The sequence below is a fragment of the Leptinotarsa decemlineata genome, unplaced genomic scaffold (assembly GCF_025532065.1).
Source record: "Leptinotarsa decemlineata unplaced genomic scaffold, Ldec_3_MD MMD2_P_RNA_scaffold_12, whole genome shotgun sequence".
Lineage (NCBI taxonomy): Eukaryota > Metazoa > Arthropoda > Insecta > Coleoptera > Chrysomelidae > Leptinotarsa > Leptinotarsa decemlineata.
In genome coordinates, this window is record NW_027412526.1 from 3,444,610 (window position 1) to 3,516,698 (window position 72,089).

General features: G+C 37.3%; 5 protein-coding genes across 9 annotated transcripts in view; 1 reads left to right on the forward strand and 4 right to left on the reverse strand.

Annotated features, from left to right (window-relative positions):
* Positions 1–7,928: 7,928 nt before the first annotated feature.
* On the forward strand, positions 7,929–28,151 carry LOC111504049 (uncharacterized). The gene is made up of 7 exons (XM_074171890.1): positions 7,929–8,157; positions 9,696–10,006; positions 11,463–12,156; positions 19,634–19,823; positions 24,395–24,558; positions 27,471–27,645; positions 27,932–28,151. The coding sequence occupies exons 2-7, from the start codon at positions 9,703–9,705 to the stop codon at positions 28,010–28,012; spliced, it is 1,608 nt and encodes a 535-aa protein (XP_074027991.1). The 5' UTR covers positions 7,929–8,157; positions 9,696–9,702; the 3' UTR covers positions 28,013–28,151.
* Positions 28,152–29,268: 1,117 nt separating this feature from the next.
* Positions 29,269–44,746, reverse strand: LOC111504051 (luciferin sulfotransferase). Of its 3 annotated transcripts, none has more exons than XM_023158529.2 (5): positions 44,506–44,746; positions 32,546–32,642; positions 32,307–32,493; positions 32,057–32,177; positions 29,269–29,716 (listed from the first exon to the last, which is right to left on the reverse strand). In XM_023158529.2, exons 1-5 carry the CDS (start codon positions 44,702–44,704, stop codon positions 29,328–29,330), a joined length of 993 nt encoding a protein of 330 aa, XP_023014297.2. In that variant the 5' UTR covers positions 44,705–44,746; the 3' UTR covers positions 29,269–29,327. The 3 variants fall into 3 exon arrangements, with proteins under 3 accessions (XP_023014297.2, XP_074028008.1, XP_074028002.1); XM_074171907.1 differs by lacking the exon at positions 44,506–44,746 and adding an exon at positions 40,015–40,165; XM_074171901.1 differs by lacking the exon at positions 44,506–44,746 and adding an exon at positions 39,962–40,140.
* Positions 32,649–39,955, reverse strand: LOC141481006 (uncharacterized). Its single transcript, XM_074171877.1, has 2 exons — positions 35,787–39,955; positions 32,649–33,231 (listed from the first exon to the last, which is right to left on the reverse strand). Exon 1 carries the CDS (start codon positions 38,279–38,281, stop codon positions 36,578–36,580), a length of 1,704 nt encoding a protein of 567 aa, XP_074027978.1. The 5' UTR covers positions 38,282–39,955; the 3' UTR covers positions 32,649–33,231; positions 35,787–36,577.
* Positions 44,747–49,285: 4,539 nt separating the features above from the next.
* On the reverse strand, positions 49,286–60,618 carry LOC111504052 (luciferin sulfotransferase). Its single transcript, XM_074171925.1, has 4 exons — positions 59,359–60,618; positions 57,952–58,051; positions 54,248–54,401; positions 49,286–50,620 (listed from the first exon to the last, which is right to left on the reverse strand). The coding sequence occupies exons 1-4, from the start codon at positions 59,567–59,569 to the stop codon at positions 50,069–50,071; spliced, it is 1,017 nt and encodes a 338-aa protein (XP_074028026.1). The 5' UTR covers positions 59,570–60,618; the 3' UTR covers positions 49,286–50,068.
* A 1,423-nt stretch (positions 60,619–62,041) lies between these two features.
* Positions 62,042–72,089, reverse strand: part of Rabex-5 (Rabaptin-5-associated exchange factor for Rab5) — a 25,426-nt gene continuing 15,378 nt past the window's right edge. For 2 of the 3 annotated variants that reach the window (XM_074171920.1, XM_074171910.1), the window contains exons 8-9: positions 68,368–68,658; positions 62,042–64,458 (exon numbers count right to left, since the gene is read on the reverse strand). In XM_074171920.1, coding sequence (XP_074028021.1) covers positions 63,913–64,458; positions 68,368–68,658 — 837 coding nt within the window. In that variant the 3' untranslated portion in view covers positions 62,042–63,912. The remainder of the gene's footprint in view (positions 64,459–68,367; positions 68,659–72,089) is intronic. The other variant, XM_074171914.1, reaches the window with a different exon arrangement.

Sequence of the window (72,089 nt, forward strand, 5' to 3'; positions counted from 1 at the left end):
TCTCATGTTATGATTCCCACAGATTGTTATTTTGATAGGAATCGATTTTTCCAGCATGAAATTGTTTTGACAGGATTTTTCCTTCTATGAGTTTCGATTTATTTTTGTATTCATAACCCCATTTGACCCCCTTCGACGGGCGGTCTCATGTTATGATTTCCACAGATTGTTATTTGATAGGAATCGATTTTTTCCAGCATGAAATTGTTGTGACAGGATTTTTCCTTCTATGAGTTTCGATTTATTTTTGTATTCATAACCCCATTTGACCCCCTTCGACGGGCGGTCTCATGTTGTGATTTTCACAGATTGTTATTATGATCGAATTGGATTTTTCCAACATGAAATTGTTGTGACAGGATTTTTCCTTTAATGAGTTTCGATTTATTTTTGTATTCATAACCCCATTTGACCCCTTCGACGGGCGGTCTTATGTTGTGATTTTCACAGATTGTTATTATGATCGAATTGGATTTTTCCAGCATGAAATTGTTGTGACAGGATTTTTCCTTCTATGAGTTTCGATTTATTTTTGTATTCATAACCCCATTTGACCCCCTTCGACGGGCGGTCTCATGTTGTGATTTTCACAGATTGTTATTATGATCGAATTGGATTTTTCCAGCATGAAATTGTTGTGACAGGATTTTTCCTTCTATGAGTTTCGATTTATTTTTGTATTCATAACCCCATTTGACCCCCTTCGACGGGCGGTCTTATGTTATGATTTCCACAGATTGTTATTATGATAGGAATCGATTTTTCCAGCATGAAATTGTTGTGACAGGATTTTTCCTTCTATGAGTTTCGATTTATTTTTGTATTCATAACCCCATTTGACCCCCTTCGACGGGCGGTCTCATGTTATGATTTCCACAGATTGTTATTATGATAGGAATCGATTTTTCCAGCATGAAATTGTTGTGACAGGATTTTTCCTTCTATGAGTTTCGATTTATTTTTGTATTCATAACCCCATTTGACCCCCTTCGACGGGCGGTCTCATGTTATGATTTCCACAGATTCTTATTTTCATAGGAATCGATTTTTCCAGCATGAAATTGTTGTGACAGGATTTTTCCTTCTATGAGTTTCGATTTATTTTTGTATTCATAACCCCATTTGACCCCCTTCGACGGGCGGTCTTATGTTATGATTTCCACAGATTGTTATTTTGATAGGAATCGATTTTTCCAGCATGAAATTGTTGTGACAGGATTTTTCCTTCTATGAGTTTCGATTTATTTTTGTATTCATAACCCCATTTGACCCCCTTCGACGGGCGGTCTTATGTTGTGATTTTCACAGATTGTTATTATGATCGAATTGGATTTTTCCAGCATGAAATTGTTGTGACAGGATTTTTCCTTCTATGAGTTTCGATTTATTTTTGTATTCATAACCCATTTGACCCCCTTCGACGGGCGGTCTCATGTTGTGATTTTCACAGATTGTTATTATGATCGAATTGGATTTTTCCAGCATGAAATTGTTGTGACAGGATTTTTCCTTCTATGAGTTTCGATTTATTTTTGTATTCAGAACCCCATTTGACCCCCTTCGACGGGCGGTCTCATGTTGTGATTTTCACAGATTGTTATTATGATCGAATTGGATTTTTCCAGCATGAAATTGTTGTGACAGGATTTTTCCTTCTATGAGTTTCGATTTATTTTTGTATTCATAACCCCATTTGACCCCCTTCGACGGGCGGTCTTATGTTATGATTTCCACAGATTGTTATTTTGATAGGAATCGATTTTGCCAGCATGAAATTGTTGTGACAGGATTTTTCCTTCTATGAGTTTCGATTTATTTTTGTATTCATAACCCCATTTGACCCCCTTCGACGGGCGGTCTCATGTTGTGATTTTCACAGATTGTTATTATGATCGAATTGGATTTTTCCAGCATGAAATTGTTGTGACAGGATTTTTCCTTCTATGAGTTTCGATTTATTTTTGTATTCATAACCCCATTAGACCCCCTTCGACGGGCGGTCTCATGTTGTGATTTTCACAGATTGTTATTTTGATAGGAATCGATTTTTCCAGCATGAAATTGTTGTGACAGGATTTTTCCTTTAATGAGTTTCGATTTATTTTTGTATTCATAACCCCATTTGACCCCCTTCGACGGGCGGTCTCATGTTATGATTCCCACAGATTGTTATTTTGATAGGAATCGATTTTTCCAGCATGAAATTGTTGTGACAGGATTTTTCCTTCTATGAGTTTCGATTTATTTTTGTATTCATAACCCCATTTGACCCCCTTCGACGGGCGGTCTTATGTTGTGATTTTCACAGATTGTTATTATGATCGAATTGGATTTTTCCAGCATGAAATTGTTGTGACAGGATTTTTCCTTCTATGAGTTTCGATTTATTTTTGTATTCATAACCCCATTTGACCCCCTTCGACGGGCGGTCTCATGTTGTGATTTTCACAGATTGTTATTATGATCGAATTGGATTTTTCCAGCATGAAATTGTTGTGACAGGATTTTTCCTTCTATGAGTTTCGATTTATTTTTGTATTCAGAACCCCATTTGACCCCCTTCGACGGGCGGTCTCATGTTGTGATTTTCACAGATTGTTATTATGATCGAATTGGATTTTTCCAGCATGAAATTGTTGTGACAGGATTTTTCCTTCTATGAGTTTCGATTTATTTTTGTATTCATAACCCCATTTGACCCCCTTCGACGGGCGGTCTTATGTTATGATTTCCACAGATTGTTATTATGATAGGAATCGATTTTTCCAGCATGAAATTGTTGTGACAGGATTTTTCCTTCTATGAGTTTCGATTTATTTTTGTATTCATAACCCCATTTGACCCCCTTCGACGGGCGGTCTCATGTTATGATTTCCACAGATTGTTATTATGATAGGAATCGATTTTTCCAGCATGAAATTGTTGTGACAGGATTTTTCCTTCTATGAGTTTCGATTTATTTTTGTATTCATAACCCCATTTGACCCCCTTCGACGGGCGGTCTCATGTTATGATTTCCACAGATTCTTATTTTCATAGGAATCGATTTTTCCAGCATGAAATTGTTGTGACAGGATTTTTCCTTCTATGAGTTTCGATTTATTTTTGTATTCATAACCCCATTTGACCCCCTTCGACGGGCGGTCTTATGTTATGATTTCCACAGATTGTTATTTTGATAGGAATCGATTTTTCCAGCATGAAATTGTTGTGACAGGATTTTTCCTTCTATGAGTTTCGATTTATTTTTGTATTCATAACCCCATTTGACCCCCTTCGACGGGCGGTCTTATGTTGTGATTTTCACAGATTGTTATTATGATCGAATTGGATTTTTCCAGCATGAAATTGTTGTGACAGGATTTTTCCTTCTATGAGTTTCGATTTATTTTTGTATTCATAACCCCATTTGACCCCCTTCGACGGGCGGTCTCATGTTGTGATTTTCACAGATTGTTATTATGATCGAATTGGATTTTTCCAGCATGAAATTGTTGTGACAGGATTTTTCCTTCTATGAGTTTCGATTTATTTTTGTATTCAGAACCCCATTTGACCCCCTTCGACGGGCGGTCTCATGTTGTGATTTTCACAGATTGTTATTATGATCGAATTGGATTTTTCCAGCATGAAATTGTTGTGACAGGATTTTTCCTTCTATGAGTTTCGATTTATTTTTGTATTCATAACCCCATTTGACCCCCTTCGACGGGCGGTCTCATGTTATGATTTCCACAGATTGTTATTTTGATAGGAATCGATTTTTCCAGCATGAAATTGTTGTGACAGGATTTTTCCTTCTATGAGTTTCGATTTATTTTTGTATTCATAACCCCATTTGACCCCCTTCGACGGGCGGTCTCATGTTATGATTCCCACAGATTGTTATTTTGATAGGAATCGATTTTTCCAGCATGAAATTGTTTTGACAGGATTTTTCCTTCTATGAGTTTCGATTTATTTTTGTATTCATAACCCCATTTGACCCCTTCGACGGGCGGTCTCATGTTATGATTTCCACAGATTGTTATTTTGATAGGAATCGATTTTTCCAGCATGAAATTGTTGTGACAGGATTTTTCCTTCTATGAGTTTCGATTTATTTTTGTATTCATAACCCCATTTGACCCCCTTCGACGGGCGGTCTCATGTTGTGATTTTCACAGATTGTTATTATGATCGAATTGGATTTTTCCAACATGAAATTGTTGTGACAGGATTTTTCCTTTAATGAGTTTCGATTTATTTTTGTATTCATAACCCCATTTGACCCCCTTCGACGGGCGGTCTTATGTTGTGATTTTCACAGATTGTTATTATGATCGAATTGGATTTTTCCAGCATGAAATTGTTGTGACAGGATTTTTCCTTCTATGAGTTTCGATTTATTTTTGTATTCATAACCCCATTTGACCCCCTTCGACGGGCGGTCTCATGTTGTGATTTTCACAGATTGTTATTATGATCGAATTGGATTTTTCCAGCATGAAATTGTTGTGACAGGATTTTTCCTTCTATCAGTTTCGATTTATTTTTGTATTCAGAACCCCATTTGACCCCCTTCGACGGGCGGTCTTATGTTATGATTTCCACAGATTGTTATTTTGATAGGAATCGATTTTTCCAGCATGAAATTGTTGTGACAGGATTTTTCCTTCTATGAGTTTCGATTTATTTTTGTATTCATAACCCCATTTGACCCCCTTCGACGGGCGGTCTCATGTTATGATTTCCACAGATTGTTATTTTGATAGGAATCGATTTTTCCAGCATGAAATTGTTGTGACAGGATTTTTCCTTCTATGAGTTTCGATTTATTTTTGTATTCATAACCCCATTTGACCCCCTTCGACGGGCGGTCTCATGTTATGATTTCCACAGATTCTTATTTTCATAGGAATCGATTTTTCCAGCATGAAATTGTTGTGACAGGATTTTTCCTTCTATGAGTTTCGATTTATTTTTGTATTCATAACCCCATTTGACCCCCTTCGACGGGCGGTCTTATGTTGTGATTTTCACAGATTGTTATTATGATCGAATTGGATTTTTCCAGCATGAAATTGTTGTGACAGGATTTTTCCTTCTATGAGTTTCGATTTATTTTTGTATTCATAACCCCATTTGACCCCCTTCGACGGGCGGTCTCATGTTGTGATTTTCACAGATTGTTATTATGATCGAATTGGATTTTTCCAGCATGAAATTGTTGTGACAGGATTTTTCCTTCTATCAGTTTCGATTTATTTTTGTATTCAGAACCCCATTTGACCCCCTTCGACGGGCGGTCTCATGTTGTGATTTCCACAGATTGTTATTATGATCGAATTGGATTTTTTCAGCATGAAATTGTTGTGACAGGATTTTTCCTTCTATGAGTTTCGATTTATTTTTGTATTCATAACCCCATTTGACCCCCTTCGACGGGCGGTCTCATGTTGTGATTTTCACAGATTGTTATTATGATCGAATTGGATTTTTCCAACATGAAATTGTTGTGACAGGATTTTTCCTTCTATGAGTTTCGATTTATTTTTGTATTCATAACCCCATTTGACCCCCTTCGACGGGCGGTCTCATGTTATGATTCCCACAGATTGTTATTTTGATAGGAATCGATTTTTCCAGCATGAAATTGTTTTGACAGGATTTTTCCTTCTATGAGTTTCGATTTATTTTTGTATTCATAACCCCATTTGACCCCCTTCGACGGGCGGTCTCATGTTATGATTTCCACAGATTGTTATTATGATAGGAATCGATTTTTCCAGCATGAAATTGTTGTGACAGGATTTTTCCTTCTATGAGTTTCGATTTATTTTTGTATTCATGACCCCATTTGACCCCCTTCGACGGGCGGTCTCATGTTGTGATTTACACAGATTGTTATTATGATCGAATTGGATTTTTCCAGCATGAAATTGTTGTGACAGGATTTTTCCTTCTATGAGTTTCGATTTATTTTTGTATTCATAACCCCATTTGACCCCCTTCGACGGGCGGTCTCATGTTGTGATTTTCACAGATTGTTATTATGATCGAATTGGATTTTTTCAGCATGAAATTGTTGTGACAGGATTTTTCCTTCTATGAGTTTCGATTTATTTTTGTATTCAGAACCCCATTTGACCCCCTTCGACGGGCGGTCTCATGTTGTGATTTTCACAGATTGTTATTATGATCGAATTGGATTTTTCCAGCATGAAATTGTTGTGACAGGATTTTTCCTTCTATGAGTTTCGATTTATTTTTGTATTCAGAACCCCATTTGACCCCCTTCGACGGGCGGTCTCATGTTGTGATTTTCACAGATTGTTATTATGATCGAATTGGATTTTTCCAGCATGAAATTGTTGTGACAGGATTTTTCCTTCTATGAGTTTCGATTTATTTTTGTATTCATAACCCCATTTGACCCCCTTCGACGGGCGGTCTTATGTTATGATTTCCACAGATTGTTATTTTGATAGGAATCGATTTTGCCAGCATGAAATTGTTGTGACAGGATTTTTCCTTCTATGAGTTTCGATTTATTTTTGTATTCATAACCCCATTTGACCCCTTCGACGGGCGCGTCTCATGTTGTGATTTTCACAGATTGTTATTATGATCGAATTGGATTTTTCCAGCATGAAATTGTTGTGACAGGATTTTTCCTTCTATGAGTTTCGATTTATTTTTGTATTCATAACCCCATTAGACCCCCTTCGACGGGCGGTCTCATGTTGTGATTTTCACAGATTGTTATTTTGATAGGAATCGATTTTTCCAGCATGAAATTGTTGTGACAGGATTTTTCCTTTAATGAGTTTCGATTTATTTTTGTATTCATAACCCCATTTGACCCCTTCGACGGGCGGTCTCATGTTATGATTCCCACAGATTGTTATTTTGATAGGAATCGATTTTTCCAGCATGAAATTGTTGTGACAGGATTTTTCCTTCTATGAGTTTCGATTTATTTTTGTATTCAGAACCCCATTTGACCCCCTTCGATGGGCGGTCTCATGTTGTGATTTCCACAGATTGTTATTATGATCGAATTGGATTTTTTCAGCATGAAATTGTTGTGACAGGATTTTTCCTTCTATGAGTTTCGATTTATTTTTGTATTCATAACCCCATTTGACCCCCTTCGACGGGCGGTCTCATGTTATGATTCCCACAGATTGTTATTTTGATAGGAATCGATTTTTCCAGCATGAAATTGTTGTGACAGGATTTTTCCTTCTATGAGTTTCGATTTATTTTTGTATTCATAACCCCATTTGACCCCCTTCGACGGGCGGTCTCATGTTGTGATTTCCACAGATTGTTATTATGATTGAATCCGATTTTTTCAATATGAAATTATTTTGACAGGATATTTTCTTCCATGAGTTTCAAATTATTTTTGTATTTGTATCCCTGGGCGGTTTTGCTTCTCACAGTATAATATCATTTTCAAAATCGATTTTTCTAACATAAAATTATGGTGAAAGGATTTTTTTTTTATGACTTTCGATTCAGTTTTGAATTTTATCCCCATTTGACAGGCTTTTTTCTTCTAGGAGTTTCGATTACTTTTTATAGGTATGTCTCCATGTGACCCCCTTCAATTATTTCACTATTTGAGCCCTTCTAACTGCTGGTCTCATCTACTACGTCTGATAACAAAACATGTTTTCAGTGATAGATAGTTTCTTACAAATGTACTCATCCCCTATTTATAATTTTTTTTCAATCTGCTTTTTTAGTAGGCACATTCGAAAGAGTTGCCCGAGGTGTTCGTTCAGCGATAATAATAGAGCTTCTAATCATTTTTCATCTTTTTAATGTTTATTTCTCAGTAATAATTTTTCGACGTACGTCTATGTGCGCTCGGGTGTTTTCGGGATTTTGGCTGCTACCTTTTAGCTGCCAAGTTCACACCGGTAATAAGCCCAGTAAGTCAGGTGTCTCGCTCGCGAGGAAGGTAGTGTGGTTCCAGCACCGTTCAGAGGTACCGTTACAGGTGGTTACTCCGCGTCCACGTTCACGTCAGCGACAACGAGTACTTGGAAAGTCTACCAAGTCCAAGCGGTTCGTTGGTGATTATGTGAGTGCGAGTTTTCCGAATTCTGGACTAGTGGGAAATTCGTGGACAGTTTCTTAGTGTAGATTATTTCAGAAGCAAAGGTTTGTAGGCCAATCTTAGATCAACAGTTGCAATCTAAAATACTTCATTCATTTGACGAAATTCTGAATGGAGAAACCTATCACCAGTTTTCAATGTCGATTTTCCAAGACTATTTGGATGATCTACCTTTGGCTAACTATACCAACATCTGGTTTCAACATGATGATGCTCCACCGCACACTACCAGACGGGTATCTAAATACTTGACTGAAAGATTTGGTGATAAATGGATAGAGCATAATGGACCGGTGAGGTGGCCAGCAAGATCTCCAGACTTGAGTGTTATGGATATTTTCTTATGGGGTACAGGGAATATCAAAATATTGAGGAAGTACAGTGAATACTATTCGAAGAAGGGCACAGTTGTTTTATAATGAACACGGTCAGCATTTTGAGCATTTGCTATGATTTACTTCTGTCTTTACATTTTAGTTAATTATTGTTATTTGTTCAAAGTTCTATTTTCATTGAAAAGGACACAATGTCTAATTTACCTCACACACACCTCATTCATCAAATTTTGATTCATTGGCTTTTCAAACGCTCCAAACTCGGTGAGATTTTGATCCAATAACTTGGTATTAGCCAGGGGAGTAGTTGTTTTCTGATAGGTGTCAGTCCATTAACCTACTGTGTGGAGTGTTGAGACTGGCTTGAACGAATTGTTCTCTTAGATGATTTGATTTATAGCCAGTCTTCAAGTATGCCCAATGACTATACGTGAACGATGTAGTTGTCGTATTTCAGGATACAATTTTAAATACATTTCCGATGTCCTTACACTGTTTCTATTGTATTTGTAATAAATTTGTATCAAATCTCTTTTTTTTTCATTCGTGAAAGCAATTTATCGCCAAAAATTCAATGACTTGTACAATAACAAAATATTGAGTGTCGCAAATTGAAAGTCAAATGAAGAAATATTTTTTTAATACCTCCAATCATTCGAAAAAGAATGATAACTTATGATACATCATCGTAAAGGTAGAATCTGGTTCTACTCAAAACAGAAAGAATCAAATGTATCGCCCATGAGAAAAAATAAAGTTGATGAAGAACGTCAGATAGCAAATCTGAAAACACAATTATGTGGCAGGGAAAAAGTGGCAATATGAAAGTGCAATTTATTTTCGAATTCTTCGAAAAATGAAGCCAGAAAAAATAAAAACCATTTTCCGAAATTTCTGTTTTTTTCCGGATATCTCCGGAATTTCATAACTTTCTCGACAGCATATTATTAGTCAGGTAAATGCGCAACTTTGCCCCAATTTAACCATCTTCTTATCTCTCATAGGAGAGGATCGAATTTGAAACACTCTGTATACCTACACGGATTTTTTTCTTTTAGTAGTAAAGAGTAATGCCATTAGTCTTTTAGCAGTTCGGATTGACTCTGTATATGCTATACATTCGCTAGTTTTCTGGTTTATCAATTTTGTTTTCAAAGAGTAATCACTTGCAATTATAAGAATTCCAATCGTTTCAAAAGATGTGCTCTTGTCCTCAGAAAAAAATCTAATTTTTCTTGATTTTTCAGGTACCAAATGGCCAGCAAATTCTTTCTCGTTCTAGTCATCGTGAACTGCATTGGCCAGTCGTTGCAGGACACAAAAAACAACAAAATCAAGGAAGATGAGTCCAATCCGTACGCAGACGCAGTATCGGAAGTGTTGAAAAAACCGAACGTTGAAAATCTCGGAGCGATGTTCCAGAATTTTCTGGAAGGCGAAGGCGCTAATTTGATCGGTGATGTGCTTTCTAATGTTGGAAAAGCGAATGCTGGTCAGCTTCTGCAAGGATTGGGGTCTTTAGTGGGTGACAATCAGAAGAAATCGAATGATGATGGAGGTGGGTACTGAAACTTTCTATGTTCCTTCGGAGGCTTTGGAATATTCACTATTGATTTATATAAATGAAAAGAAATCATAACCGATAGATGTTTTGTGTCAAAAATAAGTATAAGTGAAAACGTTTGTGAGTAGAAGTTTTCAAAATTTCAATTATTTCAAGTATATGATACTTATCAAACCCAATGTTATTGTAATCTTCGGTTTTTCGTTCATTCATAAAATATCGTTCAACTGATAACCAGATACTGCTCTGCGAGCAACCCTCAGAAGTCAGTTAGGTATAGGAATAAAATACTTTGTCTAATTTCCACTTACTCAATGTACTGATATTAATACCACCAAGGTTTCGGTTTTTACACCATTCTCAAGTGTTCTAGCACTAGTAGTGCTAGTCAAGATCAAAATCAATGCTTAAAAAGCCCCTCAGGTGGTCTCTCATGAAATCACTGCAAACACAATTTCGAAATAATGAATATATTGTAACGGAAATTCGAAACACTCTCTTCCCAACGTTTTTACACATAAGGGTAAAGTCATTCTTAGACGTATATTGGAGTGAGCCAGTCCTGGAAATCAGGTCACCAACCACGGACTGCGATTCCAAGGATTGCATTTACTGGATACCCTGTGACTGTGGCAAATCCTGTATTGCCGCATTGAAAGTCCGCATTGACGAGCACAAGAGAAACACACAGCGAGTAGAAACCAGCAAATTGGGGATAGCAGAGCATGTTTGGACTCATCAACATAACATCAAGTGGTCTCAATCTGAGATCATCCACAGGCAGGAACACTGGTTTAAGAGAAAGTTCGAAGAAGCTGCATATGTGTTGTCTAATTTGTTCTTTCAGAGATTTCAAATCATATTTGAATCATATCAGACAATGGAAGTTGAAACTCGTAAAATTCAACCAAAAATGACTTCCATGTACACAGTGAGACCTCCTACTCAGATGAGACTTGAAATATTCGAAATGAGCTTTCATGGTAATTGACAACTTTGCCAGAAGAACGAATGGACGATGAATAAAAAATGATTTGGTTTGAATGGTCAAATCTTGTTTGGGATTTGTCGAAGAATTTGAAAATCAAGCAGATTTTACCATTCTGTAGATGGTGGTAGATTTATTCCTACGAAACATTGAAATGTATCTACAAAAATCTTTCTTCATGATAGGTGAAATTATCAACTGCAAGTTACTGATAAACAGCAAATTGTTCTTTTTTTTAAAACTATTTCGAATATACACAGTAATTTTAGGGGTTAGTTGGATATTTGCTCTTTTTACATCTTCATGTAAAGTTCTCCATTAAAATTTTCATTTTGTTCAGGTTATCGAAATTGACCACCCTTAGAAAGGTCCATAAAAATCTTTGACTTCCTCCACAGAAATATTTTCAGTTTGATGATTCAGTAGTCACCAGGCTTCGTAACATAAGCTTGTTCTTTCCAGAAGACAACGCTGCAAACCTGCTCCAAGGCCTGGGCGCCCTAATGGGAGCCTTCCAAGGAGCAGCAGGAGGAAGAGGAGCAGATGGCGGGGGAGCCCTACTCCAAGGCTTAGGCTCCCTATTGGGCGGCCAGGAAGGCCAAGGAGGAATAGACCCTGCCATGATAGGATCTCTGGTGAACATGTTCGCCCAGACGCAGGACAAACCCAAAAAGGCGAAGGCCTCCAAGAAATCCGGCCAGAAGAGCAAAGGCAAATCCGCCCCGGAGTTCGATTTAGGCAGCTTGGTGTCGATGGCGAGCAATTTCCTGGGCAAAGGGACAGGCAAGTCGGGAGAAGGGAATTTCTTGGACTATCTACCGCTGATCATGCAGACCATCAGCGCCTTTTCAGGGCCAGAGGCTCACAAGAGGGCGAAACGCCACGAAGAGCACTCTTGGGCTCTGCCTCCTCTTCTAGAAAAGGCGCACATCATGTTCGATCTGTTCATCCACTCGGAGATGGGGAAGTACGTGATTAGTGCCCTTGGGGCGGAGAAGACCTTCAAGGTTTTCACGGACGAGGAGGGGAAGTTCAGCTACCAGAAGTTCGGGGAGATGATGGAGAATCATTCGTTCAGAAGGCACTGGATTCGGATGATCACGGACAGGGTGGCGGAGTTTCTGCATTACGCTTCTGATCCCAAGGTTTATAAAGCGTGAGTACACTCTGGCATCTGATTATAAACACTTTTTTCACACCAGAACAAAAGAATATTCAATGAATTCCATATATCATATATTACACAGTGCGGCCAAGGTATCAAAAGTAATATTTGATGAAAGAGCCAAATATCTGACACCACTTGTCGCCAAGAGAGTGCTGTCAACTTTTTTTTTGAAGGGAAAGGAGGTCTTGTAACATTTCATATTGTAACAAATCAAAGAATTAACTGTCTCAAACAATTTTCTTTCCAACAATATTTCACTAATCGCAGACTAATTCATTTTTTACAACACTGGGACACTGAATCGACATATCCTTTCCTTTACCAGGACGTCAGCGACGGTGAAGGCTTCCTGGTTGGCCAGGTCAGACAAATTTATTTCCAACAATATTTCACTGATCACAGACTAATTTATTTATTACCACACTCAGCAACTAACGCTTGATTCATTTCCACTATTGGAATTACTTGTTTAGCCGCTCAATTCACTTTCTGAACTGCCCTCTTGGGTCGGGAAGGCGGGCTTATATAATGTAACGGTTCTTTCTAGAAAGCTGTAGTAAGTTCGATACTCGGCTAGAGTTTTACCGGCGGTTGCATTCTTTCGCGGTAATGTCATGTGTTTATTCGCTGAGTCGGCCGGCATATCGGCCAGGGCCGGCTTCAGATTCGTTACATTGCCCCCTTTTTAAAGACGTTTCGCCCCGAAATGTCATCCTTGGCGTGTGTCGATACCTGCAGGACTCTCCATTTCCAACATGCCTTTTACAATTCTCCAATCCAGCCGAGCCCAGAGGTTAATTTCGGGATTGCCAAGTCCACAGGATTCTGGTCCAGCATAGTGTCCCTCAGTCTGATGAGACTCCTCCAAACATCTTCAAAGGACGGTTTGTCTCGAGAATGCTTTTTGGTCACCAAGTAGAAAATGTTTCTCTGACCCTTCTTCAACTGTATCACTCCTCCGACATCTGGATTCTGTTCTCGTAATGTTTGGAGCTGACCGAAATTCTTGTTGAATACCACAGCGATACTCCTGAACATTTGGAAATCCTCTGTCACGCAGTGAGCTAGTGCGTTATCAACTGGTCCTTGAAAAGGACTCGTGGCTCTTCTTGAGTTAGCCCATGTACGATCCTCTGTCCGTTCGAATATAAAGACATAAACTTCTGGAACGTCATTTCATCCTCTGGTGGTCTGAGGGCGCGAACTTGGTCGTGATTTCCAGCGTAAGGAGCCAATCAAATGGTCGACCCTAGGCTTTCCTCGAGGTGGCTTATGGATTCGGTAGACGAGGTCATTTATCTTTTTCATGATTATGTACGGACCTTCCCACGAGTTCCGCAACTTAGGTGATAAACCACGGCGGCACTTAGGGTTGTACAGCCAAACTAAGTCACCGGTTTCGAATCCTCCAGCATTCACCTTGATGTCATTGGCCTTCTTCATCCTATCGCTAGCACTTCGGATGTTCAGACTGACTCGTTCATGGATGTCGTCCTCTCTACCGAAGCTTGCTGACATAGTCTTTTTCTGGCGGCGTCCCAAATTTCAGATTGCAAGGAAGCCGCAGCTCTCGGCTCATTATAATACTGGCAGGGGTTGGGCCGGTTGACAACAGGAACAGGTGGAGGTACTAGTCCTTGATGGTCAGAGACTATCTTGGACAAGTGGCGGTTTATGGTCTTATTCATTCGTTCCACCATTCCATCGGACTGTGGATGTAAGGCTGTGGTTCTGGTCTTTCGAATGTCCAACAGTTTACACATATCTTGGATCAGGATGGACTCGAAATTTCTGCCCTGGTCCGAATGCAACTCCATGGGGCAGCGAATCGACATATCCTTTCTTTTGCCAGAACGTCAGCGACGGTAAAGGCTTCCTGGTTGAACAGGATGGGCAAATTTATTTCCAACAATATTTCACTAATCACAGACTAATTTATTCATTACAACACTTAGCAACTAACGCTTAAATTCGAGTACTTTCTGAACTGCCCTCTTGGGTCGGGAAGCCGGCCTTATATAAAGTAACGGTCCCTTCTAGAAATCTGTAGTCGGTTCGCTACTCGACTAAAGTTTTACCTGCGGTTGCATTCGCGATGATGTAATGTATTTATTCGCTGAGTCGGTCAGGGGCGGCTTTAGATTTGTTACAATATAAAAGGCATTTCAAATATCATTACAATGACCCCAACTACTTTGAATTTCGATAGCTGGTTGCGGAGTAATCGATGTTAGAATTTGAGTATAGGAATTCCGTTAGTCTGCCACACTATGTCAGATTTTTTGAATAAATGTTCATTGAAAGGAGAAATGAGTTGTTTGCAATAAATAGGTGTTAATTTCTAGGGCATAAAACGAGAGCATTTTATTTTAACCTCGTTATTATTTATTTTATACTTGACAGAACATTTGTACAAACCTTGAACCACCTCACAGTGAAACAGTCTATTTTCGATATCGTTTCTAACATTTTGAAATGTTTTTGAGGTAATGCTAACACCGGTATCGGTAATTCTGTCTCCTAAGTTTCCATACTGTCCCAGGTGGCGTAACATAAACCTTCGATTCATTAGAGCCCCAAAGGAAAAAATCGAGAGGAGTCAAATCCTGTGAACGAGAAGTCCATTCCAACGGACCGCGCCTACCATGAGTTTGTGATCCAATCAATCCCTTAATATGATGGCGCACTACCCTACTGGATTTTCTATTTCTTCTTGATTGTTGTCTAAAGTTTCTTGAATCCATGGGTTATTGAGATTTTGAAAAAGAAGGTTTCGAGAATCTTCACCTGTCAGATTTTCTTCTAGATACATGGGACCAACAATATGGTTTCCCAATATTTCTGCCCAGAGATTAATTTTCTGAGAAGTTTGACATTTCTGTTTGAAAAAAGTGAATACACTGTTTACAATCAAATGTTCAGACATTAATTCACAAAACTGTATTGTTCTGCCAATTCTGCACCCAATTCTCTGAGATATTTTCCCCAAATCGGATTATCAGAAAATTTTGCATTTCTGCCTGATTGATTCAAGAGTCCAAGTGTCTCAATCAAGAGTCCAAGCGTCTAATACATCCATTAGGTTTCCGGTACTCCCACTCAATCTAAGAAGACCTGATGATGGAGATCTTTGATGGCGAACTGAAAAATCAGATACTTGGTTTTTAAAATTTATTGTCATTGAATTACTGATAACCAGTTCATGATAATTTTGAAATTTGTTTCTATACAGCTAGGATGATATAAAATCACAGTATCATCTGCACAAAAGACTGATTTTTTCCTTAAATTTGCATACAAAACATAATGGGTGAACATTAAATAATATCAGACTCAAGAGAGATCTTTGAGGAATTCCATGAGGAAATAGTTGTTGTCACTGTGAATATTAGCGATTTCAAATTTAAAATAATTTATCTAGGTCATACCGATTTCTTTAGTTTTGAAATGTATGATTTCAGGCTACTTTTTCTCGGTAATCTCTCATCCAATGTAACTTTGATACTTGTCATCCGGTATGTCTTTGGATAGTTCCATCTAAACATTACTGTCCTTATCTTAATAGTATTTTAAACAATGGTTCTCTCCCCATTTACCTACCTTGAAGTAATGACAATTTTCATGGGTCATCAAAAACGCATAAACAATATCCACGAATAGGTACTTTGAAATCACCACAATAACGAAGTTTTAGTTTCATCATAAAATTTCATTTTGATGATCTATTGTATTTCAGCAACAAAAATAAATCACTGGTACGAAAATATAGACTTGCAAATATAACTTTCTGTAGCTCATTAAATTTATCACTATTTTCATAGACTTAAGTAAGGCATTTGATCTGGTAGATCACAAAATTCTCCTAATAAAGCTTGAAATGTATGGAATCGAGAGAATAATCCACAAATAGTTTGTAAGTTACTTAGAGGGTAGATACTACTATGTAGAGGTTAGCAGAAATAAATCAGAATCTAAAAATTTTTACCTCGGAGTTCTTCAGGGTTCTATATTAGGTCCACTCTTATATATAATATATGTTAATGATTTTTATAGTGATCAGTTCGTTATGTATGCTGATTATACATCTTTATTGATAACTCAGGAAAATATTAAAGCCACAGTTAATAAAGCATCTGATAAAATGAAAAGAACCCAAAGTGGTTCTCTGTTAAATGAAAGAAAAAATGTGCTTTTACATTTCAATCGATCAAGAACCACTCCATGCATACCTACCATGCATACCTTCATTGTAACATTTCCTATGGTATTATAGCTTGGGGAGCATCTAGTGATTGTTCCAGAATACTCAAAATTCAAAAAAGAACCATAAGATATATAGCAAGAGTTACTAGAAGTTGCAAACTCATCTTGCAAATCTCAAAATATTAACTTTTACAAGTATATACATTTATGAGATATTTAAATATGTAAAATCGCACATAACCAGTTTTCCCACTCTTAATGGCCATAAGAATTATAAAACTAGAAATTCCCTACAGTTGGAAGTGCAAACACACAGATTAGTTGCATCTGAATCATGCCCCAGGCTTATGTCCATTGAATTGTACAATAAACTTCCAAGTACAATAAAAAATCTGACTGTAAAACAGTATAACTATCAAATCAAAGAGTTACTCCTAGATAAATCCTATTATCCTCTCAAAGAATATATGCATGTTATGTGGTTTCTAATATAACATGCATGATAACTTATGTACATGTGTAACATTTTAGGAAGATTTTAATAACGATATTTCTGCATGAATAGCAGATTATTTTAGGTTTTGACTATTATATATTATATTATATTATATTATCTATGTAAATTGTATATTGTGCCTCTAAGTGCACGGAGTTTGTATTTTTTTTTATTTTGTATTTGTACACGCTTTGACATACTCAATGTCATCTAAAAGATGATCCAACTGAATAAATATTATTATTATATTATTATCACTATCTCTTTTTCTTTCAATGGCTTCAACACATTATTTTTTACTGTCGCATACTCCTCGGGAGACTTTGGATTTTCAAGCAAGCGTGCCCCCTTCACGTGGTTATCCAAACCACTCCGGCTTGGAAACCGGCGTGAATAAAGGGTGCACTCATTTCATATTTTATCTGAATTTACACATATTGTCAACTTTGCACAATGGCCAATTACAACATAAAAAGAAGCCTTTATCGACACGTCCGTCCACTACCACCATGAAATTTGCTTGTTCTTTTTTGTATAGTTCTTGGTAAAGAATTAGAAGATGCCATTACTGGCGTTTGAAACCACTCGTCGAATCAATGAATCTTGGATAAATGTTAAGAACAATAAACAAAGATTGAACACCTGGGTGACAAGAAGATTTATGGACTTCTGGTAGGATCATCCAGGATTGGCTCACTCCTGTCATTGATATCACTTTAGGCTTTGCCAAACAAAGATTGAACACCTGGATCACAAGAAGATTCATGAACTTCTGGCAGAATCTTCCAGGATTGGTTCACTCCAAGGCGTTCATTCACCCTTCGAAGCTTGAATCCAAAGTTGTTGGACTACAGTAGGGATGAACTACGATGTTTAACAGTCCTGCTTACAGGTCACTGTCATTTGAATCACCATATGAAAAGACTTGGACTGTCGGAAGACAGTGTGTGTCGCCTCTGTTTGAAAATGATGAAACAGCAGAGTAATACGAGTATTCGCATTTCTTTAATATACTGCGTACAATCAAAAAGCATTTCGACGAATCAGTTATCAACGGGAAAACAACCTATCACCAAATTTCACAGATAGAAACAGATTTTTGTTTCTGAAACGATAAAATATTTTATTCATAGCTTGATACATTCATTGGGAAGTCGTCCTTTTTTACATTTCTAGGAAGTTCTTTATTGTGACAGATTGAAACGGAATTGTGTCTCATACATTGATATGAAATGTAATACAAGTTACTGTCGAATGGAACTTTTTTTTCAATATTGCATTTTAGAGAACTGAAGTTATCATTTCTATATCTCCATAAAGTCTTTGATTTTCCCAAACTGTAGGACGTGGAATTAGACAAAAAAACAAAACTAGTTTCTTCGTAAAAATGCTACAAATGAATTTTCTTTCAACCTCAAAAAATACATAATTTCTTGATATCTTCGAAAAATATTATTATCGTTTTTGTCATTGAAAATTGTTGAAAAATGTGGTATCAGAAATATGTAAATGGAACGATTAGCTGAAAATATTAGCGACTGTCATTAGAGAATTCCAGGAAATAGATTACAAAAAGAATGAGTTGACGACCCATTGTCCTACTTTTCATTTTCTGTATGTTACAAAACGTTTTCTGAAAATTACACTGTCAAATCAAGATTGCATTACTGAGAAAGAGTTCAAGTATCAAAACCTCTCTTGCATGTCGTTGACTCCATGATGGTGATAATGATAAACATTATCTGGTTCCGTATTTGCTTTTTGGATCTTCCACTGAAAGTGCTAATTTGATAGATAAATATCCTCTGAGAATTGCAGCTTGATTTTGAAATTGTTGCGAATGAATCAGATATGATGTTCTGTAACTAAGACTGAACGATAAACCACAGATACCATTTCAGGAAACTGAAACGATTCATTTGATATAAAGGTATTGGATTGTTTCAAAAGTTCTGGCTGTTTTGATGTCATGTGTTTCTGTAGCCTCAAATCACAATAATGAACAATGTTTTAAGAAATATAGGATTTGATTTTCGAAACAACACAAAAAATTTGAAAAAATTCATGAAACCTTAATTGGAATCGATAGAACGATCAATATAATTTAATGTTCGCAAAATTTTCCACGTAGTAGAGTAACAGAGGCCCAGTTGCTGCGAACGGCGACGAATCGACATTTCACGGTCATCACACGAGCACTGGCGGATACAGCCGCAATATTTTCTTCGGTTCTCGCTCTACGTATGCGTGTTAGTGGTTTAATGTCCAATGATGTAAACTGGGTTCAAAATTTAGTCACAAGCTTTTGAATAGCTTCCTCAGTAGGCCGACGAAACTGCCCATAAATTGGAAGAAATGCAAGATGCACTTTCTTCACCGCGCATGAATTTTGATAATGAAATTCAATAATTTGCAAGCGTTGTTCATTCGTAAGTCGATTCATGGTTTAATTATAGACCAAACTGAACGAGTTTGACAATGACACAAGACACGATTCACGCGTGATCTGTCGAAAACAGTGTTGCCAAAAAGATGCCAGCATTATTTATTGAGAGCTACAAAAGACATGACTTCAAAACGGGCAAAACTTTTGAAATAAGTTGATACAATGATCACCGTTGTTGTTTTCTACAGAATCTAAAAATACAAGAAAGCTTATGTCAACTCATGAAAAAATAAATCCCCACATTATAGTCACTTTCTACCGCCCCTGTATAATTCAAATCTCTCAATACAGTTTTTATTCACTAACTTCTCGACTTCCAGATATTTCTCCAGCGGTCAATTATTCTTGAACAGCTACTTGAAGATGCAGGGCTTCCCCAAAGCAGCCATGTTTGACCCTGCAAGGCCAGTTCAAACCATCACCGCCTTCTCGAATCACGTTGCCAAAAAGTACTTCGAAATCGACATCGACTCCAAGGAGTACGTTGAACCCGCTGTTGCTTACATCCAGGTGAGTCACCAATTTTTTAGTCCGTGGACTTGACCATCTTTGTTTAGAATAGAATTTATTAACCATTTCAGGTACGGATAGTACATATTACACGTCATAATATAGTTGTAGGTAAATAAAAATACAATTAATGAGTAATATAATGAAATAGATTGTATACAAGTCACATATGGAGTTTGAACAGGTTCAACAGATTGAATGAAACATTTACAGGAAATCCTTGTGAAAACCTCAGGAGGAGATTACACTGGAATAATTAAGCATCCAAGAATACCATAATAATATTGATCCACCAGAAGTTTTTTCGCGATAGCTTTAAATTTGAGTTTTTCAGGATTTTTTTTTAATTTTCAATGGTAGTTCATTATACAATTTGTTTTCATTGTGATATGATTATGTCTCATATGCTAATGTACAATGTGCAGGTATAGTTCAAGTAAACGATATAATGCAACCTACCTTCCAACACCCCCTTTTAATAATATATTTAGGGAGCTAACTATTCAATAATAATTTCTGATTATATAAGAAATTATTGAAAAAACCAATAAACGACTGTTACAAAAGCAATGAGATTCCTACAACTGAAATCATAAGGAAGAACGTGTTAGGAATCACACGTTAAAAGCCAAGACCTCGTTAGTCCTTAGCTCACACAAGATTCTCAACTTCTGAGGGTTGTCGTTCGTATGGGAGCGACAGCTGATTAACGGAAAAAAAGATTTTAAACAGATTTTTTTAAACATAACAAATTGAACACTTCCAGCCATAACGTGAGCTGCTGTGACAAAATTCTTCAGAATTGGAAAAAAAAACTGGCAGAAAAGGTTTAAAATAATAGTTTTATTAGAAAAATACTATATGTAGATTGGACACTTCTATATTAATGGTGGAAATAAATTCATTATTGATTCAAATGACGACAGTGAGAGTGAAACAGAGAATATGGAAGAGGAATTATCAGATGCTTTCGAAGAAAGTTAGTAAAGTGATTTTGAAGCGACCGATTGTATATTATATGTACTCATATGTACTCAAAAGTATTTTAAATTATCACCCTGTTATTTGAATCCCTACTTTCCCACTCACCTATATAAACGAAATTTTCAAAAGCAAAGTAAACTTCTCTGAAGAGGTGAAATACCTTGATACTATCCTCGACAGAAAGCTAACATGGAACTCTTACCTACAGAGTAGAGTAAAAAGAGCATATGCGGCTTATGAGCAATGTGGGAGGACAGTGGGACGCGCATGGGATCTTTCACCTGGATCTACACTGCAATAATAAGACCGAAAGTTCTACAAGCAACGGCCAGCCAAAAATTATATCAAATACGGCGATTGACTTGTTTAAACATGAGAGGAGCCATGAGAACAACACCAATTGCGGCAATAGAATTGAATACTGGTCAAACCCCTCTGGACCTGTACGTTAAAGAGGTTGCGTTAATGGCCATATTATCTACGGCTGGTGTAAACCTAGAAGCAGGAATGGGTCAATTGAGGCTAAGCCTATGGCGAGAAGCGCTTACTGCGCAACCTCTGCTGTAGTCAACCAGTGATGCGATTGAAACCAGGTTTGTCTTTAATAAATCCTACAAAATACAAATAAAAGAGAACACGGAGTCAGATGTGTCAGATGCAATACGCATATGCGTATTGCATTTGTAACATCTGACTCCGCAATGTGTATATATATACACACTGCTCAAAAACTGAAAAAGGCTCAGGATGTGGAGTGTACCCCAGATCACTAAGCCCAAAGATTAAGTGGGGAATGGAAAAAAATGCCAGCGTGGTTTAAACAGAACTGGCTGGTATCTCGATCGCCACAAAAAAAAATAACCAGGAAAGGAATATCTGGCAAAAGCATAACAATCTGCACTGATAGCAGACAAGCCCTATTAGCCTTGAACAGACCACGTGTTACCTCAGGGCTAGTACTAGAGTGCCACCAAGATTTAGCCAGAGCCTCGGTAGATTATAATATTATCCTGATGTGGATCAAAGGATACGACAGGAGTAAAGGTAATTGTTGACATTGTTGACTCTTTAGCCAAGGAAGCAGCTGGACTAAGAATTTCAGGACCCAGTGGCACTACGGCCTGATGACTTCGACAATGGCGGAACTAGCCAAACGTTACATCCATGCTCAATTCCTGAAGAGATGTGATGAAATCAAAAGATGCAATCTTGCCAGAATCACCCTGAGAGACCCTGGGAAGTTGGCGTCGAAGAAATAATGACGAAAACCAGGAGAAATCTACGCTCAACAGTAGGATTTCTGACTGGCCACTGTCAACTAAGAAAACACCTCCATAATATGGGGCTAGTGAACACACCTCCATGCAGGATGTGTGAACAGGAAGATGAAAGAGTCAGGCATCCTCCCTAGGAGGACAACTCCTCGGAAGGATGTACAATGGATCACATGTGGCCTAAGTGCTGTGGGCCAACACTCACCCTCCCTAATCTACAGATATAGATAAAGATGTTGGTCTATTGTATTGAGACAGAAAAAATTTGAAGTGCACTAAATTTTAACAAATCAGATATGATATCCTTCAAGTTGTATCATCAGCAAACGATGTATATTTACCTTTGATATCGGCATCATTATTTATATTTAACAGAAACGTAGTAGTAGATTGGTTGAATAAGATCCAAACCAACCCGACATGTAGTTTTTGGAGCGGATTTTTTTATTAATGCAATTGAAGTCTTCATTCACACACACTAAAGTTTTTATGTCGGCTTAGAGAAATAGAGCATTATTCTGCAATTGACTATTGCAATTTTCAAGCATGATAGGATTAGTTTTTGTGCTAAGCGAATAGCTATCATTATATTCTTTGATTAATTTACTATCCTGTATCAGTAAGTCAGGCTCACAGACTATAAACTTATTGTACCAAGTATAATTACATTACATACATACTGATGACAGTAATAAGAAAACGGATGAGTCTTTAACGGTTCTTTAATGAAATAAGAAATCCAAGCAGGTTTTGTTGCCACGCAATTCACACTGTATTACAAATTGAAACAACTACTAACGTATTTTTAAACTATCTCGTTATACAAGTTGATGAGTTTTGTGATTTACGGAAGATATTGGCAGAAATCGCGTTCTGGGACTTTGGAACCCTTTCTCACAATTGACAAAAATATAGATTGTTTCAAAAGTTTTCTCCGTTTTATTATCAGATGAAGTTCCTTCATCAGCATCAGCAGCCGGCATTGGTCAACGGAAGGATCCGATTCTCTATTCAAAATTTTTTATTGTTTATTGCAACAATTGAGATAGAATAAATTAAAATCGTGTGGTTACCGAAATTCTATAAAATACACCCAAAGACTAAAATGTACAAAACTTAATGAAATGTAGAATACGAAAAATAGCTATGGATGTTCACGAAGTAAAAGTTCAAAATGTTCACTGCGAACGTCTTGGCAACATCCTAATCTCAAATGAAACTGTCTTCTAACCTTATTTAACATATCAGGCATGTCCGACCTAATCACAAGCGTTATTCGTTCTTTTAAGTCATTCAAATCTGAAGGTATATTTTTGTACACATTGCTCTTCACATATCCCCATAAAAATAAATCTAATGATGAAAAATCAGGTGATCGCGCTGGCCATTCAATCGATCCTCGCCTCCTTATACACCGATTGGGAAATGTTGTGTCGAGGTATTGCCAGAAATCAACTTGGTAATGTGGTGGTGGTCCATCCTGCTGAAACCATATCGTATTCACTGGACCTTGAGGGTTTCCTGGATCAGGATATAAATTTGCTCAACTTGGAATGACATAATTTTGAAGTAGTGCCAGATAATAATCGCCATTCAAGTTGCCCTCAATGAAGAAGGGACCAGTGATATAGTTTCCTACAATCCCTGTCCAAACATTAACCTTTCGAGGGTATAACATCTGTGTTCTTTTCTTATCCAGTGAGTATTTTCCGTTGACCAGTAGCGGCAATTTTGACGATAAGCATTACCGTGTTAAGAGACAAAGTACACTCATCAGGAAACATAACGTCTTCTAATAGGATGATATTGTTATCCAACATGTCCGTCATTTGCTCACAAAAATAAGTTCTTCCATCAAAATCGTCTTCCATGAGCTCCTGAGTAGGTATCATTTTATAGGGATGCATTTTATTTTCTTCTAATATGTTTACTATCGATGTATGTAGTGGATGCCTGTCTACTCGATGTATGTGGGTTTTCCTCAAACTCAAGCATCACATCGAATTTGAATTCATCACTCTATGCTTTGACAACTGATGTTGTAACACAACATTGTTTTTTCGTTAAAGTATGTCAAATTATTATTTAAATCATACATGGAATTGGCCGCGGTGACAGCGTGCCCGACTCACGATCGGAAGACCGCGGGTTCGATTCCTGCCTCGACCAGATATTTTTCTCGAGAGAATTTATCTGGTTGAAGCTGGGATGATTCTGCAATCGTGTTAGGAACTATTTTAACTTTTTCTGTTTTTCCATCTACCAATTTCGAAAGTCTAACACTTTCATCGAAACTTTATGTTTTTGTTGCAGGACCTGTTACGTCTGGCAGAAAACTATGGATCGGTCCGCGACTCTAGCAACTCCAAAGAATTAGCAGACAAATTAGCAGACACAATCAACATGGAGATTATTGAACCTTTGGCAAGGGTCAATAGGGCATATCGTTTCTCCAAAGTAGTCCCACAATGTGAAAGGTGAGAATTATTTAAGAATTACACAAACCCTCATACTCGTCGAGTGCATGTTGTACACAACAACTGGTCACGCTAGAGTTATAACAGCGGAAGGAAAGTATTTCAGGACGATCCCTCAAATCTCCTTCTTTCCTGCATCTCACTATCACCATCACCTGCTCATCGATAGATGTGTAACGCAGGACTCGATACAGTATGAGCGTAACCTCTCTATGGCCTCGATCAATTACTGCAAGACATTTGATCCATGACTTGAGCTCATCTTGCATGATGCCCTGCGGTACCCCCAAAAGTGAGATGACATGAACAACTGATACCACTCTGACTTCACCCAAACATATGGCCTTAGTCCCCTTCTTTTCTGCATAACTGTGGGACCCCCGAAAGCCTGAAGTATAAAGTTATTTTATATGGATGATCTTGAATGGTTAGGCTCTGGAGGAAAGGATATCCATCAATCCTCAAGGATGGTGGAAGGGTACACACCTGCGTTCGGTATGAAGTTGGGGATAGACAAATATTCAACGGTCCATCTCAAAAGAGGACGACGCGGTGATTATGGAGAGGATGTGCACCATCTGGATGCCGAAGAGACATATACTTACGTCGGGGCGGATAAATGCCACTCACAAGTGGTATTCTCAGCACAATCTCGGGGAAGAACAAGGATGCTAATACAAATATACCAGCATTTCCGGATGTACTCGCCTCCTTTGGAGTAGTGGAATGGACACGGGAGGAGCTGTATCGTAAAGACTCGGAAAATCATGCATCTCCATAGAAGCTTGTATCCCAAATCGTCCTTTCGATGGTTATACCTTCCATAACAGAAAGAGTTTTGATCTCTGCATGATCCGCGACCATGAGAGGGAAGATATTGGAGCATTTGTTTTCGAAGCAGCTGCCCGAGCGTTTGATGAACTTGGTTTAGTTTTTCGAACACTGAACTGAAGGTGATCACAACTCTGTCACCAAGTTGGATCCCGTTCAGCAAAAAGGCTCACATCAATGCCGCAGAGATCACTTCTGCACTGCGCTAACTCAAGGAAAAGCTAATACATAAAGTATTTCTCGAAAAAACTTGAAGGCCTCGGATTTCTTCAGATTGGGAGGATTGAAGTGGGGAGCTGAGGTGTTTATCATAGTCTTCTAGGATGATGTATTCAACACCTGAGCTACTGAAGTCGCGTGACGGGTTTGGAGGCTCCTGACACCAGGTGCAGAGCCTGCCACGTGGCTCCTGAGATCCTGAAGCGCTTGCTGACAGCGTGTCCAGCCAATAAACATCGACATAACGCGGCCTCTTGGGTGATTTATCATCCCAACGGCACTTTTACGGTATTGATGAGAAACTACTGTTGCCTTGTGCTCCGGGGGATTATGATAGCGTTGCGAGGAATGAGAAGTATCGAAATAATTGGAACTATTCATTCCCCACCCTGGGGTTGATACCAGATAATGAGTATTTGTTTATCAAGCAAGCTGTTTCCAACGTGGAAATGGAATAAACTTTAATTGTACTGAATATAGGCCAACAAGGCCTGTTGTTCCATTCGGAATAGATAACGTATCGCTGTTTTTCAGTAGCACGAGTACATAATTGATGTAAGTTGCAGAACATACTCCCCAGAACGGAATTCCATATCTTTAATGGGAGTCTGCTAAAAATTATTAAACGGTTTCAACTCCATGGAGAATGGAATTCTCTGGAGGTGATTTTCACTGCATAACAACCCGAAGAAAGTTTTTGTTTATACCATTCTTATCGTTATAAATTCAAAAAAACGTATCAGATAGTACACAGTCCTCGATATTTATATATAACTTGAATAGATAAGAAATATTATTGTGAAAGTGTACTTGAAATGAACGTGAGGTTTTTGTTGTGTAAGACTTTAATTTTTCACTGTTTCCATAAGACATAAAAACAATGGTTGTACAGTGCGGTTCTTCAATGCCCCCCCTTTATTTTTTGAACAGGTCAATTAAAAAAATTGAAATTTGGGATAATGAAACTAATGCATGAATACTTCATTTTGAAGTGAAATTGACAGATTAAACTTCCAAGATGGCGACTGGACGTCATCTGGGAAAAAAATTAAATGGAAAGGGGGGTCTTGTGATACATCTTTTAGAAGCTCCTGACAAATGCTTCACTACCCTAGAATATGAAGTCAATATCTTCACCTACTACAAAATGGCGGAACATTTAATATTTTCCTGAAGACAAACACATTTTTTTTGTACCTTGGGAGTTGTCTGACTTGTTCTTTAGTCCAAGTCTATTTGAAGCAAAATGTGTACGAAACTGAACCTGCTTCAATATTGGATATACGGCAGAGAATAATAAATATTTGTAGAGATATTGACGTTACTGCGTTCGAAAATGTTCGGCGTGAAATATCGGATAGGCTGTTTATATGTCAAGAAGTTCAAGGCAACCATTTCGAGCATCTTCTGAACTGATCTCAAGCTTATTACCTCATATTATGTAGTTAAATACCAATATATTCAGGCTATTATTAAAAGTTCCGCCATTTTGTAGTAATTGAAGATATTGACATTATATTCTAGGGTTGTGAAACATTTGTCTAATCGTATAAAAGAACAAACAAGAAGATAAAACGTTCAGTTTGAGTAGAGCCATGAAGATGATAGTACAGCCTGCTATCGAAAGCGCTCGCATATAATAAGTAGAAGTTATTGAAGCTTCAAATCCTTTTTGTAAACAAATGTTAATATTGAAATAAATAATATAATAATAATAAATATTGTCATGGTGTACTGTTCTCTTTGTAACACTCTACATGGGATAAATCATACCTTCAACTCATAATCCTGTTCTGCAAATTTTTTCCCGATTGAAATCATGAAATGTAATGGAAATATACAGTGTGGAAAAATTATTGCAGGTATGTTTTGTGTCTAGTCAACGAAGAAAATCAAAATGAATTGGAAAGCTTACCAGGCCTTAAAAAACTCTTGTATCGAGGGGCAAGTCTGATGGCCGGATGGTTCTTGAGCGCTGAATCAGAAACGCCATTTTGGACCTTATACACGGATATTGTACAGGAAACGAATTGCAAGGTGAGTTTGATATATTTTACTCGCTACTTCTATGCTATGACATGAAAACTACTTCAATGTTCTTAAATTGTCTTGGAAAATTATCTTCCCGTTTGACCAACATTCAACGGACATGATCTTTTGGATGATTAGGAAAAAGTTTCAAAGTATGGGGGATTATTTGAATAATTATTCACTGTTGAATTTGTTAATTGATGATGAAGTCGGCAAATAGGAATAATAGTTCAATAAAAATTGACAGGTAGATATATGTGCAAATGTAAAATCAGTTTATTTTCTTTTTCAGAAATTGTACTCAGAAAAGTGTCACGATTTCCATCTGGAAGAACTGAGAGTAACAACTGAATACGTTCACAATGAACTATAGAAATTAGATTTTTCCCAATTCCAGGGCATACTTGCTTTATAGATGTGTTTCCAAAGTCACCGCCAAACATTTCTGTAAATCGACTCATAGGTTATTTATTTTGTAAAATAGTTGTAATAAATTTAATAGTAATTCTGTAGTTTGTATATATTTGAAGATTTGTGAAGATATCGATGACAATATTAACATAAAAAAACCTGTCGATATCTATTGATTTAAAAAATACAGTGGTAGTATTTTTCATAAACGTGTTCCTTTGCCAATTTTCCATATTGGGAAAATTCCCAACAATTGAAGTTATGAAAATGGTGTCTCTTGTATTTTTATAAATTTCTGAAGGATTTTATTTTATTGGTTAATAAATTCTTCAACTGTTTTCGGAAATATTGAATATTTCATAGAGTATATCAAAGAAGAGTAGGTATTTTTAGTAGACTAACGCGATAAATAATACTGTTTTTTTCAAACTGTTTCAAAGATATCGAAAAAATATTGATTCTTTCCTTTTTTTTTCCAAAGATATGGGAGTATCTTTTATCTGATAACGAATACAGAGAACGATATATGTTTGAGAAAATGAAAAAATTTTTTTTATTGTGTGTTTACTTTTTATTTTTGTCCATCTAACGATTTCATGAAAACTACTTATCGAAAGTAATACCACAAGATTTGTGTAAATGATGACTTGTTTTTTGGGGAAGAAAGTTTTTGGTTTTCTACTACTCCATCTTGATACAAAAAAAGGATGAGGTAATCTTCCAAAGAAAGGAAGGAAGTAATCAATTTAAAAATAAGTAATTCTGTACATGGATGTGTAGATCATGCAAAGAAGTAACTTTCAGACCCAAACTGAAAGAAAGTCCTCCTGAAAGAGCTACTTTCATATAAACATTGAGTTACACGAAAGAAAAAAAATCTTTCGAAACAAATACAGTGAGGATGACAGTGTTCCATATAAGTGCAATTTGTTACCATTAATTTAAAGTAGAACTCATGTGAATGATATCTGATTTTTATTCCACGACGAATGTTTGAAATACAAACTGAGTAAAGAAAAGTATCTTCTTCAGTGGTCACATAGAATTTTTCTTTTTTCATATTCTCAAATAAATATGAATCTCTCGCTCTGATAACTGATCTCTAAAATTGTGTACAACAGACGGCCACCCAAATTATCAATTTTTGGATCATCTCTCAACGTACTACATGTAACGTCACAGTACAATAATAATTATAATAATTTCATGAAAGATCCATTACCAAAAATAAAAATAGCCTTTATTTGAGTATGAATGAAGTACAAAAGTCTGGAGTCCTAGTCGAATAAATCCAATCCTTCCGTATGCTCCTTTGTCCACTCATCAAACTTGCAGATAACCTCAGGCGACATCTTAGCCTTGTAATCCCCCACTTTTCCCGATCTCATGAAACTTCCTTCGCAGTGTATCAGGTTGTACTTCCTGTTTAGGGATACCACCATTTCGTAATTGACAGCCGGGTTCTTTTTCATGCTTTCGAAACTAAGATGACTGCTTAGGACCTCGACCTGGTCATCAGACAGAGGTTTTTCCAGGAAATCCGCGACTTTTCTTATGATTGCAGGTAGATCTTTGACCATTTCCTCGTACTTCAGGAAGAGAATGTTTGGGTGGTTTCTTCTCTCCCAGAAAGGTAGGACATGATTCCAGAATGGAGCGAAAGGTACTGGAAAATGGGACTTATTAGAGAGGCTGAATTTTTCGAAAAAAATGTATAGTAATCATTCAAAGCTTGTAAGTCCTTGAAAATTTCTCATAATTCAACTGAAGCTTGAATAAAGATTAATGTATAGTAAAACTGTGAATTAAGGTGAAAATGGGGAAATTTCCTTTGCATTCTATACATACTTTTAGGTTAATTTTCGCAGAATCTTGGGAATTATTAATTTTCAATTGTACCTGTACCTGTAGAATAGAGAGGGTGAGTGTCCTTTCCAGGAAGGTGGACAGGTCACTAGAGCCATCTCCTTTATATCGGCAGGTAGCGGCCAAGACTCGCCGAACACACACTCTCTTGTTGAGGGAAAGATTGATATTGGTCTATAGTTACCAACCAGAGACCTATCTCCTTTTTTAAAAAGAGGCAATACCTTTGTACATTCAAACATGTTTGGAAAACACCCTTTTTGTATACACGTTTGGAAAACACATTTTTTGTATACACTTGTTGAATGAAAATGTTAGAGGATCTATAATTATTTCAATTATACCCTTGATCATTGCACTGTTCATACCGTAAATATCTAAGCAAGAAGAATTATTCAAGGATATCACTGCATCAATTATTTCTGATGGCGTTACAGGTTCAAGAAAGAATGAAGAACATGATGATTTAGCATCATTATTCCTTTTGAGCGTGCGATCGATAGGAGAACGTATGCCATAGTTAGTGGTATGGAAAGGAATGTGAAAGAGATCACTATTCCTGAGAGTTAAGTAGGCACATGTAGATGGAGGAGTTCAGTGCAAATAACAAGACCATTAATTAATTTGTTTATAATTATATCAGAATTTTCTCTTCTGTTAGTCAGTGAACTGAGGTTGAAAGCATTTGCAACAAAGTTAGAATTATGGTTCTCTATATGGATGCTCGTTTTATATGCACAAAATCTTAAGAAATTCATTCTGAACCCTTTCTAATGTGGTGCTGTGATTCCCATTCAATGGTGACCATATAATTGACCCATATTCTAACCAAGAGATTATAAACGAGAAATAAATCGTTCTCAAAGATCTAACAATAGATGATCACAGTTTTGCAAAATGCAACACTGCCAACACTGTCAATTCTCCCCTTCCCTCACCACACACCTTTCCAAACGTTTTCTGCATTGGTCGAAGCAGTGCTGGTCTTCTTTGGTGAGGGCTTTCAGGAGCTCTGCCGTTTTCAGCTTTACAGCTTCCATCGACTCAAATCGGGTCTCTTTTAGAGCAGATTTTATCTTGGGAAACAAAAAAGTCGCACGGTGCCAAATCTGGCGAGTATGGCGCGTGTTCGAGCACTGGAGTGCTTCACAGATAGCGCGTTATGAGCATGTGGCTTATCCTGGTGCAAAATCCACGAATTGTTCTTCCACGACTCGGGCCGTTTCTTTCGGACTCGTTCTAGCCAAAACTGAGAAATAGTAAGTCTGGTTGACAGTCTGACCCTTTGGATCCCATCCAGTCACCACGATATCGTTAATGTCGAAAAAAACGATATACATTGCCTTGAATTTTGATTTGCTCTCTCGACCCTCACTGAAGCGCTTTCACACACTCAAAAATACGCGCGAGAGATAGAGAATTGTCCCTATAGGCCTCTTGCAATAATTTATAGCACTGAGTAGCAGTTTTTTCAATTCAACGAGAAATTTGAGATCGCGTTGCTCCTGTCACACATGGTTTTTGGCACTAGAAAAAAGCACGTTCGTTTCAAACCGCTACTGCATAAATACTGTAATAGTGACGAAAACGTGAATAGAGAACATTTCCAGATACCCAACGCAGTACTCTTTTTTTTTTCCACCCATCTAGGGCGTCCTCTAGTCGCCCAGTCTCGTTATTTAATAGCCGAATCTAGTATTCCACACATAATGGCATCAATAGGTCTTTCAAACGATCAAAAATATTCGTTGATATCCCATACACACTTTGTTTTATTCAAATTCAAAGATAGATGAAAGCGTAATGAAACACCATGTATTTCTGGAAAAATATCTTAGATGCTAAAAATATTATTGCATTTTTTAATGTTATTGTTTATGTCTGTCCCTCGTCCAATCTCGGGTTAATGATAACTTATCAACATTGTCTTTTATTTTTATTTGTAATGGATTTCAAGATGTGTTATTTGAAATATGAAAATAATGAATCACACTGAACGTATGCAGAAAACACATTTCAATGGGAAATTCCCACTTGAAATCTCACATTAAAGTTTGTTTTTTGAATACTTTATAATGAATTTTCATGAAGTATTGGTCCAGTTCCATCATATTTATGAATTATACTTTAAATAACTTACATTTTCCTGCTAAGAACAATCTACAATAATCCTCAAAATTTCCTCTATATCCTTCCATCAATCTGGAATGATTGAAGTACGAAATGCAGGTGTCTTTGGGATTTCTGGTTACGTAAATTATCTGAAAAATATATACTAAGATTGCTTCACTTCTGATGGGAAGGAACAAAAATCAGTTCAAAGGGGAAGGGAGCCAGGCTTCAACCTGAATAAAATCAAGATGGAGTAGAAGGAACAAAACTTTGCTTACCTTCGGACTTTTGGTATTATCTTGAATTTCTTTGGGTAACAACGCCCAAGGAAGATGTGTTTTGAGGCATAGGGGACCTTTTAGACTCTGGTGTTTAACAAACTCCAAAGAGTCATCTATAAATGGAGGTGGTTGAAAATCTTTGTTTTCTTTTTTGAACTCCCTATAGTCGAACAGTGCTGAAACCCTGGAAAACAACTTCAATGTAAAGGTATATTGAGGGATAGTTGGAGTCTTACTCTAAAAAAGGTGACCTGTGTCCCAAATTTGCTTGGCCGCCAACAACGTCCAGATTATTCATTATCATCCAGACCATTTCCTGCGTCCAAGTAGTTCCTGAAATGATATTTCTTCTGTATATTGTCTGCAGTGCCGTAGAAGGTCAGACCTCCCCAAATTAAAAATGAGAATATTAAACTATATAGAGGCAATATTTATTTTTACAATGAAGATTGGCTAACATAATAATCGTGTGAAAGATATTTCCAGCGTTTTTTTTGGCCGTAGTCTGCAGTATTTTATGCCTGACGTTTCGTCTACTACTGCGGTAGCCATTATCAAGGGCAATTTTTTTCCAAGTACTGATAAGTACTTGGAAAAGTGCTCCACCAGGAGCAGTACTGATAAGTACTGCTCCTGGCAGTACTGATAAGTACTGCTACTGGTGGCATCAAATGTGCCAAGTATCTATAAAAGAGAGACTCATCTCCAACCTTTCCAAGATATAAATACAGAGAGAGATTTTATCGAGTGTGTATGATACAAATCAAAAATGTAACAAATAGTGGACATAACACTCCGGATGTCACGCAGGTAGCTATATCTGCCTACGTGGTCATGTTAGATGTAGCCTGGGAATACTAGGTCTTCTAACTGGAACCACAAATGTGCGGTTGGCTCCTGTTGTTGACTCCGTGCGTATGTGCTGTATCCTGCTTTCGGTAAACAAGTGTTGCCCATCTTTACACTTGGCTGCACCGCGCTGATGAGGCCAATAGCCAAAAACACGTGTTCGCGGTTTGCCCCCCTTTTTGGAGTGTTATGTCCACTATTTATTACATTGTTTATTTGTATCATACACACTCGATAAAATCTCTCTCTGTATATATATATATATATATATATATATATATATATATATATATATATATATATATATATATATATATACCGGGTGTCCCAGAGCTTTTAGGCCAGCAGATATCTCAGTCACCTGCAGAAAAAAATTGAAAAAAATATGTATGTCATAGAAGACATACATACCCCTCGCGAGCAACCCCTGCGAAACCACCCCTAACTTTTTGTTTTTCAAATGGCAACCCCATGTTGTTTGTCGTTCAACTGACAGCTCTTGTTATTTCTCAACCAACGATATATCATAATTGTTCGAGAAAATTGAATACGTTAGTGGGTACTATTAACTGGACTGATCGAATTGTTCTGCATTGTAGACACCAGAAAAAGTGGACGCTACGCAGAAAAAGAGGCGATAAAATGTTAGAACTTTTTGTGCTTCCTTTCATTCCTCTGATATCTGGATGACACATTGCCATCAGTCGTGATATTGTTGTTGTATATCAAAATGCCTTTTACCTTCACTCCCAACGAATACGTTGATATGCTTTTAATTTTTGATGAATGCCGAAAGAATAAACGTGCTGCGGAGAGGCTGTATGGGCAGCGCTTTCCTGATCGTCGACAACCAGGTCGTAATACGTTTTCGTATGTAGAAAATACCATGCGAACGGGATCATTTCCAGGAAAAACAGATCAAGTACATCCCACTCCCGTGCGAACTGAGGAAAACTGCATAAATGTGTTGGCCTACGCCGAAGCACATCCTCATATTTCGGTTCGTGCATTGGCGGTAGAGATTGGGATCAGTAAGTCATCTGTGCAAAGAATTTTCAAACAGTACAAGTATCATCCCTTCAAAATTCATTTACACCAAGGACTCAGACCTACCGATTTCGAAAGACGAACGGCATTCATTGCTCACATTCAAGTTTTAGTCCATGACAATCCAAACATCCTCAATCAAATCTTGTGGAGTGACGAATCCCGCTTCCATAATAATGGTACTGTTAATCGACATAACATGCACTATTGGTCACAGGACAACCCTCACTGGATTAGAGAAACCAATTTCCAAACAATGTGGGGTGTGAACGTGTGGTGTGGTTTACATAATGGACGACTCATCGGGCCCCATTTTTTCCAAGACACTTTGACGGGCCACCGATATTTACATTTCTTGGAAAATTGTTTACCTGCCCTCCTGGAAGATATTCCACTTGAAGAACGACAACAAATGTGGTGGCAACAAGATGGTGCTCCTGCACATAACCATAATGTAGTTACTACATTCCTCAATGATACTTTTCGAGACCGTTGGATTGGAAATAGTGGACCTGTGCGATGGCCTGCACGTTCTCCAGATCTCACGCCACTGGACTTTTTCCTGTGGGGATATCTGAAACGAGTTGCCTTCGAAACACAACCAATGAATATTGACGATTTAACCCAAAAAATTTTAGAGGCTTGTCATACCGTTACTCCGGAAATGATTAGGGCTTCCTGTACTCGCGCGCTGATTCGGCGACTTGAAGCATGTGTGGCAAGTGCTGGCCAACATTTTGAACATTTTCTGTAGTATCATGTATCAAAATACAGATGACCTTAAACATTAATATTTCATTTGTGTTTTTATTTTCTATGATTCTGCATGTCATTCTACCTACCATGATACATCATTGACCGAGAAATGAAAAAGACTGTAAGTTGAACCAAAACAAACATGGGCGTGCCATTTGAAAAACAAAAGTTAGGGGTGGTTTCTTGGGGTTGTTTACCAGGGGGTGGATTTTGCTATGCTGCATGAAAGTGCTTGTGTTCTCCTATGATACATATTTTTGTTTTAATTTTTGTTCTGCAGGTAACTGAGATATCTGCTGGCCTAAAAGCTCTGGGACACCCGGTATATATATATATATATATATATATATATATATATATATATTATATATATATATATATAATATAAATATAGTTGAAGGACAGTCTTTGCTGACTAGTTAAGAACAAAACTTGGGAATTTCTTTGGGTGAACAGCAGAACGGAAGTGTACTCTTATAACACAAGTTATTCCAATATTTCGATAAAATTTATTATCATCTTCAGGGAAAAGCTACAAATGTTTTATGGTGATAATACAATATGCACAAGTTTTTTTTTTTTTTTATTTTAATAATGATATAAAAAAATTTTTTAACAACTTACTTTTAGTGAGGTTGGCCGTGTCGAAAAGAATGTTATATCTAAACAATTGAAACATGTCAATACAATAAAATAGTCATCAAGTTAAACTTGTGTTATAAGAGTACACTTCCGTTCTGCTGTTCATGCATATATATATATATATATATATATATATATATATATATATATATATATATATATATATATATATATATATAAGACCTGTTTTGTAGCTGCACAAAGGTAGGTAAACGTTTTTTTTAGATTTATCGAAAGCACTCTATGATTCAGCCATTTCATAATGTGAGGAAAGTTATTTTCAATTTTTTTCTTCAGTTTTTGCCAGGTTTCGTCTTCGTATATAATGACAGTATCATCTGCGAAACTTATTATTTCACAATCTCCTTTTGTGAAGAAGAGATTGTTCATATATATTATGAAGAGAACTGGCCCCAACACCGTGCCCTGAGGTACACCACACGTAATAGATTTTTCTTCACTGATGTGGTTTCGTACTTCAACTCGCTGTGTTCTGCCAGTCAAGTATGACGTCAGTAGACTATGAGCTGTACCACGTACACCTACATCTTCCAAGACAAGACTAGGAGAACTGAGTGATCGACAGTGTCGAAGGCTTTTGCCAAGTCTAGAAAAACTCCTATTGCTGGTTTCTTTGAATCAATTGCACAGTAAATTTTTGTTGATATAGCTCTAATAACTTCTTGTGTTGATTTTCCTTCTCTAAAACCAAATTGTGATGCTGATAGAATATTGTGTTTTTCAATAAATGAATTTATTCTTTTCTTTATTATATTCTCTATTATTTTGCTGAAGTTAGATATCAGCGCAATAGGGCGATACACAACACAACAAAAAAATATTTTTTGAATGTTTCCTACACTAAATTAGTCAATTTCTACTAATTTTGGGGTGATTTTAAGTACAAAATTAATAAAAAAAAAAACATTATTCTTAGTGTTATGACAAATAAAAGAAGTTTGTACCACCAAATTTCAATTAAGTCCATCCGATTCATTGTAAGATCGCTGTCGTTTAGCTTGTCTTTTATAAAACACTTCTGGAGCATCCCTACACACAGACCAGCAGTAGTCTGCAAGCATTGCTTCATTCCAACGGCCCTGATATCTCTGTTCCATTAAGGCAATGTCTTGATGGAATCTTTCTCCATGTTCGTCACTCACAACTCCACAGTTTTGTGGGAAGAAATTAAGATGAGAGTGAAGAAAATGAATTTTTAAGGACATGTTGCATCCAAGTTGGTGGTAAGCTTGAAGAAGCTCTTTAACCAATGCTGTGAAGTTATCATCTCTTTTGTTACCTAAAAACCCATGTACAACCCCCTTAAAGGCTTCCCAGGCTCTTTTTTCATTTCCTGTTAAAATCATGTCAAAAGCAGGATCATTTACGATTTCACGGATTTGAGGCCCAATAAAGATGCCTTCCTTGACTTTAGCATCACTCAACCTGGGAAACTTTGCTCTCAAGTACTTAAAAGCTTGTCCTTCCTGGTCCATGGCCTTCACAAAGTTTTTCATTAGTCCCAACTTAATATGTAATGGGGGAAGGAGAACATCCTTAGGATCTACAAGAGGCTCGTAAACTACATTTTTCTCATTAGGGTTTAGGTCTCGTGTAGGCCAGTTCATTTTTTTATAGTGAGATTTTCTATCCCGACTGTCCCACAGACACAAAAAACAGTACTTGGTGAACCCTAATTGCATTCCTAGGAGTATAGCAATGACTTTCAGATCACCACAGATGTGCCACTTGTGTTGTTCATATTTGATTGATTGGAGAAGTGTTTTCATATTTATATACGTTTCCTTCATGTGAACTGCATGACCTATAGGAATAGAGGGTAGCTGATTTCCATTATGCAGAGGTACAGCTTTTAAGCTTAGTTTTGAAGAGTCTATAAACAGTCTCCATTCAGATGGAGTGTGATCCAAATTCAAGCAGTCCATCAAACCATTAACATCAGAACAAACTACGAGGTTTTCTTTTTTCTCAAAAAAAGGAAGCAAATCTTTTTGACGCTGTCTGTACTGAGATATTTTCACATCATGTTTTAGAAGATTCCACTGTTGTAGTCTTGACCCTAACAGCTCAGTCTTTTCCTTAGACAAGCGAAGATCTCTTATAAGGTCACTCAACTCTGCTTGACTAATTCTGTGCGGATCACTAGACCTATCGCTTACCTCAAAATCAGGGTCATGGGATGTAGAAGGATGGGTTGCTCCTTCTAAACAGTCTTCATCACCTTCCTCTAAAATTTCATAGTTGTGGGGTGGAGAAGGGACTGGCAAATTGTCTGAGTGTGGTACAGGCTGAAGAGCAGATGGGAGATTAGGGTATTTAACCGTTCCTCTTTTCTTCATAGATAAACCTTGCTTAATGGGAGGAGTTAAGCAGAAATAACAGTCGTCTGTATGATTGGTAGGCTCACGCCAAACCATAGGTACTGCAAAAGCCATTGCCCGGTTTTTATTTTTCAGCCACTCTCGCAATATGACGGAACAAGAATTACAACATATATGAGGAGCCCATGATTTATCTTGGTCCCCAATTTTCACACCAAAATAATGTTCATAGGCTGTCTTAACGATAGGTGTCATTTTACGTTTCTGAGCCTTAAATGTTATTTCACCACATATATAGCAAAAGCTATCGACAGAATTCACACACTTTCGAGGCATTTCAGATCAGCACTTAAATTAATTTAAAAATCAACTTCACACGATAATTTCAATAGCAACCACGTGCGTACAATTGACAAACTCACATAGGTTATGTTTACTACTTAAGAACAGCTGATGAGAGGGGTGTTATGTAAACAAACATGTGTACCAACTGTTGGTGATGAAATATTTCATTTGTTGAAAACTCAATATACATATATATAATATAATGATACTATATCTTGAAAACAAGAGCTAATATATAATTTTTATGGTCACTTTCGGTTTTAACACGTGGAAATACATTAAAATCATCTAATTTCAACCCCGAAACAAAAACTTTGTTGTGTTGTGAATTAGACATTTCGGTATTATTGCAATTTTTATATATTGTTATGACTGTAGATATCTTAAGTATAGATGGAAAGATATCAGTATCAAAAGAATTATTGATGATATGGACAAGAGGAGTGATGTAGTCTGCAATAATTTTCAGTTTTTCTGCTTTAAATCCATTGGTTCCCGCCGATTTTTTGTTCTTCAGTTGCGAAATCATATATTTGACTTCTGCAACCTCCGGCTGCCGGTGAAGATTTCCTGAAATCCAAATGGAATGACGAGACAAATGTGCTGTCGTCTGGAAAGCTATATATTGGATTCTTGATTATTTCCAATAAGTCGATATGCAATAAAAAGAGGGTTGGAGACAATATGGCCAAAGTAACCCTAACTAGGCTGGTGAAGCGATTAGCTTTCCTTCCCTATGTTGAATCTTAGGGAAACCTGACGTGAAACCAATATTTAGTACAACAAAAACTAGCAGACAGAGTATAAGGTCGCCTAAGGACCCCAGAGAACCCTAAGCAACACCCGGAGTATAACCGGATGCCTTTTAGTATAGGTAATCGTCTGTCTGAGCACAAGAGAAATCGTCGACTCGGACAAACTGACAGATTCGCTCAACAAAGAGGGCACTTATATCATCTCATTGGAAGATACAGTAATACTCAGTAAAACTCAAGAGTATATAGAGGGGCAATAGAAATTCAAAAATTTCAATAGAAAAGAAAAGGCAATGCACATTAACAAAATCTGGCTACCTGTCCCTAAAGGTACACGAACAAGAACAAAATCTCACCATTAAATATATACATGGCATTCCCAAAATAACCTCCATCAACTTTCGGACAAAAAATAACCTCTAACAACAACCAACAACTGCCGTATCTATGCTGGAACATGCTTTACACTAACTTAGACTCATTATCTGCTAAATTTAACGAACTCATATGTGACAGTTGATCTCAAACCTAACATAATACCTACTCCTAACCGAAACATAGCTTAAACCAACCGACCCAGATTCATTGGTTAACATAAGAGGCTACAGTATTTACTAAGCAGACAGATTAAATCGTGTCTGTAGTGGAGTATGTATATATTTATGCAATGAGATCATAACCGAGTTTGCAGTTCAACAAGATATTGCCGTGATCCAAGGCGTGGAGGCCTTACATGTCAGCCTCACCAAGAAAACTGTCAGCATAAATATTGTATGTATCTACAGACCTAATGATGTATCCCATGAAGCCAATGTCCAATTGATCAGTTACTTAAATCAACTATCGACCCTTGACAACCTCATCATTGCTGGTGACTTTAACTACCCCAATATCACTAGGCCCATCAATAGTATACCTGACACAAATAGCGCCACGAGTAATTGCATGCATTTCATTGCCGATTCAAACCTTTTTCAACTCATCACTGAACCAACTAGATTCCGAATCAACAACGAGCCATCACAGATCATGAAATCCTACCACCTATTGGATTATCGGACCATGCAGTAATCTACGCAACTGTTCAGCTCAACATTCACATGCCAAACAAGTACGAAACCGAAGTTTTCAAAATAATCGACTTTGATCAGTTATCCGATGAACTTTCTACCATCGATTGGATACAACTGTTTAACGCATGTGATAACGTTGATATTCTCTGGGAAAAATTTTACTCGACTCGTAACTGCCTCTGCTGACAAGAACTTTCGCAAGAAAATATGCCGAGAAAATCCTCTCAAACCGTGGATCAATGCTGAAATAATGTCACTCATACATCACAAAAAATACAAAAGATCAAAAGCCACAGAAGATTACCAAGCTCATCGAAATTTCTCAAAACACTTGGTATCAACAATACGATCTTCACATCGTGAGTTCGAAGAACCTATTCCAGACTGTGAAAACAATAAAAAACTGTACACGTTCATACGATCTAACCTGAACAACAAAGTAAGCATTCCGCTCCTACGAAAACCTGACGGTTCCTTGTGTTCTACAAATATCGAATCAGCAGAGATTTTGGCCGATTCTTTCACAAGCTCCTTCACGGTTGAGCCTCGAGATGACCAATTACCAAAAATTATAGCAGAACGACTACGTGATAATCTGACTAATGTAACGTTTACTTCGGAAAAAATTGAAAATCATTTATTGAACATTAAATCGAATTCATCTCCTGGTTTGGATGGAATGAGCCCCTTTTTTCTCAAAAGGTTTGCCGAAACTCTCTGCACTCCGTTGTCAACAATTATGTCAGTCTCTTTCGCAAAATATCGCATCCCACGGGCTTGGAAGAAGACATCTGTCACCGCTATTTTCAAAAAAGGCGATAAACTCAATCCAATCAACTACAGCTCCATTAGTCTTTTATCCGTATCTTCCAAAGTAATGGAATCCGTCATCGTAGAAGATATGTCAGAATTTTTAACAAAAAACGCAATCATATACCACCAGAACAACATGGTTGTCAACCATGGTAGATCAACCACCAGCAATCTACTACAGTGCATGAACGATTGGACGACAGCTTACGATAGGACAGATATCGTGACTTTGCCAAGGCTTTCGACAGGGTCCCAGTGAGGAGGCTAATGCACAAACTTGACACACACGGTATTCGAGGCCAACTAAACCTATGGGTTAAAAATTACAAGACAGATAGAACTTTCACAGTCAAAGTGGGTCACTCTTTTTCTTCGCACAGACAAGTAACAAGTGGAGTTCCCCAGGGATCTGTTCTTGGTCCGCTCCTCTTCGTTGTTTATGCAAGTGATCTTGCTCTTCACATAAAGTCCAGCAAGTCGTTTTATGCCGATGATACTAAACTGTATGCAAATGCCTAAGTCGAACATCATTCCCTTCAAGAAGACCTCAACTCAATTAGTCAGTGGTGCGAGGATTGGCGTCAACCTCTTAACGTCGACAAATGCGTCGTACTTCATCAAGGAAAGAACAATCCACTCCATACGTACACAATAAGCGGTCAATCGTTACGTACAGTGTCCTCACATGTAGACTTGGGAGTGACTATAATACTGACTTAATTTGGTCCGAACATATAATATCCACATGCAAACGCGCAAACACACTGATTTAGCTCATCCGCAAAACGTTTCTCAATCTATCATATTCAAGTTCCATGAAACTCTACAAAACCTACGTTCGTCCAATCTTGGAGTATGCAGGTCCAGTGTGGTGTCCTGTTCAGGTGCGCGATAGGGACTTGTTGGAAAATGTACAGCGTCGAGCCACACGTAAGACTGAGGATGGCACAACTGCTAGCTTTTGACCAACGTCGACTCCGTGGCGACCTCATCATATCTTTCCGTATAGCTAAGTACAACTATGCTGATCAGAAAGAACTTTTTGTTTTCAACAATGATTCGCGGTCACGTGGTCGCACACTCAAATTAAAAAAGGAAAAATTAGCAACGAGGCAGAGACAATATTTTTTGGTGAATTGTATTTTCGAAACATGGAACAACTTACCCAACTTCGTTATGAACAGTTTCAAAAACGAAATAGATATTTGCTTATTTGCTTAATCGCCTCTATGCATATATTAATTATTTTTCTTTTCTTTTTGCATGCATTGTATTAACTTGTTGATATCCTTCGTTTTTATGCTCACATAGGACTCTGTCCTCAGCCTTTATTTATATGTAATAATAATAATAAAGATCAGGTAATCCAATTATGAAAAACCAAGTAACGCCCGCTAATAACAATATTCAACATCAAATAACAACAAATAACAATCGAATAACAACATCGCAGTAGAAGCATTTGGAACAAAGGGAGCACCACCCCTGGCAATGTAAACGTTACCACATCGCCTTTGATAATATCTACCGCAGTAGTAGACGAAACTTCAGGCATAAAAATCTGCAGAGCACGGCCAAAAAACCCGGAAAATAGCTTTCACACAGTTATCTCCGGCAGTGACATTCTTTGATCAACTTAATAATTAATAATTGTATTGAAGAAAATGCTCAATTCAACGAGTAAGTCAGACTGGTAAGGTTTAAAAACTTTGGAATTACTGAGTTTCAAAAAAATTTAGTGAGAACTAGTTTCGCAGAGCGTATTTGCTGATAATAAATCGTACAAATAATTCGAAAATTTTCGAGGACGACAACTACTCAAGAAATTGCTGTGATATTTATTATCAAGTTGAAATGTTAACGTAGTAAAATTCACAAATTAATATTCAATAAATAACAGTAATGGAGAAAATATTCAAAAACACTGATAACATCAGTCGAATAACAAAATGTTCGCACTCAACAGAAATGAAACCGGTTAAAAAGCACACAACTAATTATAAAACTAGCCTAGAGTTTAGCAGTTATTCACAAGAATAACTTCTCTTGAAAATGTAAAACTTTGCCGAGATGTTGATTATAGATTTAATATCTAATATATTCAAAATTAATTTTGTCTAGGATAGCGTGATAAGAAATAGGAATGAACTTATATCAGAGATGTATACGAGGGTGATCCCAGAAGTACCCAGCCTGACCTAGAGATGGCGGTAGTTGTTTGAAAATTATCACTGTATTAGAAAATACACAATCTATATGTTTCAAGTTTGAAGACGCTGCGTTGTTAGGCATTCGTTTGGCAGCCATCAATAGCCAAAAGGGAATTAGTGAAAATTAATCATTGTTATGTGGTACAATACTTTTATTCGAAAGGCCTCAGCAAACCAATGAAAGAACTTAACAGGTTTCTCCTCTAGGCGAGTCTGCTCCTTCCTTTACAACAGTGAAATATTGGGTAGCAGAGTTTAAACGAGGCTGTACGAGCTGCCAAAACACACAGACTTTGGCAGCTAAGGCATTAGCGTAAAGTACTCTTTTCTGATGAGTTTAAATTTACTCTTTTTGATAATGATGGTCGGGCCAGAGTGTACAGAAGAAGAAATGAACGTTTTATTTCCTGCTGCTTCAAGGGTCCCATTTGGAGGTGGTATGGGGTGGAATAACACTTAATGATCGTACAGACTTTTCAGTTATTCGAAACCGATCGCTGACCGCCCAAAGGTACATTAATAAGGTGTTGGATGTCCAGGTAGGTCACAGAGCAGAAGCACACGTTATCACCACTTTGGGGTGGCCCGCCTGCAGCCCCGGACCTGAATCCCATTGAACATGTTTGGGATCAACGGGAAAAAAGTATCCGAAGCCGTCAAAATCATCTCACTACTTTGGATGAGCTGGAAATTGCTCTTCGAGAAGAGTGGGAGCGTTTGCCGCATAAAAACCTCATGAGGCTCATAAGAACCATGCCCCGGCGAATCAAAGCTGTGGTTTCTGTCCGAAGAGGAAACACAAGATACGGAACCAATAATTGTAACACAAAAAGAACTCTTTGTTTAGTTTTGACTTCCATGATTGTGAGTTTTAATTTTGCTTTTGGTAGTTCTTTAATTTTTTTCATCTCGACTAAAATGTACTATTATTTGTGAACGGCAGCAAACTAACATCCAATCTATGTAATGTGTATAGTTAGGACTATTGTGATATCTTCTCTTGTACTTTAGTTGAGTTAAAAAATAAGTATAAAGCCTATATTCAATGTTGATGCTGAGTTATTACACATGTTTCACACACTTTCAATTTGTGTATCGAAGCTGGAAGAATATTATTTCAATTGGTTTCTACTGCTGGGCAAGAAACGCCTCATTATTATTATTTTTCCTAAGGTTGCGCTTATTCCATAAGCCCCGATTAATTCGGAAGGCGCTCCAGCATTATCAACCAATGACCACTCTTCACACCATTGAGTGGGTGATCATTAGGTCTGATACCCATGTGCTCTGAGTAGACGCAGGGTGCCAAGACTTATTCATTATTACCACCATCAGTAGTATTAATTTATAGTAATACCACTAACCTGTTTTTGGGAAACTACAAATCCACACATCATCTTCCCTCACATTCCAGTTGCGGATGTTGTTTTTCAAATCCTCGAATCTTTTCGGCATTGTTACCCCCTCTACTGTGATGTACCCGTGCCGAAAAACACTAGTAAAATCTCTTTCCAGTATCTCATCAAACTCGGCATCCTCAGAATTATTATTTATTATCACCATATTTTCAATGATATATCTGCTCGAATAGGAAAGAATAAATGAACAGTGTAGAGGCAGCTACGAATATATAGCCATAGGTTTGTGGCGAGAGCGGTCATCAGCGGCACCCAAAATGTCTTGCAAATTCAACTATATTCTATAATTAATGAATGCTTTTTGAGGATTGAAAATCATTCAATGTTGATCAAATTGTCTGAAAGAATAGTTTGTTCAGGCCAGTCTCAATTCACGGACTGACGCCTATCAGAAAACAACTAGTCCCCTAGCTAATACCACGAAGGGCGGTGGATTATATTCGACAGGTGTCAATGCAGGATTCTTCACAAAAGTAATTCCTGCATATGCTGTTGGCCATACAACTGCCGTAATCGATTTTCAATCATTGGAATACACTACTTGCAGACCGGTTTCGGGTCATTTGGCCACTCGTTAGTTCAACATGAACTCGATGATTTCACGTGATTAAAAGTAGAATTTCTTTCGGAGTATCATTTCTCGAACTAGGCTGGAACGAACGAAAAACAACATATTTGTCTACGCCCCATCTGCCCGTATTAGTCAGGGGTGTAGCCAGTGTAGGTGAGCTAAAACTGCCTTAACGAATTGTTCTTTCAGATAATTTTATTTCCAGACAGTCTCCAAGTAAGCTCCTTTACTATATGTGAATGATTCAATGTTGTTGCTCGTCATAAATCATTTGGGATTCTTGAACCAATTCTCCCTTAAAGTATTCATGGATGCTTTTCCACATTTGGTTGCTTTCCAGCCCGACAAAATATTTCAACATATTATAGGGCATAATCTCTATGATTGAATGAATACACTTGAAGAAAAAAATCTCGTTCCACAAAAGATTTGCAGGAATTATGAATGTTTCTTTGAAAATTATATTTACGGGGTAGGGGTTGATGTTGAGACCACATGCCCAGATTATCTAATTTCCTTTTTAATGCCAAAGATAAAGTGGGCAAGATGGAGAAATCTGGAATTCAGGATCTCAAGTGGACACTTGAGATCCTGACGGATCCCGGACGGATCCCGGACGGAATGTATTAGTTTTTATTGGACAATGTGGCCGAAATTTCTGAAAACGGTATGCAGCACATGGAAGGTCCTTCAGACAAGGTGAAAATGATTCAAAGTTTTCAAACCATTTCTTGACATGCAATTACAAGTTCCCAAATCTAAACGATAACGAAATTTTCCACTAGGCAAGCAAGGGTTGGAAACTCAATATTTTGGACTCCTTGGAAATTCATAAGCATAAGCATTGCTGATGTAACCTGTCAAATGACCAAATCGACCCATAGTCTGTCCATGTAAGCAACGGAGTGCTCCAAAACACGATCATGCTTAGTGCATGTGATCTTCCAGACAAGGCTGCTTGTACAGAGTCGCACTAAGGAACGACCGATTTTTTTAATAATATACGGCCTGGTATAGGAAAATTTTTCAGGTGGAGTGTAGGGACACAAATTAGCAGTTTCTTCAGCCACATCAGTACTTTATACACATTACTCTATACATATCCCCATAAAAAGAAATCTAATGATGAAAGATCAGGTGATCGCGCTGGCCATTCAATCGATACTCGCCTCTCTCTCCACCGATTGGGAAATGTTGTATCGAGGTATCGCCGGACATTAACTTGGTAATGTGGCGGTGATCCATCCTGCTGAAACCATATCGTATTCACTGGAACTTGAGGGGTTCTGGATCAGCGTGTGTTCTTCTCTCATCCAGTGAGAATTTTCCGTTGACCAGTAGCGGCAATTTATGCCGATTAGCATGACCGTTAAGAGACAAAGTACCCTCATCAGAAAACATAACGTCTTCTAATTGGATGACATTGTTATCCAACATGTCCATCATTTGCTCACAAAAATAAGTTCTTCTATCAAAATCGTCTTCCATGAGCTCCTGAGTAGATATCATGTTATTGGGGTGCATTTTATTTTCTTTTAATATGGTTACTATCGATGTATGCCTAAAATTGAATGTAGTGGATGCCTGTCTACTCCATGTATGTGGGTTTTCCCCAAGCTCAAGCATCACATCTAATTTGAGTTCATCACTCATTGCATTGGCAGATGCTTTTTTATCTGCCCCACATGATCATGCTCGCCAAACTGCTTCTTCATTTTGTTTATTGTTCTTTAAGATATGGGCGGTAAATTAGGAAGTTTCTCATGAAATAGGCGAGCTACTTCCTGTTGTGTTCGGGTTTTATCTCCGTAACCAATCATTTGTAAAACTGTTATTTTATGCAATTCCGTTAATCTAACCATTTGTCAGACTTGAAGTTAACAAATTTTAAACTCAAATTAAAATACTAACAACCAATGTTGTATCATACAAAACAAGTTGACGTTTTAAACTAACGTTGCCACGGAAATTATTTACAGTTTTTTAAAGGATACCATACTTCCCATTTAAAAAAAATCCATTTGGCTTTTACACACTGTATAAGGGTTAACATTGTTAATTATTTCAGTTTATTTCAGTAACGTTAGGTAAAAATACAAGTGGTAAAAAAACATAGGAAGTTATAATTGTTTTCAATCGCGTAAATTTCAGGTAATTGAGTAAATTCATTGCTGGCCACGAATTTGATTCCCATTTTGGGAGCCGCTGTTTATCGGGCTCGCGAGTCGCGTCGACAAATCCATGACTAGAAGCTAGAACTCCTGTCTGCTTTCACACTGATCTGTTATTCATCAATGTGAAAGCAGCATTTTTTATTTGAATGGTTTATGTAATAAGCAAAACACCTTTTTTCGATGAAACCTTGAATTTCCTTAAATTAAATATTATTGTTATTCTGAAGGCTCGGGAAAGAAAAATACAATTCGTAAAGATATTCGGTTTTTTGAAAACCTTGGTTGTCTTAGAGAAAATTCCTTTCCGGTTTCTACTAGAATGGTTTATATAATAAACAATTTTTTTTTCTGTGAAGCCTTGACTTTGCGTAAATGTAATAAATATGATTGTTACTCTGCAGGATTGGTAAAGGAAACTACAATTCGTGAAGATATTCGGTTTTTTCAAAACCTTGGTGGTCTTAAAATGAATTCCTTTCACTTTTGATTATTTGACACGAGGCAATTTTTCAATAGTAGGCTACAATAAAGTCTGACTTCATTAGATTTACGGCATCACAATTATTCGGGTTTGAAGGCCGTCGATTTTTGGAATTTCTTCATCTCTGTCATGTTCGATGACTGGATGTATACACCTCTGAAGATGACGAATGATGACGTTAGAAAGAGTCATTTTCAGGTCATTATTAGTCATATTGCTCGTCCTTCAAAATATGACGCCAAAAAGCCGTCATTTCTGTGATCTTTCTGAGACGTCATATTTTGACGTCGGTTCAACTTCTTTACTCAGTCATTTCATGACCAATGTTTCTGTGTCGAAAAACATATTAATTCGGGAATAATTTTTCTTAGATATGAAGAGATGATGTATATACAGTGAAGTGTAATAATTCAATATCTCAATATAAACTTGGAAAGCATGGGGTGCCCCAAGGATCAGTACTCGGGCCACTGCTATACATTTATATATATATATATATATATATATATATATATATATATATATATATATATATATATATATATATATATATATATATATATAGTGGAATTATAAAACAACGATAAAAATAAAAACAACTGGCGCTCCGGGGCGACTTCATTGATTCCAATGGCGCATTTGCTTTTTCAGCTGCAGGAAAACACGGAAAAACCTGCAGCACCACATTATCTGAAGATCTTGATCTGCCAATGTCCTCTCTCTCTCATAAAACAAAATGTAGGGTGTCTCCAGAGGCTCCAATAGATTCAATACATCGCCAGAACACTTCGTGGCACGCCTATCGTCAAACTTAAACCAGTCCGTTTCGTCTTTGACCAAGGCGTAATAATGACCAAATTCAACGCCAGAACCACTGTGAACAATTACTGCATGAATATTATAATAGTGGTCTGCTAGATTGAAATGTTCATATATTTCAAACCTTCGAAAGAGTTTCTTGCTTCCGTCATCAGTGTTATTATTAGATTGACTGGTGCCTCAGCTATACTTGTTTCCTTATAACAGTCAGTTAGTTTAGCGCATATATATGCGCTAAACGTTCACAAAAAATATTTGAAGCTTTAATAGCATCTAATTATTATATGCAAGCGCATATAATACTCAAACTGATCGTTTTATCTTCTTGTTTGTTCTTTTGTACGGTTAGAACGCCTTAGTGCAGGTATTTGTTCTCTCCTTTCATCCGGATGTCAGTTTAAATTTGCCTGTACTTGGGTTACATCAGGTAATATCCTTTGTGTTGGTGTTTCTTTAGGATATTACCTGATATAACCCAAGTACGGGAAAATTCAAAGAGACATCCGGACATCCTTGTGTATGACCAAAAATTTGAGAGTACAAATTTTGCTCTTGATCCCTCCCACTGTCATCAGATCTACCTACGACAGATCAACAGCACTACCTGGTTTTCGAAATTATTCAGATTCTTATGATAATACTGAATTTTGCCAACCAAAACATATTTGAAAAAATACACCATCATCTTCAGATATTTATTAAAAACAATTTATATTACATATAACGTTGAGCCGAATGACTAAGAAGTTATTTGAACCAGTTCAGTCTCAAGTTTTGCAAAGTCATATCAGTCACTATGGTAACAAGAAATTAATAACAGTAGAAGAATAATAGCACCTCGAAATATATTTTTCAATTTTTTTGCCAGTAGTTTTTTCAAAATAGACTAAAAACAATGATCATGACGTCACTAACATTTGATGTGAACTTGGCAACACAGTGAAACCCATTTATATTGCATAATTGAATTTTCTTCTTCTTCCTTTCTCTATGTTTCTGGCTTTGGCTTCCATTCAGGCGTATTCAGCCAGCATTCTTCTTCCTTTATTTTTGTTATTCTGACTGTTTGCCACAGTGCGAATTTATTTTTGAACGTTTGTTCAGACATCAAGAAGCATTTTGAAAAACGGAAGGATGACTTCAGCTCTGGAATTTTTCGAAGAGATATTTGATTGAGTAGTTAGTACTAATTGACTAGTCATGTCGTATATTCATTCATGTACTTTCCACATTTTGGAACGTAGTTTACAAAGGGGTTGACTCTTATGATAATGACGCCACAGTATTTTTTTTATTTCCCTTCAAATGCAAATGAATGAACCAACCATTTCCTTGTAGAACTGACTAACAATATGGATTTTATAATTTTTTTATCGTTATAAAGTTATAAGATAACAAGAAAATCTGCTTGGAAATTCCACCACCAATCCTATATGAAGTGGCATCACAAAATATAGTTGAAACCTACTCTTCCTGAATATTTTTCGAGTTGCTCTCTGTTGTATCGAAGCACAAATCAGTCCCTTTTGTATTTTCCTCGATCCACACATCGAATCTCCTGGCCATGTCGTCCGACATATGATTTTTCCAGTCCCCCACCTCCCCCTTCCTTATAAAGTGAACCCCAGCTTTCTCGAAGTAGCCCTTTCCCTGTATGTTCTCCACAAGGGCCTCAGCGTTGCAGGATTTATTCACCCTCATTCTTTGGAAACTCAGAAAGTCTACCACGGATTCGGCTTCCTCGTCGGTCAGGGGTTTCCCCAAGAAATCGGCGATTTTTTTGACAGATCCTTTGGTGTCTTCTTTCATCTCTTCGTATTTCAGTACGAGCAAGTTGTCCTGGTCGCGTCTGTTCCAAAACTCGAAATAGTGGTTGAATATGCCCCCGTACGCCACTGCGTTGTTCAGGAAGAGCTCGCAGAACGTTTCGAACTCGACGTTGAAGTTGTACAGGAGTTTGCAGTGGTGGAAGAAGGACACGCAGAGGTCTTTGGGGTTCCGCATGATGTAGATCATCTGAAATTTGAAAGGATCCTCAGTTTAAAAATGTTTCCTTGTGAACACTGTTTATAATGAGAATATTATATGGATAATCACGGTTTTGGCTTTCTACTTCTTTATATTTATAGAAAAAGTATGAAGGTAGATGTTTTGAGATGACTTTTCTTCCAGTTTGTGTCTGACCTACACATTTTTGTATAGGTTAGGTTAGGTGAGTGGTCTTTCAGTTCAGATGGTAAGACTACGGCTCTGCCGAGCTCTAAGAACCTGATTCGGTCCCCAGCGGGGCGGGCACAAAGTATGTGCTCTGTTGTTTCATCATTTTCCAAACAAAGGAGACACACACACTGTCTTCCGACAGTCCGAGTCTGCATATGATGATTCAAATGACAGTGACCTGTCACTGTTTGGTATCAAGCTTCGAAGGGTGGATAAACGCCTTGAAGTGGGCCAATCTTGCAATATTTTGCCAGAAGTCCATAAATGTTCTTGTCATCCAGGTGTTCAATGTTTGGCAAAGCCTAAAGCGATACCAATGACAGGTTCTGGTCCAATGAAGCTGCTTGCAACACCCTCCTTTGCAGAAATCCAGAAATCCAGACCAGAGACAATCTGTTAAGTCTTTCTATCGAGGAGAGTCGTTTTTGGCAATTTGGGAGATTTTCTCTACAAGGTTGTCTGTCTCTGTCTCTGTCGATTTGCCGGTTTGATAAGCATACTGGTGGTAATTCAGGGGGGATGCATATAATGCCGCCCTCCTGATGTGTCCGTTCAATATCCTCTCAAGTCCTTTCAACAGGAAGGATGTAAAGCTGATTGGTCATACCGATTTAGGGTGTGGGTCTTTATATAGAGTTCCCTTTTTTGAAACTAGATGCTTTCTTCCTTTCTTCGGAAAACTCCCACATTTTGTGTATGAAAATAGAGAAGTGAGGAGTCAAAACTTTCCTCCCCCAAACCAAAAATTAATCTCTGCTAAAAATATATCCCTTTCAATCATAACAAGAATATTATTCATTTCAAATCAAAGAATCTATTCTGAACATTCTTCAATTCAATTCAATTCCATTCGTATATTACCTTTCAGCCATAAAAAATATGTAAGGTTAGTCAATACACAAATAGATTGTTCATCCATATAAAATATGCAATAAAGACAATACTCATACACACTATACAGGGTATTCCAAATTAGGTCGGCACCATTGATAACTCCGTTCTTATTGATGCTACTAATTCGGTCAAATGAGCAAACTATGAGTAATCAAGTTGCCTTGAAACTTTGTTGAGATACTATTTGTCAAATATTATCAAGTTCCTCGATCGTGAATTACCTGAATGGCGTTTTCCTGCTGTACTTCATCGTCGATTCAGGAACAATGAAAACATTTTTGAGAAGAGGAGAACTAAAAAACGTTTTGTAGATACAGAAATTGACGTTTTAGCCTACTTTGAGGTAAATCCAAACAATTTCATCAGATATTTATCAAGAGAAATAGCTGTGTGGCTGTCTGTTAGGACCAGTGCAAACACTAGAACCTGGAGTTTTGTCGGTGGTTTATTTATATTAATATCAAATGGTTTTCAAATTGTGGGATTTCATTATTGGAGTAGATATAATCTATCTCTAGTCCATCTCCACAATCCGCAAAGACGTCCTGGTCCTGTTGAGTAGCCTCCTCGTTCACCAGACAAGACACCTATAGATTTTTATTTTGGGGATTTCTGAAAAATGAGGTGTACAAAAGTGTCAAGTGAATTTAAGAATTCATCAATTGTATATACAGGATTAGTAGTCAAGAGAATGTTCATACTGTTTTTGGATTTTTTGATAGAAATTTCTCTTATATTTCTCGGCAGCAAGTTATAATAGAAAATTCCATTCTGGCGACCACCTTGTAAGTCATATTTTGAAAACATGTTGAGTGTATGTTATTGTGATTTCTTGTCGAATAACTGTGAACATCCAAGATTTTCGATAGGAAGTCCACAACGAATTGCCATTCTTAGACGCATCGGTGAAGAGGACTGACACTAAGTGGGAAACATCTGTATATCAAAAACGACTTACACGGGACAGTATTTGAACCACGAATCCAACCAACATCAATCGACTAAAAGAGGAATCATCAAGACTCTATTAGACCGTGCTTTCGTGCTCTGTAATACGAAGGAAGGTTTCGAAAAGGAACTAGACATCATCAAAAATGATCTTCAACGGGTAGGAACACTGGTTTAGGAGGAATTCCAAAGAAGCCGCATACATGCTCTCCGACAAGCTAGCGTAGAGATACGCAACATATGGAAACCCATCATCAAGCGAAAAATGGCCAACTCCCGCCGAACGGTGATCTCTCGTTAAACCGGAAAGCGGAAAAAGAAAAGAGGAGATAAGTGAAAGTACTCGAATGACCCATAAATAGTCATCTCTCGGAGGAATTAGCCCAGTCATCACCTGAAGGCGATTGTGGATATTAACAATCGAAACGTCTTGAAGTAGCTTGGCTTGGAATTCCTTAATTTTCTATTTTTACCTGTATTTTATTTCACTGTAATTTCATTTCAGGTTTTTTTGCTTAATATAATTGTTAATTTCAGCTATTCTGTTTTAATTATTCTTAGTCCTTTCAGGGATTTCAAATCATTTTATAAAATATCAGACAATGGAAGTCCAAACTAATAAAATTCATCATCAAACATTATCAATCATCTTCAAACAAATGTACAATATTTTCCATAAATTAATTCCCAGTACAGAAAGTATTTTATTTTCTTTAAAACTGATCTACACGATTATGTGTATCCTAGATTGAAAATCAGTCGTATAATTATTTTCTATTTAATGAATAACAGGCTATATTCATTTGCTTGTCCTCGTGTGATAATTTTGCTGAATGAGAGAGATCATAGTAAACATTGGCTAACGATGCTTTACTCAGGGTATACCTACTTTAGTTTGTAAATTTCGAAAAGTGCTTGGTTTAATTGTTTGCACACATAGTTGATTGGTTCAGACCAAGTAAATGTTTCATCAATCATCGTGCCAAGAAATTTATATTTTATGCTTCGAGGTATTTGAAAATCTTCTATTTCGATTAAACAATGTACACCAATATACAATATTTTCAATAACGTTGACAACAAAAAACTAATAGACTAGTCAATCAAGACAGGTATTTGTCCCGAGGAAGATCTGTATTAAATACAATTAATTTTTTCTTGAGTATCTCATTTCAAAAATCAAAAAATATCATTTGGCTGAATGAATGAAACATTGGGTAGCTGTAGCTTCAAAGGGGGTTCATGGGGCAGTTGAATAATCTTATTGAAACGACAAATCGTGCAACAAATTACAGGCTAAAAAGTAAGACTCCGGTAATTCTTGTCTGCAGAAATTTCTACTTCTGAAAAATCAATTTCAAACACATTTAGGCACTCAATTTTCTTCCTTCACTTAGATAAAAGCAATGCGGCCTTCATTGATCTTATTAAAGATATGGTAACAACTACAAATAAATATTATTTCCGAAATGTAAATCGTGCAATTGCATTCGCTCCACTGAATCGAAACAAACACAATATTTTGTGCAGTAATTGAAAATATATAAGTTGCCTACGAATTGAACTTTTTGCGGCACTCACCTTGGGCTTGACCTTCTGCATTTCAGTCGGCAAAAGCTGATACGGAAGATGGGTTTTTATAAACCTCGGCGATGGTAAATTGTTGACATACTCCACAGAGTTCGTAAATAGATCCTTGAATAGGTCCGTGTAATCGTAAAATACCGTCGACATTCTGAAATGAATAGTTTTGAAAATAATCAGTTGCTTTATGATTAAAAAAATCGTAGAATAGTGACACTCTCAATTGATTTATCGAGATTTCTTCCTCGATTCCTTAGGTTTCTCTAGATGCCCATCATTTTCTCTAGAGATTTCGACTTTCCACATTTTCACTTTGCTCTCAAAATTAAAACAAATAAGAAATATATATATATAATATATATATATATATATATATATATATATATATATATATATATATATATATATATATATATTTGATATAGAGGAGTTTAGGATGTGTCACAGAAGTGACACATATATATATATATATATATATATATATATATATATATATATATATATATATATATATATATATACACATCGGAAAAGTCTAGGGATATTTTTATAACATACTAAATATCATAAAAATAAATGCATGAGTTCGTTTAATTTCGATCAAATTGGTACAGTCGACCATCCTGTAGATTTCTATGGGTTGAACAAAGACTGCAAAAACGGTAACTAATCTTTTATCAAGTTTTTTACAAACTGTAGGTTTTCGGCTTAATGAATAATCTGAAACTGTCGAGTTTGTACATTCTATGCAGTTCTTGCTCAGCAATTAAACTGGAAATATTGTGCTTTAACATGGAACGCCATCACTTACCATTGGCTGAGATGAATTGGCTGTGGGGCTTCTTCAAGGTGGCATGCGACAAAATGATGTAGCTCTTCGTTTGGGGGTCTCCCAAAGTGTTATCAGTCGATTGTGGCGGCGTTTCCGTGAAACTGGCAGTCCAGCCGAACAACATCCAGGGCGAGGACGCGCTACAACTGCAGTTCAAGACCGATTTTTGGTCTTAACCGCAAGAAGACAACAGACAATCACAGCACCTGAGTTGGTTAACGTGTTGCAGCAGACGCACCAGGTAACCATTGGTCGTGATACTGTCAGAAATCGACCACATGAAGCAGATCTCCACAACAGAAGGCCACTTAGATGTCCACCTTTGTCGAGAGGCAATCGCGGTAGAAGATTAGAGTGGTGTCAAGAACATCAAAACTGGGATGCAAATGATTAGGGCACAGTTTTGTTTACAGACGAATCCAGATTTGGATTTCATCCAGATTCTCGTCGAGTAAGACTGTGGAGACGACCTGGAAATAATGAACGTTTGAGACACGTCCAGGAAGTCCACACATACAGAGGTGGAACAGTAATGCTATGAGGCGGAATCATGATCGGCGGCAGAACCGATCTCGTTTTTCCAAATCGCTCCCTCACAGCTCGACAGTACCTCGACACCATTCTTCTACCTATCGTCCGTCCGTTTGCTGGTGCTGTTGGTGAAAACTTCCACCTAATGCACGATAATGCTCTTCCACATGTCGCGCGTCTAGTGACTGACTGGCTCACCAACGAAGGAGTTGATGTATTGTCATGGCCAGCACAATCACCGGACCTGAATCCTATCGAGCATGTGTGGGACATGCTTCAACGAAGAATTACTCCGCATATGGGGAACATTCACTCAACGTTTCAATTGGGAGAGCTTTTAATCGCTGAATGGGCAAATGTACCTCAACAAGACATCGACAATCTCATTTTGTCGATGCACTATAGATGTAGGGCCGAAATAAACTAGCGTGGAGGCCATACTTTATACTGATTCCAATTTTTTTTGTATTATGATTTTTTTTCAGGGTGCCAAAGAAGAGCCATATTTTTTTTTAGTTTTGCTTATATGCGCACTCAGTATTTTTGACCATTTAATAAATTTTGTTCTAAGTTACATTCGTTTAATAATCACCCGTCAACTTTTTTTCCCTAAAACGATCTAAAAAAAAAATATTGCCATTTTTAAAAATATCCCTAGACTTTTCCGATGTATATATATATATATATATATATATATATATTATATATATATATATATATATATATATATATATATATATATATATATATATATATATATATATATATATATATAAAATCTAGAAAGGTTAATGCAGTCAAGCTGCTGGAAAATAATTCCATGAAAATCAAAAAATAAATAGATAAGTACTCTTTGATCATTCCCATATTGATTTCAATTCAAGAGCCACCGGTATACAGCTGTTTCAGCCTATTGGGCATCGTCAGTACCGGGCAGGCGGTCCTCGATTGAAGACAAAATGAGAAAAAACCAAGAAAGTACTTGATAAAAATAGCTGCGTAAACGCAAGCGAAACATAAGTGGAACCACCTATTGGTGTGACACCCAAGTCAACTTGCCAAGTTTTTATGTCAGTGTTGGTGGTTTGACCAATCAACCGACAACTGCGGTAGCAGAAATTTGGGAAGCTAACCTGAAATGCCATCGAAAAACGAATCCACATGTTTCTAGAAATGATATGAAATCTAGAAAGGTTAATGCAGTCAAGCTGCTGGAAAATAATTCCATGAAAATCAAAAAATAAATAGATAAGTACTCTTTGATCATTCCCATATTGATTTCAATTTAAGAGCCACCGGTATACAGCTGTTTCAGCCTATTGGGCATCGTCAGTACCGGGCAGGCGGTCCTCGATTGAAGACAAAATGAGAAAAAACCAAGAAAGTACTTGATAAAAATAGCTGCGTAAACGCAAGCGAAACATAAGTGGAACCACCTATTGGTGTGACACCCAAGTCAACTTGCCAAGTTGGGTGTCACACCAATAGGTGGTTGCGAAACATAAGTGGAACCACCTATTGGTGTGACACCCAACTTGGCAAGTTGACTTGGGTGTCACACCAATAGGTGGTTCCACTTATGTTTCGCTTGCGTTTACGCAGCTATTTTTATCAAGTACTTTCTTGGTTTTTTCTCATTTTGTCTTCAATCGAGGACCGCCTGCCCGGTACTGACGATGCCCAATAGGTTGAAACAGCTGTATACCGGTGGCTCTTAAATTGAAATCAATATGGGAATGATCAAAGAGTACTTATCTATTTATTTTTTGATTTTCATGGAATTATTTTCCAGCAGCTTGACTGCATTAACCTTTCTAGATTTCATATCATTTCTAGAAACATGTGGATTCGTTTTCCGATGGCATTTCAGGTTAGCTTCCCAAATTTCTGCTACCGCAGTTGTCGGTTGATTGGTCAAACCACCAACACTGACATAAAAACTTGGCAAGTTGACTTGGGTGTCACACCAATAGGTGGTTCCACTTATGTTTCGCTTGCGTTTACGCAGCTATTTTTATCAAGTACTTTCTTGGTTTTTTCTAATTTTGTCTTCAATCGAGGACCGCCTGCCCGGTACTGACGATGCCCAATAGGCTGAAACAGCTGTATACCGGTGGCTCTTAAATTGAAATCAATATGGGAATGATCAAAGAGTACTTATCTATTTATTTTATATATATATATATATATATATATATATATATATATATATATATATATATATATATATATATTCATTATCTCAAAATAACTACAAAGTGTCATCGTTTGCACATTTTTCTTACAAAGTAAGTATGTCTTTGGTTCAAGTAAAATAGGAGAGAACATCAGTACTTACTCAATCAACGGCGCTCTAATTTGTTGAAGGGTAGACTTGGATTTCTCGAAGTCCAAGTTGTTACCGATCAGATATATCATTTCTTGGCACCAAGTGGATCCTATGTGACAAAAAAATACAAAAATTATACTTATTTTTATACAAATCTAATAAATGTATCATCAACAATTTCAGATGGCATTCAATTATTTATTCCTTTGTACCTTCTAGACATTTGAAAAAAACAAAAATTCATGGAAAGAAATGTTCCTCTTTTTTTTATTTTTAATATTTTTTTATACAAAAAGTGACATGGTTGTTTTTGGTAGTATATAAAAGAAATATATCGTAAAAATTAATTTGTTTAAGACAAATTGTTTTTTAAAAAATTTTAAAAATATATAAATTGAAAAGAAGTTTTTTTCATAGTGTCAAAGAGAAATAGGAATTATGATTTTTTTATCGTTCCTTAATATTCATGTTTAGTAGCAAATAAATTGTTAATCAACAAATGCGTTTTCAAGCAATAAAAAATGTTTTTTAAAAAAGAGTTTGTTTTTAAAAATCATAATATTCATCGCTGAAGAAAATTCCCCCAAAAAAATTTCGAATATCTTATAAAGTATACATTTGTTTATAAAAATGTTTTGAACAAATAGAGCTGAAAATTATGAAAAATCATTTTTATGTAACTTTAAATAATGAGAATACGAATAAATTTGAATATGGGAAAAAAAATCATTGCATTAATTGAATTTTTTACTTTTTAACGTCTTTGATTATTAATAACAAAGTGGAAAACCTTTTTTTTATTTTTCCAACGGGAATCTTTTTTAAAGGCTTTCAAGAAAAGCTCCAAGAAGTGAACAAAATTTGACGTTTTTAGTTTGAAAATTATCAATGTTTTTATGTGAATGGAAAACTTGTAAAAATTAATTAATTAACTCGACCAGATATTTTCCTTGAGATAATTTATCTGGTTGAAGCTGGGATGATTCCGCAACCGTGTTAGGAATCACACGTTAAAAGGTAAGACCTCGTTAGTCCTTAGCTCGCACAAGTTTCTCAACTTCTGAGTTGTCGTTCGTATGGGGGCGACAACTGATTAACGGAAAAATAGATTTTAAACAGAAACAAATATCTAATAAAATAATGACGGGAAAAACATTTTTTTAGGGATTTTCGTTTATTCAAGTGTCTAGAAGGTATGTGATATTTTTTTCTTAATAATATTTGATGGGTTAAAATAACCTTTATTGTTCTCTTTAAGGATCTTTGTTCAAATTTCGGATATCTTTAATATTTTCCGAGATTTTTGCAAAAAAACCCACCCCCCTTTTTTTTCACTAAATTCATTGATCAAAAAAATTGTTGTGCCAGTTTAATAATAATAATAATAGTTTAATAATAATAATAAAAAATATCTACCTGTTCTTGGAAAACTGACTAGCCAGACGTCGTCTTTTCTAACTGGGGCGTCCAAAATCTGCTGCGCGATATTTTCGAAAGATGGCGGAAGCAAACATTTACCGGGGTTGAACTCTATCAGAGAGTTCTTCATCCCCAACCCCGCGTCTGTGATGGCCGCATATTTCTCGTGCATGGGCTTCTTCGTGAGGACACTCATTACGGAACGCATTCTGATGAACGAGTGAATGCGTTTTGTCCGCAATTTCTACTTTCACATCTTTCTAATGCAAGTGCAACGTACGATAATGTGTGCACACTTGGGTGTAATTGATGTACTTCCTGGTTTGATCGAATTGATTCTTTTATAATGTGAATATGCTACATTATCACTAAGATTCCAGTGGTACGGAAGTGTAGAATGGACACAGGTTATTTGTTTATTTGATCCACAATAATTTCGACTTGAAAGTCGAAATTTCGACTTTTATCTCATAATTTCAACTTTTATCTCGTAATTTAGACTTTTATCTCGTAATTTCGACTTTTATCTCGTAATTTCGACTTTTATCTTGTAATTTCGACTTTTATCTCATAATTTCGACTTTCATTTCGTAATTTCGACTTTTATCTCGTAATTTCGACTTTTATCTCATAATTTCGACTTTTATCTCGTAATTTCGACTTTTATGTCGTAATTTCGACTTTTATCTCATAATTTCGACTTTTATATCGTTATTTCGACTTTTATCTCATAATTTCGACTTTTATGTCGTAATTTCGACTTTGATAGTCATAATTTTGACTCAAAAGTAGAAATATGGTTCCTTGAGTGCATAATAAGGAAGCGTAGAAGAGCAACAGATTATTTGTTTATTTGATCCACAATAATTTCGACTTTTATCTCGTAATTTCGATTTGATAGTCATAATTTTGACTCAAAAGTAGAAATATGGTTCCTTGAGTGCATAATACAGAAGCGTAGAAGGGCAACAGATTATTTGTTTATTTGATCCACAATAATTTCGACTTTTATCTCGTAATTTCGACTTTTATCTCGTAATTTCGACTTTCATCTCGTAATTTCGACTTTCATCTCGTAATTTCGACTTTCATCTCGTCGAAATAAAAGAAACTCATTCTTATAGAGGATTCAAGAAGAAACTGAAAAAATTTTTGATTGATTCAAACAGACTCACTATTCATGAACTTGTGGAGGTTTGTATTACTGTTTAGGAAGTGTTATCATACGTTTATTATTGCCCTTATTTGTTATATATGTATGTGTATATATGTGTATATGTATGTATGTATATGTATGTGTATATATATATATATATATATATATATATATATATATATATATATCATCTTTTTTGTTTACTAATGTTGGGAAAATTGTATGTTAAATTACTTGTTTGATCTGTAATTTTTAGTATTGTATGAAGTGACCACTATTTCAGTAGCATATTAAACAGGCTTATTTACTATAAAATTCAAATTTGAAGGTGGAAATATATTTTACCATAGGCTAGACGCACACCACAGACAGTCTTCGACTTTGTGGTTTTTTCAGTTCATTTGTTATCATTTGTTATCTAATTAGTGCCTCATATAATCATATAGTTCATTCTAGTAAGAACATACGTGAGAACAAATAAATTTATTATTATTAATTTCGACTTTTATTTCGTAATTTCGACTTTTATCTCGTAATTTCGACTTTTATCTCATAATTTCGACTTTCATCTCGTAATTTCGACTTTTATCTCGTAATTTCGAGTTTTATCTCGTAATTTCGACTTTTATCTCATAATTTCGACTTTTATCTCGTAATTTCGACTTTTATCTCGTAATTTCGACTTTTATCTCGTAATTTCGACTTTTATCTCGTAATTTCGACTTTTATCTCGTAATTTCGACTTTTATCTCATAATTTCGAAAATATGTAGGTAGGAGGTAGGTATGGTGTGTATGTGTTTTGTGCATTGCATTTCTTTCTACGACAGCTGTTCACCAGCATCCACGTTAATTTTGTATAATTTGTTAGTGTTGTGTTCATAAGAAACACCTACAGCCTGCAGTTGAATGAATCTACTACAATCCTTGTAAAACCTAGTATTGCTACTCGACGCTAGATGGCACTTGTTCAATGAACTCTCTGGAATTTGGTAGCAGTTTCTAGACCGGGTAGAATGTTACCGTACATTCTAGTATGATGTTTAGTTGGGTATATAAAGACATGAGCCACTGTGAGCGAGTCACTTTTCAATTGAAAGCGATCATTGAAACAAGCTAAACAAGCGAATTGAAAAGCGATTATAAGAGTACCGGCTTGTCTGTGTTAGTCAATATTGATTTATATTTGTTAAATAAGATGCAAAAAATCCCCACAGGTTATGTTTTAATTAAAAGTTTAAAAGTTTGATTTAGTTATTGTGCTGTCAAGGGCTTGTGAATTTGTATACATTGATATCAGAACCGTTCTTATTACAATCGTTATAGAGGCAAAGACTTCCAAAATGTAACGCTTCATGCTTTTGACTGTACCAGGCGTTATTATTTTTATCCTCCATAATATTGCCCCGTTGCCCCCCCCTAGTCATAAACTGGCGACGCCCTTGACTGGGTCCATTTTATTTTAACGTCTATTATTGGATCTTTTATCTGTTCCTTGATTTGTAATTTAAATGAAACACAGATATGTAAATCAATTTTATATATTTAACAAAATTCAAGAGCAATAACTAGCATGATAATTTTTTTTTCTTTTTAACAATGATCGGCAACATAAAGTTACTGGAATAACATTTTTTTGTCTCGCTGGAGCTTTCCGAATATCATTGGGGTATATTCGGAAAGCTCCAGCGAGACAAAAAAATTTTTCTATGTGTAGGCATAGCAAGAAGGTTTTTAGGTTACAAATACAGTCGATAAAAAGTTGTTTCAGGCAAAGATTGATTGTTTAGAATTCACACCACTGCATCAATGTTCCTCATTTTTGTTTGCTGCTTGTTCTTCAAGAATATTGAAATTGAACATTTCCCCACTTCTGTATTATGCAAATTGAGGTAAACTGAGAATTGATAACGATCTTTGTAAAATGGAGTTGATGTCAGACTTTACATTGGCCGAAAAAATCTTTATGGAATTTTATGAATCTGTCACAAAAATGTACCGTTTCACCCCAAAAAATATACAGCCAAAATTATTCATGGAATTCGAGGGCGTCCATTAATTACGTCACAAGTTAATGACGGTATTATTTTCAGGTGCCTTCTGTTTCTTCAGTAACGTCACCGTTCAAATTCATTTGGAACAAAACTGGCATGTATATTGAAAAGAAACCGAAGTAATTGATATTAGTTTAAATGTATTTTTTGAAACACCTTTTTTTGTAAAAGCAATGAGTTTAGATTTCCCTACGACGGTAGTCCCTTCAGTACCCGACCTGACCTACAGATGGCGTTAGATGTTTGAAAACTATCACAGTATTAGAAAGTACACAGTATATAAAGATATGTTGCAAGTTTGAAGACGATGCGTTGTTTAGTATTCTTTTGGCAGCCATCAAAAGCCAACGTTTTCGGTGAATTGATCATCGTTTATGTGGTACGATACTTCGATTTGAAAGGTCTCAATCCAACCAATATGAAAGCTGAACTGGACTCTGCGCGAGTCTGCTCCTTTGTTTACAACAGTAAAATATTGGGTAGCAGAGTTTAAACGGGGCAGTACATCGCAGTGATCAACCAAATGAAGTGACGACTCCAGAAACGGTGAAGAAAATCTACAAAGCACTGGTCATGGCATCGGTTTTTTGGGATGCACCTGGGATAATTTTTATCGACTATCTTAAAAATGGTGAAAATATCAACGTCGAGTATTACGCGAATTTAATAAAACGTTTGAGTGAAGAAATCAAGCGAAAACGGCCGCATTTGACTAAGAAAGAAGTGTGCTCACAAATCTATCATCGCAATGACCAAAACTAACGAATTAAGGTTTGAATTGCTACCGTATACACCCTATTCGGATTGTTTTCTGTACTCAAACTTCAAAAAATGACTCGGTGGTCAAAGATTTTCCAACGATAAAGAAGTAATGTCGGCAGTTAATGGCTATTTTGAGGAGCAACACAGTTCTTATTATAAAAACGGTATCTAACTTATTGATCGTCGCTAGAAAAAAGTATATAGAGCCGCAAGGAGAGTATGTTGAAAAACAAACACATTTTTTTCCAAAGTTTTTGTGTTTTCTTTGTTGGTCTGGGTACTTCTGGGACCCCCCTCGTATTATATCATTATGAAGGTGATAAGTGTTTCACAATATAGAGGTTATTCGAAAAAAATCTCACAGAATGTGGCGTAGAGGGAGCAAACTAGAAATCTCGAAATTCGTTTGACATAATTCACGGACCGCCCCTCCGAACTTTGATACAAACTCCTCGGCAACTGTGTACATTCCTGAAACCCCCAAAAACATCTTTACTATGCCGAAACCAGCCCAAACAGACCTACGACGAGGCTCTTTCTACCTTCCTGCAATAAACTTCCCCTTTCCCGCTACCGCCCGTCAATTATCCCCTTCCTTGGACGTCGAAGGCAAACTCGCAGGCAACGAACAAAACCCTAACTCCCCCGTACTGCACGGGATGCTCGGTATCCTAGATCCCTGCTTAGAGAACCCGCTGTACTCGAAAGCCGTCGGTGTCAACGGCGGCGGCAAGCTCATCGCCCCCTCCTCCTTATCCAAGAGCGTTTCCCCCTCTCCAGGAGTCTGCGCGTCGTCGAGAAACGGCAGGACGAACTCGTCCCTCTTGGCCGGTTTCGCGTCGATGTGGGGCACGACGGCCGGGATGAGCGGGCTCTGCATAGTGTCGCCGGCGGCCCCGACGGGGCTGAATGGGTCCGGCGTCCGCTTGTCTGGCGTCAGGTCTTCGGCGACGCTGTTGTCCGCGCTCAGGTCGGAGAAGTCGATGTCGTAGTTGATCTTAGAGAGGCCCAACAGGCTGTTGTCGTCGGGAGTGAGGCTATCGAAGCTCCGGTTGTCCGGCGCGATGACCGGGGACAAGAAGTTGGTCGATGGGGACGGTTTCACCTGGGGAAAAGGATTTGGCACCTTAAAAATTTAATTACATTATTCTCTGAGAATATGGCAGTTCACCGACAAAATATAAATGTTGTATTTCTTATTCTTGCACATCAGACAAGGTAGCTGAAACTTTTTTTACGTTTCAGATTCATTCATCTTTCATTTATTTATTTATACACCCATCCAGGTTACACCCATCTACAGAACAGGAATATAAGTCAAATCACAATACAATACAATTACAATAAGTTATGAGGTAAAAACAGTACATATAGAATTGGCTAATTTCGATCTGACAAAAGCATAGTTTTCGATGTGGATGGGTCCGAAAAATCTTTGGAGATTCGTGCAATGAATAAATCAATGTGTGGTACCAAGAAAAGTTTTGTGTCGAAGGTAACACCTAAATCGGTGAAAGTGAGAGGCCGTTGAAGTGGAATATCGTTCATTAAATATTGATGAAAATGGACGATTATTTAGTGTGTACGTCATTACATTACATTTACTCGCGTTTACAGGAAAATTGTTGCGAAAACACCATTGCTCAACACGTTTCAGATTGAGGAAGAGTTGAAGACAGTCCTCGATGCACAATATAATTTCAGATCATCCGCGTATATCAAACAGTTGATGTCAATGACCTCAACTATGTCGTTTATGAAGGCGTTAAAGAGAAGTGGACCCAGGTTGCTTCCTTGTGGAACACCCGAAGTAGCTGCTTGCTGCACGGACTTGAAACCATTGAATAGAACATACTGACGCCTATCACTGAAGTGTGATATAAAAAGTTGGATCAGGGTCAGAGAAAAGCCGTACCTGTACAATTTCGATAACATTAATCCGTGATCCTTAGAGAAGTCCATATATATGACATCAGTTTGGGATCTCCTATCAATGGTTTCAGAAATATATTGGGTAACATTGAAAAGGTTGGTGATTGTCGAGCGACCTTTCATAAAACCACGTTGAAGTGGTGTAATTTGATTGCTCAAATAAGGATATGACCTGCTATAGATGAGGATTTCAAATACTTTGGGGAAGTTGCATATTATTGACATGGGTCTATAATTACAGACATCTTGAAAATGGTTGACAATTTTTGTTATCAATGTCACTATTTTTCATTTGAAATAGTGACACTGAAAACCTTGGCCGCGAATACCTTAACCACATTGTCAATTTTTGTTATTTCACAAACGACACCGAAAAAGATTTGATCTTCATAAACTTTATTTCCAAAAATATCAAATGTTTCGCCATCACAGTGGCTTTTTTATTGAGTAACGGTGGAGACAATCAGAAAATTTGTGCTATATTACTATACAATATTAGCATTTTGAAACAGAAACAGGTATTTGTTTGAAGGTGGTTGACAATGTTTCGTGGTGTATTTCATTAGTTGGGACTTCCATTGTCTAATATGATATAAACTGATTTGAAATCCCTGAAAGAATCTGTGGAAAATTAAAAAGATTAGCTAAGAAATAACAATTTTATTAGGCAAAAAACTGAAATTACAATGAAATAACATACAAGCCACAACCAAAAAAATCAAAAAAATTGAACTATTAACACGAGCTGAAAAATTAAAACATTATTAACAAGAAATTTATATTGAAAGACTCCAAAACAAGTTACTTCACGACGTTCGTTTCGCTTGTTAGTATCCACAATCATCTTCGAGTGATAACTTCGACTTCGCTATTCGAACGGCTTTCGAACTGTCAAATATAGTCGCACAACTGACACTCGAAAAGTTTTGCACCAGATTACTCTCAATAATCAGTTGAATAACTATTTTTCAACCGTCATATATTATGTCCATTTAAGCTACGGAGTGCTCCAAAACATTATCATGCACAGTTCACGTGTTCTCTGTAGGTACTTCCCGGGCGGTGCAGTGCAACCGTCCAGGCTACTTCCCGGACGCTTTCTCTTCGAGAAAGTAGCATTTTTTCGGGCTAGTCCGGGAAGTACGGGTGCGGGTACATGTGGGTGGGCGAGTGGGTGGGTGGGTGAGTGGATGTGTGGGTATGCGCACGCGTGCGGATACGGGGGATGCGTGCCTTCGTGGGCACCGGAGTGCGTGCGTGCGTGGGGTTACGAGGTGCGAGCGTGGGGGTACGGGGTGCTTGCGTGCGGGTACGGGGATGCGCGCACGCGCCTGGGTACGAAGTGGGCGCGAGCGTGGGGGACGGGGGTTGCGTGCGTGCGTGGGGTTACGTGAGTGCGCGCGCGTGTGTGGGTACGGGGGATGCGTGTCTTCGTGGGGCTACGGAGTGCGTGCGTGCGTGGGGCTACGGGATGAGTGCGTGCGTGAGGTTACGTGATGTGTGTGTGGGGATACGAGGTGCGTGCGTGCGTGTGGCTACGAGGTGAGTGCGTGGGGTTACCGGGTGCGTACGTGCGTGTGTGTACGGGGGATGCGTACCTTCGTGGGGCTACAGGTGCGTGCGTGGTGTTACGGGGTGCGAGCGTTGTGGTACGAGATGCGTGCATACGAGTACGGGATGCGTGCGTGCGAGTACGGGATGCGTGCGTGCGTGCGAGTCCGGGATGCGTGCGCGCGTGTAGGTACGGGGGATGCGTGCGTGGGGACACGGGGATTGCGCGCGCGCGGGGGTATGGGGGATGCCTGCCTTCGTGGGGCTACGGAGGGCGTGCGTGCGTGGGGCTACGGGGAGAGTGCGTGCGTGGGGCTACGGGAAGAGTGGGTGCTTGGCGGGGGGGGTACGGGATGCGGGGGGGGTTCGAGGTGCGTGCGCGCGTGTGGGTACGGGGGATGCGTGCCTTCGTTGGGGTACGGGGGATGCATGCCTTCGTGGGGCTACTGAGTGCGTACGTGGAGCTACAGGGGAGAGTGTGTGCAAGGGTTACGGGGTGCGTGCGTGGGATTACGGAGGTGCGCGGGGGGTACGGGGTTTGCGAACGTGCGTGGGTCTACGGGGTGTGTGCGTGCGTGAGGGTACGAGGTGTGTTCGCGTATGTGGATACGGGGGATGCGTGCCTTCGTGGGTGTACGGGGAATGCGTGCCTTCGTGGGAGTACGGGGGATGCATGCCTTCCAGTGGTTACGGAGTGCGTGGGTGCGTGGAGTTGCGGGAAAGAATGCGTGCATGGGGTTACGGGGTGCGTGCGTGGTGTTGCGGAGGTGCGCGTGCGCGTGAGGATACGGAGGATGCGTACGTGCGTGGGGCTACGGGGTGAGTGAGTGCTTAGGGTTACGGGATGCGTGCGTGGGGGGTACGAGGTGCGTGCGGGCGTGGGGGATACGAGGTGCGTGCGCGCGTGTGGGTAGGGGGGATGCGTGCCTTCGTGGGGGTACGGGGGATACGTGTCTTCGTGGGGCTACGGAGTGCATGCGTGCGTAGGTTTACAGGGTGAGTGCATGCGTGGGGTTACGGGGTGCGTGCGTGGGGGTACGGGGGTGCGTGGAGTGCGTGACTGCGCGTGTGTGTATGGGTGCGTGAGTGGGGGTGCGTGTATGTGTTCGAACTTGAAATTGAGACTTTACGAGTTTAAAGTCGTAATTTCGAAATTAAGAGTTTTAGAGTCGTAATTTACAAGAAACAAATAATAAAAGTATGTGGCTCCCTCTGCACATCTATGGTTCTCACACTTGCATCCAAATATTTTCCATCTCATATTCATTTTTCAACTCGTATAAATGTTTCGGCCCTAATAAATTTCAATACCTCATCCATTTATCTCCTTCAAGTTTTTAAATCTGTCAACATTTTATTAGTCGATGTAACAAAGAACTGACATTTCGAAGCAAGCCCCACAAGCAAACCCATCAACAATAAAAAGCAATAAATAAAGCAAGCATTCTTATGGCAACTTATATTTTCTCGGTCTACATATAAAAGCATTCAAAGTATTTACAATCGAGCGAAACAAGCGACGAGCCCAAGCACGAATCCCTGTGGTACTCACCTGTGCTTCGGTACTCGGAAGTAGTATACAGGGCGTGATGTCTAACTGGAGCTTATTCTTCGTATTGTCCAAACTCGCTATTTGGCTGAGGGACAAGTTCTTCAGATAGTAATTTTGAGGTACGGATTCTTCGTTTTGGTCTGCGACTGGTTCATTGATGACGCATAGGTTTGAAGCGGTTGATACGACTGTTGATAGGCTCTCCTTAGTTAGAGGCAGAGGACTCTGTCTGGGTTTGATGATGAGAGGCGTTCTTTCTAGGACCGAGGCGACCTTTTCGTTTATTTCTTCCTGCGAGCAGAGGAAGGATTTTTGGAATTAATGGTAGATGATACGGAATTTGTTTATTTAATAATAACGATTTATTTTCCGAAGAATATGTTCATAGTAGGGGATAAAATTCAAATCTATAACATTACTAAGTACGAACATATATAACATAAGTATATATAACATAAGTATATATATATATATATATATATATATATATATATATATATATATATATATATATACCATTCTGATCATTCCCATATTGATATCAATTCAAGAGCCACCGGTAGACAGCTGTTTCAGCCTATTGGGCATCGTCAGTACCGGGCAGGTACTCCTCCACTGAATAAGTGGAAGACAAATACCTGCACTAAAGCGTTCTAACCGTATAAAAGAACAAACAAGAAGATAAAACGTTCTATTTGAGTAGAGCCTTGAAGATGATAGCCCCAAGTCTGCTATCGAATGCTCTCGCATATAATAATTAGAAGTTATTAAAGCTTCAAATCCTTTTTGTGAACAAATGTTAATATTAAGAGGGGGCGAAGTTACAAAAATCATATTGAAGTTTGGTGTTCCTTTGGTACAGTACAACTCTGTACAATTGAATACATATACAACTAAAATAATATAAAATCGTCATAAAGTTACAAATTTTAGGAGCATTCAATGTCTGGCGGTCTTTATTAAAATTCAAAAAATAAAAAAAAGCTACTGTTGAAAAGACTGGACATCACGACCTCTAACTATCTAACAACTACAGCTTTCAAATTAGTCTGACCAAGCTATTTTATTATCTAATAACTCGTTATATTATCAAGTAACGAACATTTGAAAAAATATCAATTTCTTGTGATTGGTTGGGAGATGTGAGTTGTATATCATTTTGACTACTTACCCAACAAGAAACAGTTACATAATTGAAGCTTTTTTCCAACAGTCATGGAAAAAACAGCTGTCAGTTCAGCGAAATAGTTATAGAAAAAATGTATTGCAATAATCATCAACAGAATGTGTTTCATTAATAAAATCCAGGAAAAAATTGGAGGTATTCCTAAAAAACTTATTACATCTTACATTTAAATTGAAAGGGTTATGTGGGAACTTTCATAGATTGTAGATCATACAAAGAAGTAACTTTCACACAAACTGAAAGAAAAAGCCATCCTGAAACAGCTTCCATATAAACAATGAATTACACGAAAGAAAATTTCTTTCGAAACAAATACTTTTATATGAACACTGAATTATACAAAAAAACACCTTTCTCTATTCAGTTTGTATTCCAAACATTTGTTATGGAACTGAATCAGATATCATTCATAGGATTTCTACACAATATACTAAATGAAAAGTAAAACATTCACCTCACCGGTAGACAGACAGATTTCTTTTACTAGTACACACAGCCACATTTCGGCACACATATTCTATAATTATTTTTCCTCAAATGATAGAACTGACCAATACTTGATAAAAATCCATTAAAACGTATTCAAAAAACACTAACGTAAGATTTTGAATACACTCTCAAAAATGTTTGTCAACAAGGCGCTTAACATATACCTTTCTCTCTCTCTCTGAATGTTGACTTGCCTTTCACGAAACACCTTCTTCTCTAAAGATTTTGTAGGAATGGAGGAATAAAGTAAACAACTTTACAGGAAAATGTTTTATTGTGCCGTTACAAATAACAAAAGGAAGATCAGTTTGATCTTCCTCTTGAAGCTGATCACTTGGTGATCGAAACACGTGTCGAGGTGTTAAATTCTCACTCCAATTACAAGACGATCCAGATACCTTTGAAACACCCTGTGTATTATTCAGTTGCATGCAAAAGTGGAGTCGAAATAAAGGAAAATAAAATAAACACGCATAATGTTTGCTAAGAAATAAAGAAAGGATTATATCATATTTATTTATTTCTATAGTTACATCAGTTAACTCATTAACAAAAATACCTGAATGGATGAAAATGATACAGTCAGTGAAAATTTGATGATAACGAGTGGAAATGAAAACAAAATATTGTTCTGAGACTTATATAAAACACTGGAACTGCTGATTCTAACGCTTAAATATCGAAAAGGAACAAAAATAAAGTTCAATTCAACTGAAACCCCAAATTTTAAAGTACTCAACAGCTACAGCAAACAGATGTTTATAGTAAATCAATGAATAACTAGTATTAAAAATTACTGAAGGCAATGAAACAATACTGAATAAGTATTTTTATTTTATCAAATGAAGTTATTTATCCAACTCCATCTGCTTAGATTTCACCAAAGAAACACCAAACTATAACTCAATTTTTGTAACTCTACCACCTCTGTATATCCAGTCTATCACTAGGTCTTTGCAAAAATATACAAGGTTGCCATACACTTGGATCTAATCTAACTTCTAGTTTTTAAAGAATGGACTGTAAATACATTAAAGTAATTTATAAACTGAAAGATACTGAACCTTGATATTTTCTCTATATCCATTTTGTGTAAATGTACTTACTGGATTAATCAAATTCCTCAATCATGACATCTAGATATGAATTCGAAGGAGAGTATCAGAAAGGATTTGTACACAGTTGAAGTGTCACACAAGTTATCGTCTTGAAAAAAAAAACACCTCTCCAACTTTCATTTCAACATGGTTAAGCAGTAAAATATATATTTAGAGTGTATCATTTCCAAAACGTCATTTCATCAACTATTTATAAAAACTGATGAGAAAATGACATTGAAGCAAGTTTCACGAGGTTTCTTCAATTGGTCGCTGGTCCAAATCCGGCTCGAAGGACCACAACAATGATTAATATAGCGAAAGCGTCAAACAAAAAAAAAAGATGAATGCGAACTGTTTAAAATAACAAACTTGACTCACCTCGACCTTTTTTAGCGTGTCCTCTAGGCTCAAAATACGTATGCACAAAATTGACAGAAATCAGACACCTAGAGAACTAAGTTATTTTTGGATCAGTTCTGACAACCTCGTGAAATGAAAATTGACGTGAGACAAACTTTCTGTCATTTATGAGTGGTAATTCTAATCCTGTCAATTGTCAACAATGTCATTTGTGTATTAGGTAGAGAGAACTTATCCTAAAAAAGCTAAATTCCCAATAAATGTGAGGTGAAGTGAAAAAGTTTGAACAATTATACTTTCTAAAAATGTATTTTACTCCTGAACCATGTCAATATAAAAGTAATAAGAGAGGTAGTATTTATAAGTTGGCAACTTGTGTGGTACTCATCGATTGATGGATTCAACACCGAAATCGGCTTCAGGAGCTTCAAAAAAGTGTATCACGAATTACTGAACACATTATTTACTTCATAGAATTGAAGATTCTGTGGTGAATCGAAGAAGTAAATAACAAAACCTACTGCAACTTCATTATAACCTAAACATCAATTTTTTCTACACTACCCTATCCACCACCGACAAACTAT

Excerpts from the sequence above, each read along its gene's own strand:
- LOC141481006 (XM_074171877.1), bottom strand. The coding sequence starts at position 38,281 with ATGCCTCGAAAGTGTGTGAATTCTGTCGATAGCTTTTGCTATATATGT.
- LOC111504051 (XM_023158529.2), bottom strand. The coding sequence starts at position 44,704 with ATGGTGATAATAAATAATAATTCTGAGGATGCCGAGTTTGATGAGATA. Across the intron at positions 32,643-44,505 it reads TTGTAGTTTCCCAAAAACAG|GAACTACTTGGACGCAGGAA; the intron begins GTTAGTGGTATT and ends ATATCATTTCAG. Across the intron at positions 32,494-32,545 it reads CACAGGTCACCTTTTTTAGA|GGTTTCAGCACTGTTCGACT; the intron begins GTAAGACTCCAA and ends GTTGTTTTCCAG.
- LOC111504052 (XM_074171925.1), bottom strand. The coding sequence starts at position 59,569 with ATGCGTTCCGTAATGAGTGTCCTCACGAAGAAGCCCATGCACGAGAAA. Across the intron at positions 58,052-59,358 it reads AGTCAGTTTTCCAAGAACAG|GATCCACTTGGTGCCAAGAA; the intron begins GTAGATATTTTT and ends TTTGTCACATAG. Across the intron at positions 54,402-57,951 it reads ATTAGAGCGCCGTTGATTGA|AATGTCGACGGTATTTTACG; the intron begins GTAAGTACTGAT and ends TATTCATTTCAG.
- LOC111504049 (XM_074171890.1), top strand. The coding sequence starts at position 9,703 with ATGGCCAGCAAATTCTTTCTCGTTCTAGTCATCGTGAACTGCATTGGC. Across the intron at positions 10,007-11,462 it reads GAAATCGAATGATGATGGAG|AAGACAACGCTGCAAACCTG; the intron begins GTGGGTACTGAA and ends TGTTCTTTCCAG. Across the intron at positions 19,824-24,394 it reads CCGCTGTTGCTTACATCCAG|GACCTGTTACGTCTGGCAGA; the intron begins GTGAGTCACCAA and ends TTTTTGTTGCAG.